Source organism: Heptranchias perlo, chromosome 2, assembly GCF_035084215.1.
Source record: "Heptranchias perlo isolate sHepPer1 chromosome 2, sHepPer1.hap1, whole genome shotgun sequence".
Lineage (NCBI taxonomy): Eukaryota > Metazoa > Chordata > Chondrichthyes > Hexanchiformes > Hexanchidae > Heptranchias > Heptranchias perlo.
In genome coordinates this window covers 133,336,962-133,409,050 of record NC_090326.1, presented here as the reverse complement: position 1 = coordinate 133,409,050, position 72,089 = coordinate 133,336,962, and the positions used below count along the sequence as shown (strand labels likewise).

At 46.4% G+C, this 72,089-nt stretch overlaps 1 protein-coding gene across 1 annotated transcript; it reads right to left on the bottom strand.

Moving 5' to 3' along the window:
• Positions 1-52,503: 52,503 nt before the first annotated feature.
• On the bottom strand, positions 52,504-71,750 carry LOC137332410 (phthioceranic/hydroxyphthioceranic acid synthase-like). The gene is made up of 6 exons (XM_067996224.1): positions 71,690-71,750; positions 67,597-67,750; positions 66,897-67,057; positions 62,442-62,645; positions 59,447-59,628; positions 52,504-59,314 (listed from the first exon to the last, which is right to left on the bottom strand). Exons 1-6 carry the CDS (start codon positions 71,748-71,750, stop codon positions 53,732-53,734), a joined length of 6,345 nt encoding a protein of 2,114 aa, XP_067852325.1. The 3' UTR covers positions 52,504-53,731.
• Positions 71,751-72,089: the final 339 nt, after the last annotated feature.

The window sequence follows — 72,089 nt, the reverse complement described above, 5'->3', positions numbered from 1 at the left end:
AACTGGAGGAGGGGGCTCTGTGAACATCCCCATCCTCAATGATGGCAGAGCCCAGCACATGAGTGCAAAAGACAATGCTGAAGCATTTGCAACCATCTTCGGCCAGGAGTGCCGAGTGATTTGATCCATCTCGGTATCATCCCGAGATCTCCATCACCACAGAAGCCAGTCTTCAGCCAATTCGATTCACTCCACGTGATATCAAGAAATGGCTGAGTGCACTGGATACAGCAAAGGCTACGGGCCCCGACAACATCCCAGCTGTAGTACTGAAGACTTGTGCTCCAGAACTAGCTGCGCCTCTTGCCAAGCTGTTCCAGTACAGCTACAACACTGGCATCCATATGACAACCTGGAAAATTGCCCAAGTATGTTCTATCCTCAAAAAGCAGGACAAATCCAATTCAGCCAATTAACACCCCATCAGTCTACTCTCAATCATCAGCAAAGTGATGAAAGGTGTCACCGACAGTGCTATCAAGGGACTCACCGACGCTATTTGGCTTCCGCCAGGACCACTCGGCTACAGACCGCATTACAGCCTTGGTCCAAACGTGGACAAAAGAGCTGAATTCGAGAGGTGAGGTGAGAGTGACTGCCCTTGACATTAAAGCAGCATTTGACCAAGTGTGGCATCAAGGAGCCCTAGTAAAATTGGAGACCAAGGGAATCAGGGAAAACTCTCCATAGGCTGGAGTCATACCTAGCACAAAGGAAGATGGTAGTGGTTGGTGGAGGCCAATCATCTCAGCCTCAGGAGATCGCTGCAGGTGTTTCTCAGGGCAGTGTCCTAGGCCCAAGCATCTTCAGCTGCTTTATCAATGACCTTCCATCCATCATAAGGTCAGCAGTGGGGATGTTCGCTAATGATTGCACAGTGTTCAGTTCCATTTGCAACCCCTCAGATAATGAAGCAGTCCGTGCCCACATTCAACCAGACGAAATCGAAGTTCTCAGCCAAGGGCTCAATTTCTGCCCCACCACCAAAATGGACTCCATTGGTCTCGCGGCGGACACAGAGGAATTCATCAGGAGAATGAGACTCCGGGAATTCGTCCACAAATCCCAAGATTTCAGCAGCGAACCCAATGAGACAATCAATGATCCGGAACAGCAGACAGAGGGATCCGCGGTACAGCAACCGAAGAAGAAAGAGTCAAACTGGACTCCTCCGGAGGGTCGCTGCCCTAAGCTTGACATGTATGCTCAAGCTATCAGGAGATGCATCAATGCCAGATTCATCAGCCGCACTCACAAGACAGTCCAGAATGTCACCCGAGCACAACGCCATCGACGCTCTCAAGACCAACCGCAACATCGTCATCAAACCAGCGGACAAAGGAGGAGCCATCGTCATACAGAACAGAACGGAATATTGCAATGAAGCATACCGACAACTGGACAACCAGGAACACTACAGACGGTTACCCGCAGATCCGACCAAAGAACACACCGACCAGCTCAACAAACTGATCAAGACCTTCGATCCAGACCTTCAAAACATCCTACGTGCTCACATCCCACGTACTCCCCGCGTGGGAGACTTCTACTGCCTCCCAAAGATACACAAAGCCAACACACCCGGACGTCCTATCGTATCAGGCAACGGAACCCTGTGTGAGAACCTCTCTGGATACGTCGAGGGCATCCTGAAACCCATCGTACAGGGAACCCCCAGCTTCTATCGCGACACTACAGACTTCCTACAAAAACTCAGCTCCCACGGAACACTTCTCACCACGAGCCTCAGTACTCAACACCAACAACAGCCAATCTCCAGATGCTATCCAACAACTCATCCGTTTCATCCTGGATCACAATGTCTTCACCTTCGATAACCAGTTCTTTACCCAAACACACGGAACAGCCATGGGGACCAAATTCGCAACCCAATACGCCAACATTTTCATGCGCAAGTTCGAGCACGACTTCTTCACTGCACAGGACCTCCAACCAACACTATACACCAGATTCATCGACGACATTTTCATCCTATGGACCCACGGCGAAGAATCACTGAAGAGACTACACAATAACATCAACAAGTTCCATCCCACCATCAAACTCACCATGGACCACTCCTCAGAATCGGTTTCTTTCTTGGACACACAAATCTCCATCAAAGACAGGCACCTCAGCACCTCACTCTACCGCAAGCCCACGGACAACCTCACGATGCTCCACTTTTCCAGCTTCCACCCTAACCACGTCAAAGAGGCCATCCCCTATGGACAAGCCCTGCGAATACACAGGATCTGCTCAGACGAGGTGGAACGTGATGGACACCTACAGACGCTGAAAGACGCCCTCGTAAGAACGGGATATGACGCCCGACTTGTCGATCGACAGTTCCGACGGGCCACAGCGAAGAATCGCATAGACCTCCTCAGAAGACAAACACGGGACGCAACCATCAGAGCACTCTTCGTCGTCCAGTACTTCCCCAGAGCGGAGAAACTACGCCATGTTCTCCGCAGCCTTCAACATGTCATCGATGATGACGAACACCTCGCTAAGGCCATCCCCACACCTCCACTACTCGCCTTCAAACAGCCACCCAACCTCAAACAGACCATCGTTCGCAGCAAATTACCCAGCTTTCAGGAGAACAGTGTCCATGACACCACACAAACCTGCCACGTCAACCTCTGCAAGACATGCCAGATCATTGACACAGATACCACCAACACACGAGAGGACACCACCCACCAGGTACATTTTTCATACTCCTGTGACTCGGCTAACGTTGCCTACCTCATACGTTGCAGGAAAGTATGCCCCGGAGCATGGTACGTTAGCGAGACCATGCAGACACTGCGACAACGGATGAACGGACACCGCGCAACAATCGCCAGACAGGAAGGTTCCCTCCCAGTCGGGGAACACTTTAGCAGTCAAGGACATTCAGCCACCGATCTTCGGGTAAGCATTCTCCAAGGCGGCCTTCGAGACACACGACAACGCAAATTCGTCGAGCAGAAATTGCTAGCCAAGTTCCGCACCAATGAGGACGGCCTCAACCGGGATCTTGGGTTCATGTCACGCTACACGTTACCCCACCAGCAGGAAAAAAAAGTTATCTGTTTTTATTACAACTGGACATTCTCTCTCTCTCTCTCTCTGCCTTTCGGGTGTCTGTCTCTATCTGTCTGTGTAATCTGACCCATTGTGTATTCAGTATACTGGGATGCACTGTTTTCCGTGGCTAACCTGTCTGAACACCAACGACACCTTTGATTGGTGTGATCGTGTCCCAGCCTAATATAAGATATGCGATTTCAGAACCTTTCACTCACTCACCTGACGAAGGAGATAATCTCCGAAAGCTTGTGATTTTCAAATAAAACTGTTGGACTATAACCTGGTGTTGTAAGATTCCTTACATTTGTCCACCCCAGTCCATCACCGGCATCTCCACATCAAGACCTAGACAACATCCACGCTTGGGTTGATAAGTGGCAAGTAACATTTGCGCCAGACAAGTGCCAGGTAATGACTATCTCCGGCAAGGGAGAGTCTAACCAACTCCTCTGGACATTCAACGGCATTATCATTGTCAAATCCCCACCATCAACGTCTTGGGGGTCACCATAGACCAGAAACTTAACTGGACTAGGTACATAAATATGTGGCTACAAGAGCAGGACAGAGGCTGGGTATTCTACGGTGAATGACGCACCTCCTGACTCCCCAAAGCCTTGCCACCATCTACGAGGCACAAGTCAGGAGTGTGATGGAATACTCTCCACTTGCCTGGATGACTGCAGCTCCAACAACACTCAAGAAGCTCAACACCATCCAGGACAAAGCAGCTCGCTTGATTGGCACCCCATCCACCACCCTAAACATTCACTCCCTTCACCAACGGCGCACCACTGGCTGCAGTGTATACCATCCACAGGATGCACTGCAGCAAATCGCCAAGACTTCTTTGACAGCACCTCCCAAACCCATGACCTGTCTCACCTAGAAGGACAAGGGCACCCGGCGCATGGGAACAACACCACCTGCACGTTCTCCTCAAGTCACACATCATCCTCACTTGGAAATATATCACCATTCCTTCATTGTCGCTGGGTCAAAATCTTGGAACTCCCCACCTAACAGCACTGTGGGTGAACCTTCACCAAAAGGACTGCAGCAGTTCAAGAAGGTGGCTCACCACCACCTTCTCATGGGCAATTAGGGATGGGCAATAAATGCTGGCCTTGCCAGCGACGCCCACATTGCATGAATTAATTTAAAAAATTGTAGCGATTGAAAGGAGTAAATTTTTATCTTCACTATATGGTAATCTGGTGCAGCAGATCTCCCGCATTTTATACAACCTGTCCAATTTTCTTTACGTTGATTTCAATGGGTTGAAAATTGGCCAGGTTCTATAAGACCATAACCATAAGACCATAAGAGATAGGAGCAGGAGTAGGCCATTCAGCCCCTTAAGCCTGCTCCGCCATTTAATGAGATCATGGCTGAAAAGATTTTTATCTCAACTCCACTTTCCCGCCTTTTCCCAATGTCCTTTGACTCCCTTGCTGATCAAAAAATTGTCTAACTCAGCATTGAATGTATTCAATGGCTCAGCCTCCACAGCTTTTTGGGGTAAAGAATTCCAAAGATTCACGACCCTCTGGGAGAAGAAATTCCTTCTCATTTCTGTCTTAAACAGGCGACCCCTTATTCTGAGACTGTGCCCCCAAGTTTTAGATTTCCCCATGAGGGGTAACAACCTGTCAGCATCTATAATGGGCGATCGCTCTGCCAGATTACCATCCATGTGATGATGATAGAAATTTACCCCATACAGTTTTGGCACTTTCCTATTTGGTTTGGCTCAGTTATTTAATCTGAATTAATCTAAAATGTTTGTTATTTTAAAATAAGATGGGTGATAAATTCTGTCTCCGTTTAAAGAAGCAATAAACTTTACTTGCAACCGGATTAAAATAGTGATTTAATGGACGGCTCATTTTTACATCGACTTTTAGCTGATAAAATACATTTGGGGCCCGATATTAGGAGGGAGGCAGGTTGCCAGCGGGGAGTCGACTGGGCGTGTAGGTAACCCACCCAGTAAAATCGGTGGGTTCCCCACGCGATCGTAAGTAAATTGAAGCCGCTTAACTTGGCTTCCAGGTTTCGCGCTGGAAAGCTGCGCAGTGGGCGGACTGCACACCCGCATCACAGGCTGTCAGCTGGAGGAGCCCTATTTAAAGGGGCAGTCCTCCACTGACTGATGCTGCAGAAAGGAGCCAAAATTACAGCATGGAGCAGCCCAGGGGGAAGGCTGCTCCCGGGTTTAATGATTCCTCACTCCAGGTCCTACTGGATGGGTTGAGGAGGAGGGGGAGGATAGAGATCTTCTCCCCGGCGGACGGATGGATGTGACCTCCTCTGCCACCATGAAGGCCTGGCTCGAGGTGGCAGAGGAGGTCACCAGCACCACCAACATATCACGCACCTGCATACAGTGCAGGAGGCGCTTCAGTGACCTTAGTAGGTCAGCCGAAGTGTGTACACTTACTCATTCCCCTACACTCCATCTGCCACATGACCTCCCCCACCCCACATCTCCATCTGCACTGCCAACACTACTCTGTCACATCACCCCTCACACCCACTCAAACCTCATCCTCATCTTACCTGCACTTACTCACCTCGCCAGTACTCATCCCACCACTACCACTCAACACAATCCTCATACAATCACATGTCTCTGTCTCATACTCACCCTCTCATGCATCTCTTTCACGGTCAGCATCACCCCACCTGCCACTACCTGTGCTGCAGCCACAGAGCATGCATCACGTATGTGTAGTAGGAAACGTAAGGCAAACGTGTCGTGAACATGAAGGGGATGCACAAGGGTGTTTGAGGGTTTGTCATGGTTTTTACTTATATTTGATTTCTGATCAACTCACATTACATATTATATTGTCACCACTGCTGCCACATCTTGGCCATTCTTGACTGGCTTGTGCAATAATGCCCTTTCATGAGGTTCTCCAAGAACACCCTTGATGCCACCCATTGGGTCACCCTACAGTGGGTGTATGTGTAGTTGCACGACTACTTTGTGCAGGTGCCTGTTGCGCAGCACTGTGTTGTGTAGCTCCACGTGGCAGAGGTGGACGGCGTGCCTGGCGAGGCTGGTGATGTTGCTCATCCTCCAATGGAGTGATGAATGCAGCAATGGAAACCCCCACCCCCCACCCATCGTGATGGTGTGAGTGTGAGGGGGTCCACAAAGTAGGTAAATGTGTTTGGACAGCAGAGTTTAGGGTATGGTTTAATAATTTGGAGTATGGAGACAACGGTGTGGCAGGTAAAACTTTGCCTGAGGTGACAGAGTGCCCTGCTGCAATGAATGAGGGTTTACCCCGCACCTGTTAAATGGACCTTTGCAGCTGCCACTGGCTGCTGGCTGCAACACGTCTGTTTAAACAGGGAGTGTTTCCCCAGCATGGGAAATACTCTCTGGGTTTTCGAAAATCCGAATCCTCCTGAAATCTCCAACTAATGAGGTCTGTAAACGACCTCAAGTGCCCAGATAACGATCTTAAGTGGGATCCCGCTGGCTTTGATTGCCGGTGGGAGTCCCGCATGCGGGGGCTGCGCGCGCACCGATTCACGTCATTGGGGAACCCGGAAGTGGGCGGGATGGAGCCGGGCTCCGGATCCGCCCGGGGATTACCCAATTTTAGGACCCCATCCACCACAAATGCACCCGCTCAGCCATCCTGGAATTGACACCTTGATGTTTGACTGCATGACACAATATAAAATGCACTGATTGATTTCTTCACGATATTTTCACTGGAAAAAAGTATGCTTTATTCATTAAACTAAATAAACAATCTAATCACTTCGAATTGCCCCTATTGATTATTTACTAAAAAATATTTACTTCCTCTTGTCAAATTATTTCTGTGGATCTCTATGAGAGAAGTCACTCCAAAGTTCAGAAACTGACCCTGAAAAAGCAGAGATACAGCAGAATTTGCATTAGGAACCATAATTTCTGATAAACGTCTATATAGGCACAGATCTTACTTTATAACTCAAATCATTTCTGCGTCTAGTTTCCATAAATCAATATTATTTATGCCCTTCCGAGAAATTTTCCAAATTATCTTTTTTTATTTGTTCATGAAATGTGGGCGTTGCTGGCGAGGCTAGCATTTATTGCCCATCCTAATTGCCCTTGAGAAGGTGGTGGCGAGCCGCCTTCTTAAACTGCTGCAGTCCATGTGGTGAAGGTTCTCCCACAGTGCTGTTAGGAAGGGAGTTCCAGGATTTTGACCCAATGACGATGAAGGAACGGCGATATATTTCCAAGTCGGGATGGTGTGTGACTTGAGGAGAATGTGCCGGTGGTGTTGTTCCCATGTGCCTGCTGCCCTTGTCCTTCTAGGTGGTAGAGGTCGCGGGTTTGGGAGGTGCTGTCGAAGAAGCCTTGGCGAGTTGCTGCAGTGCATCCTGTGGATGGTACACACTGGAGCCACAGTGCGCCGGTGGTGAAGGGAGTGAATGTTTAGGGTGGTGGATGGGGTGCCAATCAAGCAAGCTGCTTTGTCCTGGATGGTGTCGAGCTGCACTCATCCAGGCAAGTGGAGAGTATTCCTTCACACTCCTGATTTGTGCCTCGTAGATGGTGGAAAGGCTTTGGGGAGTCAGGAGGAGTCAGGATGTGAGTCACTCGCCGCAGAATACCCAGCCTCTGACCTGCTCTTGCAGCCACAGTATTTATTTTTGGAATTGTATGGTAAAATAAAATTCTTTCATTTTTTGTGTCATGCAATTAAAAAGTCACGTTTATTTTAAGTGAGTTAATATGTATAGAAGCGTACAAGTTTACGGCACAGATGGGGGCGTCTGGCCTATTGTGTCACTGCCAGCTTTTTGCTCGTGCAATCCAAAACAAATCCCATTCCCCCTTATCTTCTCATAACCTTGTATCTTCCACTGCTTCAATATTTATCCGAATTCCCCTTAGTCAACAACAAGTTACTATGATACTATAGCAGGGGAGGGGGATTAATTGGATAGATCCAGCACAGCCATGATGCGCTGAATGGTCTCCTTCTGTGCTGTACCATACAATGATACTATGAACAATTTGTATTCATGAGGCACCTTTAATGTATAAAACATTTCACTGCACTTTACAGACAGAAGAGAAACGGTGCCAAGACAAAGAGGGACATTAGGAGTCTTGAAGGGTGTCTTGAATTCTTGAAGGCAGCTCTGCAGTCCTACCACATCCAGTCGTGAATGGTGGTGGACATTTAAATAACTAACTGGAGGAGGGGGCTCTGTGAACATCCCCATCCTCAATGATGGCAGAGCCCAGCACATGAGTGCAAAAGACAAGGCTGAAGAATTTGCAACCATCTTCGGCCAGGAGTGGAGAGTGATGATCCATCTTGGTATCATCCCGAGATCTCCATCACCACAGAAGCCAGTCTTCAGCCAACTCGATTCACTCCACGTGATATCAAGAAACGGCTGTGTGCACTGGATACAGCAAAGGCTACGGGCCCCGACAACATCCCAGCTGTAGTACTGAAGACTTGTGCTCCAGAACTAGCTGCGCCTCTTGCCAAGATGTTCCAGTACAGCTACAACACTGGCATCTATCCGACAACGTGGAAAATTGCCCAGGTATGTCCTATCCTCAAAAAGCAGGACAAATCCAATCCAGCCAATTACCACCCCATCTATCTACTCTCAATCATCAGCAAAGTGATGAAAGGTGTCACCGACAGTGCTATCAAGGGGCACTTACTCACCGATGCTGTTTGGCTTCCACCAGGACCACTCGGCTGCAGACCTCATTACAGCCTTGGTCCAAACGTGGACAAAAGAGCTGAATTCCAGAGGTGAGGTGAGGTGAGAGTGACTGCCCTTGACATCAAGGCAGCATTTGACTGAGTGTGGCATCAAGTAGCCCTTGTAAAATTGAAGTCCAAGGGAATCAGGGGAAAACTCTCCATTGGCTGGAGTCATACCTAGCACAAAGGAAGATGGTAGTGGTTGTTGGAGGCCAATCATCTCTGCACCAGGACATCGCTGCAGGAGTTTCTCAGGGCAGTGTCCCAGGCCAAAGCATCCTCAGCTGCTTCATCAATGACCTTCCCTCCATCATAACGTCAGCAGTGGGGATGTTCACTGATGATTACACAGTGTTCAGTTCCATTCGCAACCCCTCAGATAACTGAAAGTCCGTGCCTGCATGGAAGACCAGGACAACATCCAGGATTGGGTTGGTAAGTGGCAAGTAACATTCGCACCCAGGCAATGACCATCTCCAACAAGAGAGAGTCTAACCACCTCACCTTGACATTCAACAGCATTACCATCACCGAATCCCCCAACATCAATGTCTTGGGGGGTCACCATTGACCAGAAACTTAACTGGACCAGCCACATAAATACTGTGGCTACGAGAGCAGGTCAGAGTGTGGGTATTCTGTGGTGAGTGACTCACCTCCTGACTCCCCAAAGCCTTTCCACCATCTACAAGGCACAAGTCAGGAGTGTGATACAATATGCTCCACTTGCCTGGAAGAGTGCAGCTCCAACAACACTCAGGAAGCTCGACACCATCCAGGACAAAGCAGCCCGCTTGATTGGCAACCCATCCACCACCTTAAACGTTCGCTCCCTCCACTACCGATGCACAGTGGCTGCAGTGTGTACCATCTACAGGATGCACTGCAGAAATTCGCCAAGGCTTCTTCGACAGCACCTCCCAAACCCATAACCTCTACCACCTGGAAGGACAAGGGCAGCAGGCGAATGGGAACGCCACCACCTGCATGATCCCCTCCGAATAACATCCCATCCTGACTTGGAAATATATCGGCGCTCCTTCGTCGTCCTTTGTCAAAATCCTGGAACTCCCTACCTAACAGCACTGTGGGAGAACCTTCACCACATGGACTTCTGCGGTTCAAGAAGGCAGCTCACAACCACTTTCTTAACGGCAATTAGGGACGAGTAATAAATGCTGGCCTTGCCAGCGACGCCCACATCCCATGAATGAATTAAAAAAAGGAGATAGAGGTGGTGAGGTGCAGGGTTTTATGGAGGGAAGCCCAGAGATGATGACTTAGCCATCCGAAGGTACAGCCGCGAATAGTGGGGCAAAGGTAGGGGGATGTACAAGAGTCTAGAGTCAGAAGAACACAAAGTATTGGGTTGGGGGTTGCGGGACTGTAGAAGGTTACAGAGATAATGACGGGTGAGGCCATGGAGAGATTTGAACGCAAGGATGAGAATTTTAAATTTGAGGCATGGGGGCACCAGGACCGAGGACAAGAATGATGGGTGAGTGAGACTTGGTGCACAATAGAAAATTGCCAATGTCAATTCATTATCTAAGAAGGGTGAGAGAGAGAGAGCAGGAAACTATAGACCTCATTAATCTAATGTCTTCACATGACCGGCAGTGGAAATCGGGAACTCTCTTCTATTTTTTCCCATAAGGGATTTGGAACCAATGCAGGTAAATGGAGTTGAGATACAGGTCAACCATGATCTAATTGAACCGGTTCGAGGGGCTGAATGGCCTACTCTTGTTCCTATCTTCCTGTATTCCTAATAGGAAACTGGCAGCAAAGTTTTGGAGGAGCTGAAGTTTACAGAGTTCGAGGCTGGGAAGATGATCAGGAGAGCATTAAAGTCTGGAGGTGATCAATTCATAAATTAGGGTTTCGGAGCTGGATGGGCTGAGGTAGGCAATGTTAAGTTGGTGGAATTAGTAAATATAGGATCAGAAGCTTAGGGTTGATCAGGACATTGACATTGCAAACAGTCTACTTCAATCTGAGACAATGGCCAGGGAGGTTATTGGAGTCAGTGGCAGTGGCTAGACAATGGCTTTGGTCTTCCCAATGTTTAGCTGGAGAAAGTTACAACACATCCAAGACTACGACTGGATTGATAAGTGTAGAACCAATCAAGGACAGTCCTACTGAGCTGGACAACCATCCATTGGAAGACCATGGTATGATTTACTACAATGAAGGTTGCAAAGAGATTGAGGACTACAAGGAGGGATAATGCACCACGGAGAGATGGGTGTTGATTTGGGAGTGACAGCCTTTTCAAGGACCTTGGAAGGTAAGAGAGGTTGGAGTTGGGATGGTACTTCACAAGTGCAGAGGTGTCAAAGATGTTTTTTTTGAGAGAGGTGATGATGGTGGTAATTAAAAATGCTTGAGGGGTGATAGCTATTTACAGTATCTGCAATATGGTGACCAGGAAAGAAAGTTGATTGATCAGGTGCTTAATGGGAATGTGGTCAAGGAAGCAGGACCTAGAACTCATGGACAAAATGAGCTTTGAAAGGTTGGGGGTGGAGTGGTGGAGATAAGGGACAAACTAGAGAAAGATGGAAGATCAGGGCTAGATTGAGGGCAGGATTGGGAGAGGTTTGGCTTAGTATCAAGGAGAAGCTGCAGAGGCAGCTGAACAAATGTTCTCTATTTTAGTGACAAAGAAATTCCTGAGTTCCTTGCACTTGCAGTTAGGGATGAGGATGGAGGGGGAAGGTGAGATGGGTTTAAAGAGGGGGTTGGTGGTAGAGAAAAGGAGCTGAGGGTTAATTTTGCCCTCGAGGATGATCGTAGAGTAGTGGTCAATTTCAACAGAGGAGAACGAGGCCCTGTAAAGCTTAATGTGATCACGCCAGATCTGGTGATGGATGTGCGTCAGGTTTTCTCCCCTTAGACTGAAACATTGCTTCCCAATGCACCTATATTAATAAAATAAAACAAGACTGACAAAGTGAAGATGGGAGCTGTACAAGGGGGAGTGGCCAGCATAGGAAACAGTGAAGGTTTTGCTGGGCATCAAAAGTCGAGGTGAGGGAGTGGTTGTGTTAGAGGATGAGTATTCTTATTATAAGTTTGTAAGTTACTCCTCAAAATAATCGGGTTCACAGCATTTATTGCTGACGTTCACAGAGTATTAAGCATACAGTAATAACTATTATTCGCAATAATTAAACATACACTTAACAACAACACTTGGAGCAAAACCTTGCAAGTTCACTGGAGAATCCAAATCTGTTACCCTTCTATTCCTTTCTCCTTCGTGTGCTCATCTAGCTTCCATTAAAATGCATCTATGCTATTTGCCTCAAATATTCCTTGTGGTAGTACGTTCCACATTCTTACCACTCTCTGGGTAAAGAATTTTTTCCTGAATTCCCTATTGGATTTTTTAGTGAATATCTTATATTGATGACCTCTAGTTTTGGAGTCCACCACAATTTTCTCTACGTCTACCCTATCAAACCCTTTCATTTTCTTAAAGACCTCTATCAGGCGATCTCTTTTCTCGAGAAAAGATCCCCAGATTGTTTAGTCTTTCCTGATAAGTATATCCTCTCAGTCCTGTTATCATCCTCATGAATCTTTTTTGCACCTTCTCCAGTGCCTCTATATCCTTTTTATAATATGGAGACCAGAACTGTGCACAGTACTCCGAGTGTGGTCTAACCAAGGTTCTACACATGTTTAACATAACTTCTTTGCTTTTCAATTCTATCCCTCCATAAATAAATCTCAGTACTTGGATTGCCTTTTTTTGTGGCCTTCTTAACCTGCGTCGCTACTTTTAGTGATTTGTTTATTTGTACCCCTAGATACCTTTGATCCTTTATCCAATTTAGACTCTTATTATCCAAGCAGTATGTGGCCTCCTTATTCTTCCTACCAAAATGGACCACCTCACACTTATCTATATTGAAATTGATTTGCCAATTACATGCCCATTCTGCAAGTTTATTAATGTCATCTTGCATTTTAACACATTCTTCCTTTGCATCAACTACACCCTCCTATTTGGTGTTGGCAAATTTTGAATTTGTACTTCCAATTACCGAGTCCAAATCGTTAATGTAAAATTGTGAACAACAGTGGTCCCAGCACCGATCCTGGTGGAACACCACTTCCCACCTTTTGCCAGTCTGAGCAGCTACCTTTAAACCCTACTCTCTGTTTTCTGTTTTGTGGTCAGCTTGCTTTCCATTCTGCTACCTGTCCCCTGACTGCACATGCTCTGACCATAGTCATGAGTCTACAATGCGGTACCTTATCAAAGGCCTTTTGAAAATCCAAATATATTACATCTACTACATTACCCTTGTCTATTCTTTCTGTTACTAATCATGGCAAAAGCCTCCGTTAAATTCTCTCTTAGCCTTCTCTGCTCCTGTGAAATAGTTCCAGTATTTCAAGTCCTCCATTATAATAAATGCAAGTTCATTCACTTGTTCATTCAGACAAAGGAATTTGATATAAACTTATCAACGTGTTTGTGTATTAATAATATACATCACAATTTCATTCCATAGGTTACTTCTCGTGTTTGAACTGTTTTTCTTTATTCATTCTCAGGATATAGGTATCTCTGGCAAGGCCAGCATTTATTGGCCATCCCTAGTTGCCCTTGAGAAGGTGGTGGAGTGCCTTCTTATTGAACCACTGTAGCCCATGTGGTGAAGGTTCTCCCACAGTGCTGTGAGGTAGGGAGTTCCAGGATTTTGATTCAGCGACGATGAAGAAATGCACTGCCTGAAAAGTGGTGGAAGCAGATTCAATCGTGGCTTTCAAAAGCGAATTGGATAAATACTTGAAGGGAAAAAAATTGCAGGGCTACGGGGAAAGAGTGGGAGAATGGGACAAACTGGATTGCTCTTTCAAACAGCCAGCACAGGATGGCCTCCTTCTAACCATTCTGTAATGTATATGTAACCATTCTATGATTCTATTCTATATATATCCAAGACTCTGGATGGTGTGTGACTTGGAGGGGAACTTGGAGGTGATGGTGTTCCCATGCATCTGCTGCCCTTGTCCTTCTAGGTGGTGTAGGTTTGGAAAGTGCTGTTGAAGAAGCCATGGCGATTTGCTGCATTGTATCCTGTGGATGGTACACACTGCAGCCACGGTGCTGGAGGGAGTGGACATTTAAGATCATGGATGGGCTGCTGATCAAGAGGATTCCTTTGTCCTGGATGGTGTCGAGCTTCTTGAGTGTTGTTGCAGCTTCGCTCATCCAGGCAAGTGGAGAGTATTCCATCGCACTCCTGACTTGTATCTTGTAGGTGGTGGAGAGGCTTTGGGGAGTCAGGAGATAAGTCACTAGCCACAGAATATCCAGCCTCTGACCTGCTCTAGTAACCACAGCATTTATGTGGCTGGTCCAGTTGAATTTCTGGTCAATGGCGACCCCCAGGATGTTAATGGTGGAGGATTCGGCGACAGTCGAAGGGCCGAATGGCCTACTCCTGCTCCTATTTTCTATGTTTCTATGGTAATGCCATTGAATGCCAAGGGGAGGGGGGTGGACTCTCTTGTTGGAGATGGTCATTGTCTGGCACTTGTGTGGCGCAAATGTTACTTGCCAATTATCATCCCAAGCCTGGATGTTGCCTAAGCCTTACTGTATGTGGGTGTAGACTGCTTCATTATCTGAGGAATTGCAAATGCGGCTGAACACCCTGCAATGATAAGCAAACAGCCCCACTTCTGACCTTATGATGAAGGAAAGCTCATTGATGAAGCAGCTGAAGATAGTTCGATTTCGGACGCTGCCCTGAGGAATTCCTGCAGCAATGCCCTGGAGCTGATATTATTCACCTCCAACAACCACAAGCATCTTCCTTTGTGCTAGGTATGACTCCAGCCACTGGAGAGTTTTCCCCTTGATCCCCATTGACTTCAATTTTACTAGGGCTCCTTGGTGCCACACTCAGTCAAATGCTGTTTTGATGTCAAGGGCAGTCACTCTCACCTTCACCTCTAGAATTCAGCTCTTTTAACCATGTTTGGACCAAAGCTGTAATGAGGTCTGGAGCCGAATGGTCCTGGAGGAACCCAAACTGAGCATCGGTTATTGGTGAGTAAGTGCTGCATGATAGCACCGTTGACGACACCTTCCATCACTTTTATGATGATTGGGAGTAGGCTGATAGGATGGTATTTGCCTGGGTTGGATTTGTCCTGCTTCTTGTGGACAGACATACCTGGGCAATTTTCCACATTGTTGAGTAGATGCCAATGCTCTAACTGTACTGGAACAGTTTGGCTAGGGGCATGGCTAGTTCTAGAGCACAAGTCTTCAACACTATAGCCGGGATGTGGTCGGGGCCCATAGCCTTTGCTGTATCCAGTGCACTCAGCCATTTCTTGATATCACGTGGAGTGAATCGAATTGGCTGAAGACTGGCTTCTGTGATGGTGAGGATATCGGGAGGAGGCCGAGATGGATCATCCACTCGGCATTTCTGGCTGAAGATGGTTGCAAACGCTTCAGCCTTGTCTTTTGCATTCACGTGCTGGACTCTGCCATCATTGAGGATGGGGATGTTTACAGAGCCTCCTCCTCCCGTTAGTTGTTTAATTGTCCACCACCATTCACGACTGGATGTGGCAGGACTGCAGAGCTTTGATCTGATCCGTTGGTTGTGGAATCACTTAGCTCTGTCTGTAACATGTTGCTTCCGCTGTTTAGCAGGCATGTAGTCCTGAGTTGTAGCTTCACCAGGTTGGCACCTCATTTTTAGGTACGCCTGGTGCTGCTCCTGGCATGCTCTTCTGTACTCCTCATTGAACCAGGGTTGATCCTCTGGCTTGTTGGTAATGTAGAGTGAGGAATATGCCGGGCCATGAGGTTACAGATTGTGCTGGAATACAATTCTGCTGCTGCTGATGGCGCACAGCGCCTCATGGTTTTGAGCTGCTAAATCTGTTCTGAATTTATCCCATTTAGCACGGTGGTCGTGACACATAACACGTTGGATGGTGTCCTCAGTGCGAAGACGGGACTTCGTCTCCACAAGGACTGTGCGGTGGTTACTCCTACCAATACTGTCATGGACAGATGCATCTGCGACAGGTAGATTGGTGAGGACGAGGTCAAGTAAGTTTTTCCCTCGTGTTGGTTCGCTCACCACCTGCCGCAGGCCCAGTCTGACAGCTATGCCTTCAGGACTCGGCCAGCTCGGTCAGTAGTGGTGCTACCGAGCCACTCTTGGTGATGGACATTGAAGTCCCCCACCCAGCGTACATTCTGTGCCCTTGCTACCCTCAGTGCTTCCTCCAAGTGGTGCTCAACATGGAGGAGGACTGATTCATCAGCTGAGGGAGGGCGGTAGGTGGTAATCAGCAGGAGGTTTCCTTGCCCATGTTTGACCTGATGCCATGAGATTTCATGGGGTCCAGAGTCAATGTTGAGGACTCCCAGGGCCACTCCCTCCTGACTGTATATCACTGTACCACCACCTCTGGTGGGTCTGTCCTGCCGGTGGGACAGGATATACCCAGGGATGGTGATGGAAGAGTCTGGGACGTTGGCTAAACGGTATGATTCTGTGAGTATGGCTATGTCAGGCTGTTGCTTGACTAGTCTGTGGGACAGCTCTCCCAATTTTGGCACAAGTCTCCAGATGTTAGTGAGGAGGACTTTGCAGGGTCGACTGGGCTTGGTTTGCCTTTGTCGTGTCCGGTGCCTAGTGGTCCGATGCCGGGTGGTCCATCCGGTTTTATTCTCATTATGACTTTTCGTAGCGAGATTTTACAACTGAGTGGCTTGCTAGGCCATTTCAGAGGACGATTAAGAATCAACCACATTGCTGTGGGTCTGGAGTCACATATCGGCCAGACCGGGTAAGGACGGCAGGTTTCCTTCCCTAAAGGACATTAGTGAACCAGATGGGTTTTGCCATACTAGTGCGTCGTGAGACACCATGGGGGTAATTTTAACCCCCAAGAACGGGGGCAGCGGGCAATAAAAATAGTTGAATTCTTCAGCAGGACCGCATCCCGGCTCCAACGCGCTCACTTCCGGGTTTAACCCAGGTGCGTTAGGATACGCACACGCAACAGAAACCCAGAAGTCCCGTCCTAACTTAAAGCCGGCGGGCTGATATTTTAGGGAGCAATGTACCTCATTGCAATAGTTGATGCTCTTCATTTTTTGTGTATTAGAAATGTCAAACAAATTTAACCTTACCTGTTCGGGTTTCCCATCGCTTCTTATTCACGTCAGGTGAAAGTAGGCGGGAAGGGCCGGATCCATGAGGTGAGTATCTTTATTGCACTGCTTGTGGGCCCGGATAGCAAGAGTGCTTCACCCAGGCCCAACAAGCTCACCTGGCATGATTGGACCCCCGCGATCGGCCGATACCCCCGACTCTGCTGGACTCCCCCCGATGGTGGTTCCTGATAATATTTGGGGTTAAGATTGCATTGGGGTGGTAATGATATTGTGGTGAACAAGAACTTAAGCTATTGTTAATATTCACTCACTCAAATATAAGGTCCGTAGACAAGATTTGAAGGAAGATGGTGTTGTAAATAAAGAAGATGACGCTGGAGAAAGTATCGCATTCGATTGTTAACGGATACGACTGTGATAAAGTCAAATGTGGCTTTGCTTCGCTGGTAGTACATGTTGGAATTAAGTCTGCGCAGTGTGCAATGCACGACTGCCGTATGGATGAATGTCCAAAAAGCTGAATTAGACTCTTGGCGAGCCCAAGCCATAAGATGTGTGAACCTTGTTCAAAAGTCCCCACAAATAGAACGGATTCACGATAAAATGTTGAAGTACAAAAACCATGTACCAGTAATCATGGGGGACTTTAATCTACATATAGACTGGGCAAACCAAATTAGCACTAATACTATGGAGGGTGAATTCCTGGAATGTATACGAGATGATTTTCTAGATCAGTATGTTGAGGAACCAAGAAAGAACAGGCTATTTTAGATCTAGTATTGTGCAATGAGAAAGGGCTAATTAATAATCTTGTTGTAAAGGAGCCCTTAAGGAAGAGTGACCATAATATGATAGAATTCTGCATTAAGTTTGAAAGTGATGTAGTTCAATGCAAAACTAGGATCTTAAAGCTAAATAAAGGAAACTACGAAGGTATGAGGCGCAAGTTGGCTGTGGTTGATTGGGGAACGACATTAAAAGGTATGACAATAAATCGGCAATGGCTAGCATTTAAAGAATTAATACATAATTTGCAACAAATATATATTCCTTTAAGGCATAAAATGTGAATGATATAGAGGGCACAGAATTCTTAAATTGCATCCAGGAGAATTTTTTTAGCCAGTATCTAGCAAGCCCAACGAGAGGGGGGGGTTAGTTCTGGATTTAGTTTTAGGAAATGAAGAGGGGCAGGTTGAAGAAGTAGCAGTGGGAGAGCATTTTGGTGGTAGTGATCATAATACATTTAGTTTTAGCATAGTTATGGAAAAGGACAAAGATAGAACAGAAGTTAAAGTTCTCAATTGGGGAAAGGCCGATTTTACTAAGCTGAGATGTGCTTTAGCAAAAGTGGACTCGAAGCAGCTACTTGAAGGTAAATCAATGTCAGAGCAGTGAGAGACATTCAAAGGGGTTCCCACAAAGAAAAAGGGAGGGGTTGCCAAATCTAGAGCCCCCTGGATGTCAAGAAGCATTCAGAGTGAAATAAGGCAGAAAAAGAAAGCCTGTGATAGACACCAGGAACTCAATACTACAGAAAGCTTAGAGGAGTATACAAATTGCAGGGTTGAAGTTAAAAAGGAAATTAGGAAAGCAAAGAGAGGGCATGAAAAAATATTAGCAGGTAAAATCAAAGAAAATCCAAAAATGTCTTATGAATACATTAAGAGCAAGAGGATAACTAAGGAAAGAGTAGGGCCTATTAGAGACCGAAAAGGTAAACTATGTGTGGAGACGGAAGATGTGGGTATGGTTCTTAATGAATACTTTGCATCTGTCTTCATAAAGGAGAGGGATGATGCAGGGATTGAAGTTAAGGAGGAGGAGTGTGAAATATTGGATGAGATAAACATAGTGAGAGAGGAAGTATTAAGGGGATTAGTATCTTTGAAAGTGGATAGATCACCAGGGCCGGATGAAATGTATCCCAGGCTGTTAAAAGAAGCCAGGGAGGAAATAACGAGGCTTCAACAATCATTCTCCAAACTTCACTGGATACAGGCGTAGTGCTGGAGGACTTTTTTTATTCGTTCATGGGATGTGGATGTCACTGGCAAGGCCAGCATTTATTGTCCATCCCGAATTGCCCTTGAGAAGGTGGTGGTGAGTCACCTTCTTGAACAACTGAATGGCTTGCTAGGCTGTTTCAGAGGGCAATTAGGAATCAACCATATTGCCTTGGGTCTGGAGTCACATATAGGCCAGACCAGGTAAGGACTGCAGGTTTCCTTCCCTAAAGGACATTAGTGAACCAGATGGGTTTTTATGACAATCTGGTAGTTTCATGGCCACCATTACTGATACTAGTTTTTTTTAATTCCAGATTTTTATTTAATTAATTTAATTTAAATTCTCCAGCTACTGTGGCAAGTTTTGAACTCATGAACTCTAGAATATTAGACCAGGCCTCTGGATTACTAGTCCAGTAACATAACCACTATGCTACCGTACCCATAATAGACTAGGGGCTCGAATTTAGCAGGCCTGCGGGTTCCCAGCGGGTGGTCCTCCGGGAGCGTGGAAAACGCGGACGGCTAATCGTGTGCGTCCCCCACGCGATCGCGGGATAATTGACCTGATTAAGCCCTGCTTCCGGGTTCTCCGCTCCCCAGCTGCGTGCCGGCCGGCTGCGCATGCGCAGTACCGTCGACGCGATGTAGGAGCTCCACTTAAAGGGGCAGTCTCCCAAAGCCCCTCCTGCTACAAGCAAGAGGTTTGAGACGATGGCTCAGCAAAGGGGAAAGGCTGCGCCCCGTTTTTCCGACCTAGCGCTGCAGCTGATGCTGGAGGGCGTGAGGAGGAGGAGGGAAACGCTCTTCCCAGAAGATGGACGCAAGTTCCCTGCCGCCGCCACCAGGAAGGCATGGGCAGAGGTGGCGGCGGAGGTGAGCAGCAGGGGCAACAACCCAAGGACTTGGGAGCAGTGCCGCAAGCGCTTCAATGACCTGACTAGGTCTGGCAAGGTGAGTACACCAACGCACCCTCCCACATCCCGTCCCCACCATCACGCCAAACAGATCACAACCCCTCCTGCACAGCCACCACTGCGCTCCATCAGCAATCCTCACAGCCACTCATTCACCATCCTCGCCGTGCACGCAAGTACCCACCGTCCCTGACCCCACCCGAACACTACCACACACCCCTATCCCCATGCAATGGGATGGGCACGTGGCCCACGCATCCTCCCATCCATCCGCGCCACGCTCAACCCAACCACACCGATGCTCGATGCGTCTCACGATGCAATACGCACCCACTCACACATCTGTGTTTTGCCTTCACAGGAGAAGAGAAGCAAGAACAATAGGGAAAGGGCACGCAAGTGGTGGAGCTCACCGACGCCGAGGTGGAGGCGCTCGACCTCGCCCGCACGCGACATTGCCTGTCGGTGGCCGATGGCGAGTGTGTCGCTGCCGAAACGGCCGGTAAGGGAAAGCTGACACTCAACACCCATGATCGCGAGTTACCGTATCATCACCTGCCATCAGGCGCACTGTCAAGTTGGTCCACATGCCTCAAAGTGCCCTCTGTTCTCTTGCAGGTCCGTCTGTGTGTGAAGCGATCGTGGAGGGCGATTCCTCAGAGGACATGGCGGTCTCTGAGGGTGCATCGTCACATCAGAGCCAACCATCCACCAGCGCAGAGACACGCACCTCGGTGGGTCCCCCTCGCCAACTAGTTGGGGTAGCACTTGGTGAGTCACCGCGCACGAGTGAGCATGAGCAGACCCTGGTGGCAGGGGCAGCCGCGGAGGGTCCGCGACGGAGGGAGCACTCATCTCCAGGCTCTGCTCAGCCGGACCCAGATGCTGAACCCAGGGGGCCACCAGTGAAAAGGAGAGTCGTCGAGGGGCTCCAGCTAATTGCTGAGGTACTGGGAGAGGTGCCACGCGCATTGTCCACAATAGTGCAGGCGATGGAGGAGTCCAACTCCTGCATGCGGGCATTGGTGGCGCAGGCACAGGAGGGTACCGGCGACACAGTGTCGCGGGTAGGTGCGGGACTGTCTGCGGTGGAGGACAGGCTGGCCTCCCTCGAGCGTCATGCACAGCTCCAGATCGAGTCCATGCAGGCCCTGACAACGGCTGTACGGATTCAGGGTGAGCAACATTCCGCCGCCATCAACAGGCTGACGGATACACTAGGGGTGGCCTTGCAAGGCCTCACACATGCCATCCAAACTGCCGTCCAGCAGGGTGGAAGGGGTGATGTGGGCCGAGGCCAAGAGAGGGATGATGGTGACCGGGGACATGGAAGCGGGGACGCTTCTCAAGGCGCCCCCACGTCCCACCCGTCGCCCACCTCTCAACCAGTACCCGCAATGGTGCCTCCTCTCCAGGTGGCCGAGTCTGCCCCTGCCCCGGTGCAGGAGGAGCAGTCTGTGGAGGTGCCGTCACGGGCACCGAAACCCAGGGGCCGTCCGCCAAAAGCATCTACCCGGTCAAGGCAAGAACACGAGCAACCTGCCACTACCTCTGCTGGAGCCACAGGGGTAGCACCACGTAGGGGTTCCCGGAAAAGAATTGCAAAGGCCTTATAATCACAAAGGGAATACACCAGGGTGTTTATTAATTTGTACATTTTTTTTATATAATGTCACATTCGAGATATTAAATACTCTATTCTCACCACTCCTGCCACCTCTCGTCCATTCTTCCGCGGCTTGTGCAGTAGTTGCGTTCCGTGGAGGCCATCATGACGGCGAACACCTGCTGCCACCCATTGGGCACACTGCTGTGGGTGCAGGATTACTGGCAGCACTCTTCAGAGGAGGGGGCTGGTATGGCCGCTCGCATGTGCAGGTGAGGAGATGCGAGCGCCTCGCAGTGTCTGACTCTAGGAGAACCGTTGACGTATGAGTGCCTCCCTGGCCCGGCGACCATCCCGGTGAGTCGCGGCTCGGCGCATGGGTCGTCCAACATCCTCTGGCGCGTCCTCCTCCTCCGCCTCCTCCTCCTCCGCCTCCTCCTCCTCCTCCTCCTCCTCCTCCTCGCCCTCGCCTTCCTCAATGTGGGTGGCTGGTGTGGATGGGGCCTCCTCCAGCGGCACCCCTCTCTGTTGGGCCATGTTGTGCAGGGCACAGCAGACAACTATGATTCGTCCCACTCTGAATGGTGTGTATTGGAGCGCTCCCCCAGAACGATCAAGGCACCTGAAGCGCATCTTGAGAAGCCCTATGGTCTGCTCAATTGTAGACCTGGTAGCAGTGTGGCTGTCATTGTACCGACGCTCCGGCTCGGTGATGGGGTTCCTCAGAGGTGTCATGAGCCACGTGTGTAGGGGATACCCCTTGTCGCCGAGGAGCCAGCCGTTGCCGGCGTTGGGTGCCGGCAGGATGGGCGGGACGGCGGACTCCCTGAGGACGAAGGCATCGTGGCAGCTGCCGGGGTATCTGGCGCACACGTGTAGGAATCTCTGGCGGTGGTCACAGATGAGCTGGGCGTTCATGGAGTGATACCCCTTCCTGTTGATGAACAGCCCTGGCTCATGCGGAGGTGCCCGTATTGCGATGTGGGTGCAGTCGATTATACTCTGCACCCGTGGGAAGCCGGCCATGGCATGGAATCCAACCGCCCTCTCCATCTGGCTGCGCTCGTCCATGGCGAAGTTGATGTAGTGCGAGGCCCTGCGGAACAACCCATCGGTGACCTGCCTTATGCACTTGTGTGCAGAGGACTGACAGACCCCGGTGATGTCCCCGGTGGCACCCTGGAAGGAACCGGATGCGAAGAAGTTGAGGGCAGTGGTGACTTTGACGGCGACAGGTAAGAAGATGCTGCTTGGTCCATGAGGGAGCAGCTCGTCGTTAAGGAGGCTGCAGATGTCGGCGACTACCTGGCGATTGACTCTGAGCCGACTTATGCACTGCTCCTCGGAGAGGTCCATGAAGCTGAGCCTCGCTCTGTACACCCTGTGCGGAGGGTAGTGCCTCCTGCGACGCATCTCTCTCTGCGGTTGCCCTCCCTCCTGCTGTGCAGGTGGGTGTGCCGCAGCACCGTGTTGGGGGGCCCCACGTCTCCGAGGCGGACGGCGTGGACTGCGAGGCTGCTGGGGCTGGTCATCCTGTTCGTCCTCCGACGATGTCAACGCACCACCCATCTGGCAGGTGTTGGTCTGAGGGGTTGTGCAGGGTAGGTGGGTGGGTCCTCGGACTGGGGCTGCGGTTTCGTGTCGGTCTGTCCTCTGGCTTGGCGGGGGGTGGTGGAGGGCAGGGGTTGCCCTATGTGACGCGGTGGCCTCCTGCGTGGGTGAGGGCTCTCCCCTGTGGAGCGCACCTTGGCACCTGCCACAGGCTGCTGGCTGCAACACGCCTGGTTGGAGAGGGACTGTTTCCCCCAGTGTGTGAAACTCACTGCCTTGAACCTAAAATCCCACACTTCCTCTTTTGACAGCTGCTTCAGCTCATTAACTGACCACAACAAGCAAGGTAAGTACTCTCAAGTGGAACCCCGCTGGCTTTAATTGCCTGCGGGATTCCCACCAGCGGGGCTTGCGCGCGCAGCCCCGCACGTCAGCGCGGTACCCGGAAGTGGCCGAGATTTCGTCGCGATCCGGTCACGTGACTGGATATCGGGATTTTCGGGGCCGCCCCCCGCTGGGAACCCGCCGGAAACACGATCCCAAAATCGAGCCCTAGGTCTCTATTCTCTAGAATTTAGAAGAATGAGAGGTGATCTCATTGAAACATACAAAATTCTTACAGGGCTTGACAGGGTAGATGCAGGGAGGATGTTTCCCATGTCTGGGGAGTCCAGAACCAGGGGTCACAGTCTCAGAATAAGGGGTAGGCCATTTAGGACTGAGATGAGGAGAAATTTCTTCACTCAGAGGTGGTGAATCTTTGGAATTCTCTACACCAGAGGGCTGTGGAGGCTCAGTCATTGAGTACATTCAAATCAGAGATTGATAGATTTCTAGATATTAAAGGCATCAAGGGATATGGGGATGGTGCAGGAAAATGGCGCTGAGGTAGAAGATCAGCCATGATCTTGATGAATGGCAGAGCAGGGTCGCGGGGCCGGATGGCCTACTCCTGCTCCTATTTCTTATGTTCTTATATTAAAATGCTGAGTAGCTGAAAACATGGCCATCCGCTAAGAAAGTCCAGTGAAAAAAAAATGTTCGGGGTTGCCCAACTTCATTGCAAGGGCTAGTATTAACACTGATTGGCTTAGCATTGTCATGTGAGCTCCTCGCAGAATCATTGCAATTACGATGTGCATGAAGGTACATTTCATGTATATAAAAAAAATGAGTCACTACAATATCATAGGATCCTGCTTTCCATGTGGTGATGAGACTCCTGCCTCCTTCCGGCAGGCACATCGGACGTCTAAAAGCATTGCCCGGTTAAGATGGCGGCAGGTGGGAATCAAGCAGGAATGGGGCTGAAAGTCTCCCGATTCAATTTTAATTCTGCTGCCACCCCTTTCCTGCCAGACAGGCGAGTTAAAGTCACCCCTTTGGTGCTTGTGCTTCCTTGAGTGATTGACAGCACTGCACATGAGGGTAAAGTCTCCTCTTGGGCATTCGAAGGCAAGGACCCTCAGCCACCAGGGGAGTTTCTTAGGAAATTCCAGAGGTGGGGTGAAATGGGTGTGAAGTTAATAAAGTCACCAGGGTTGCTCGGGACTGAGAGGTCAGGAGGAAGTTCATTTAAAGGTCACAGCATTTAGATTCTCTTAAGCCTTTGTGTGAATTTCTTTTCGTAACCAGCACCATTAGTGACACCAATGGATTTCACAATGACAACCCGATCTGAGGTGTCAAGAAGAAGAGGAGAATGTTTGATTTGATGAGGGCATCTCAGGCTGAGGTCAGTCGTTGCTCTGTCCCCACCACTGAGACCTGCACACCTGTATCTGCAGACAGAGGTAAACATACCTTGCTTTGGCAGAAAATTACTCAACATTAAGTCTCCTATTCCCAAAGGAATCTGGGTCAGGCTAATTAATGCCATCACTAAGATATGTGAATGTCTGACTAACTGTGCTTCCTTGAAAGTCCCCCAATCTCATTATGAAATGCTTTCAGTGACATTGCAAGAAAGATTAAGTGCCAGGGTGATCATCCAGTGTAGCCTGGTTCACCAACGGCCCCTCACCCGCACCCCAGATGACACCAGCCATATTTGAAAATTCTGCCACACCTACCTGACAACAATCATGGCCAACTGTCTTCACAGGATCTGGTGGCTACAGAGACAGATGCAGAGCTGTGTTAGCTGCTGCACGGACACTATAGGGCAGGCACATCCAGTGACAGTGTGGCTTCATGCTTGCCCCCTCCTCCTTGCAATCCTTGACTTATGAGGATGGTGCCATGGTCTGAAACAGAGGACCACCACCCTTGCAACTACCCCAAGCAGCACCATCTCTATTTCATCAGCTATCAAAGGAGGTGTCAAGTATTGGGCAGCTCTGTCACTCGCCTATAAACTCATGACTGCATCTTAAGTTTCCTTTTTCTTCATTTTCACCAGGTACCTCTTAATCCCTTCAACTTTGGTAATGGCTGCGAATGGGGCTTTCCAAAAGCTTTCAGATTTTTTGCCCCCTAGTGTGACAATCCCTTTAATTGTTCTTTTTACTTCAAATTTCTTTTGCAGGCAATTTTCTGCTCCCACTTCCAGTGGGGTCCCTGCATCTATTTAAGTCAGCATTTGGACCTGTGGATAATTATGCCAATGAGTTTACCCCAGAGAATTGATTGATATTACCACATGTCCATTTTAATGGGATTTACATCAGTTCTCAACCATTTAGAACTGAACAACATCAGTAGGTGCAAATTTCCCTTTTTGAATCTACTTTATAGCAAGTCCAGAAGCACCAACAGCTGAAAGTGAAGAAACCTATTGGGTTAAATTTCTGTGTGTCTGATTCCATCGGGTGAGCGGGGGGGTTCCTTGTGAGCCCACCATCCCCTAAGGGAGTCAGTGCAATTCCCAACCAATTTTCATGGCCAGGCTGCTTTAGAATAATTTTGGCCAGCTGCCAGTGCTGAATGAGCACTGTCAGGCAGATTGCTGGTTGGGTGGGTGGGAAATCCGGCAGTTCCTCTGTGAATCTGAGCCTGAAGTGGGACCTTAAAGGGAGGGGCAGGCAATCCTGGTGTGGGGTAATGGAGGGACCATCAGTGGGTGGGAAGATTTTTGTGAGACCAGGAGCAGCATCTATGCTCTATGCCAAGTACCAGTGGGTGGCGCACACTCTGCCCACTGGTACCTGAAAATCGCTTTGGAGTCTATCAACATCATAAGACCTCGATTTGCATGCCTTAATGACGCCTGAAACAGGAGGGTTCTCTGGCTGCCCATTTCCAGGACTAGATGGCAATGGTAGCAGGTGGATCAGAGTGGTAACAGGACAGTATAAATTCAGTGCTGTTTTCCATGGGCTACCACCACGTTCCCGCCCAAAAAAGGGACACAATTCGGTCCTGCATTATAACAGTGACTACTCTTCAAAAGTGCTTCATTGGCTGTAAAGTGCTTTGGGACGTCCTGAGGTCGTGAAAGGTGCCATGTAAATGCAAATCTTTATTTCTTTCATTGTGGTCCCTCTAACTCTGTAATATTAAATAAGGTCGTAGAATATCATCTGTTGGAAAGAGAGAATGTCGGCTGAACTGGAGAATAAACAATTAAGTGCACAAGCAAGTTGTTGCCACAAAGAGCTGTGGATCAACCCCAACTTGGCCATGTAACCTGTTAGAAACATAGAAACATAGAAAATAGGAGCAAGAGTAGGCCATTCGGCCTTTCGGGCCGCTCCGCCATTCAAAATGATCATGGCTGATCGTCTAACTCAGTACCCTGTTCCCGCTTTTTCCCCATATCCCTTGATCCCTTTAGCATTAAGAAATATATCTATCTCCTTCTTGAATACATCTAATGACTTGGCCTCCACTGCCTTCTGTGGTAGAGAATTCCACAGGTTCACCACCCTCTGAGTGAAGAAATTTCTCCTCATCTCGGTTCTAAATGGAATACCCCGTATCCTGAGACTGTGACCCCTGGTTCTGGTCTCCCCAGCCATCAGGAACATCCTCACTGCATCTAGTCTGTCCAGTCCTGTTAGAATTTTATATGTTTTGATGAGATCACCTCTCATTCTTCTAAACTCAAATGAATATAGGCCTAGTCGACCCAATCTCTCCTCATACATCAGTCCTGCCATCCCAGGAATCAGTCTGGTAAACCTTTGTTGCACTCCCTCCATGGCAAGGACATCCTTCCTCAGATAAGGAGACCAAAACTGCACACGATGCTCCAGATGTGGTCTCACCAAGGCCCTGTACAACTGCAGTAAGACATCCCTGTTCATGTACTCAAATCCTCTTGCAATGAACACCAACATACCATCTGCCTTCCTAACTGTTGCTGCACCTGAATGCTCGCTTTCAGCGACTGGTGTACAAGGACACCCAGGTCTCGTTGCACCTCCCCTTTTCCCAATCTATCTCCATTCAGATAATAACCTGACTTTCTGTTTCTACAACCAAAGTGGATAACCTCACATTTATCCACGTTATACTGCATCTGCCATGTTCTTGCCCACTCACCCAATTTGTCTAAATCACATTGGAGCCTCTTTGCATCCTCCTCACAGCTCACATTCCACCCCGGCTTTGTGTCATCTGCAAACTTGGAAATGTTACATTCCGTTCCCTCATCCAAATCATTGATATATATTGTGAATAGCTGGGGCTCAAGCACTGATCCCTGCGGTACCCCACTAGTCACTGCCTGCCACCCGGAAAAAGACCCGTTTATTCCTACTCTCTGTTTTCTGTCTGCCAACCAATTCTCAATCCATGCCAGTATATTCCCCCCAATTTTGCACACTAACCTATTGTGTGGGAGCTTATTAAAAGCCTTCTGAAAATCCAAATACACCACATCCACTGGTTCTCCCCTATCTATTCTACTAGTTACCTCCTCAAAAAACTCCAGTACATTTGTTAAGCATGATTTCCCTTTCATAAACCCATGCTGACTTTGTCCAATCCGTTAATGCCTTCCAAGTGTCCTGTTATCACATCCTTTATAATAGACTCTAGCATTTTCCCCACTACTGATGTTAGGCTAACTGGTCTGTAATTCCCTGTTTTTTCTCTCCCTATTTTTTTAAATAGTGGGGTTACATTTGCCACCCTCCAATCTGTAGGAACTGTTCCAGAGTCGATAGAATTTTGGAAGATGACCACTAATCTATCCATTATTTCCAGGGCCACTTCCTTTAGTACTCTGGGATGTAGATTATCAGGCCCTGGGGATTTGACAGCCTTTAGCCCCATTAATTTCCCTAGCACTATTTTTTTACTAATATTGGTTTCCTTCCTCTCACTAAACCCTTGGTTCCCTAACATTTCCGGGAGGTTATTTGTGTCCTCCTTTGTGAAGACAGTACCAAAGTATGTGTTTAATTGTTCTGCCATTTCTTTGTTCCCCATTATAATTTCTCCCATTTCTGACTGTAAGGGACCTACATTTGTCTTCACTAATCTTTTTCTCTTGACATATTTATAGAAGCTTTTACAGTCAGTTTTTATGTTCCCTGCTGGTTTACTCTCATACTCTATTTTTCCCCTCTTAGTCAATCTCTTTGTCCTCCTTTGCTGAATTCTAAACTGCTCCCAATCCTCAGGCTTGCCGCTTTTTCTGGCAATTTTATATGTCTCCTCTTTGGATCTAATACTATCCCTAATTTCTTTTGTAAGCCACGGTTGAGCCACCTTTCCTGTTTCATTTTTGCGCCAGACAGGAATGAATAATTGTTGTAATTCCTGCACACGTTCTTTAAATATTAGCCATTGCCTATCCACCGTCATCCCTTTTAGTTTGTGTGTCACTAGTCAACTAGAATAATTTGTTCTATTTGGTCCTGATTTAAACTGTGGGATCTACTTTAAAATAATCTAGCAGATGGTTTGAATTTTTTTTTAAACTAGCATCTGCCAGGTATCGAGTCAGACTTCGACAAAATAATAACATTTTTTCCTTCTTTTTCATCGTTTGCCTATTTAACTGGATAAACAGTTCTTTTTGTGTGTTGCAGAGTGCTTGTTAGTTCACACTAGCCCTGATTTTAACTCCCTGGTGGGAATTCTACGGGCAGTGGCCAAGGCGAACGGCAAACTGTCCGGCCCTCCACAGCATGCCAGTTGTCCCTTGGCCAGACCAAGTTTATTGCCAATCCCTACTCACCCTGGGAGGTAATAGTGAACCGCTTTCTATGTTTCTCAAAACACCTCACACAATGCTGTCACTCACATACTCCTTTTTTGCAGTAGAAGGTTGCACATAACATGCAGCAGGAGGCCTCGTCCGGAGGAGGTCAAGCTCACTTGCACACCCTGTCCCCTGTGGAAGAAATATACTGGACATCACGGGCTGGGGGGAGCATCATGGCCATGGCCGTGGTGAGTGGGAATGCTGGAGGAGATGTCGCACAGGATTTCTTCACACCTTATTCCCTTCTTACTTCTATTTCATATAAGAGCATAAGAACATAAGTAATAGGAGCAGGAGTAGGCCATCCGGCCCCTCGAGCCTGCTCTGTCATTCAATCAGATCATGGCTGATCTTCGACCTCAACTCCACTTTCCTGCCGATCCCCATAGCCCTTGATTCCCCTAAAGTCCAAAAATCTATCTATCTCAGCCTTGAACATACTCAACGACCCGACTCAGCATCCACAGCCCTCTGGGGTAGAGAATTCCAAAGAGTCACAACCCTCTGAGTGAATAAATTCCTCCTCATCTCGGTCTTAAATGGCCGACCCCTTATCCTGTGACTACGCCCTCTAGCTCTAGACTCTCCAGCCATGGGAAACAACCTCTCAGCATCTACCCTGTCAAGCCCCCCCTGGATCTTGTATGTTTCAATGAGATAACATACCATCACCCTGCATGTTAATTGTATGATTTATATCAATGAGTGTTAATTTTGTTCAGGTGGTGGGTATCAATTGGAGACTCTCTTGTATCCTTTTTATAGGAGAGCTTATCTAGGGTGTGGTGTGTGTAAGGGGAATCTCTGTGAATAAAGACTTGGAAGTGACTAAAGACCAGGCTTAAGTATTCTATCCTTCACCACATGACTTTCCAATTTTAACACTGCAGACTATACAAGACAAACTGAGCTGCTTTCATCAGCCAGTTATCTCTCTCTCTGCTTTCCCTTCACACTAAAAGATAACCTTTTTCTCTCTCTTTCGTATCTGGTGCTGAAAATTTGGATGCACCTGTGCCAGTTCAGGAAGAGTAGGCTGGCCTTTCTGAATATGCAATTTCAATTGATCTGACCAAGCACCAGCATACTTTACAAGGTAGGAGTGGTCTTCTTGTGTTGAATAACTGGATGCAAGTATGCAGGAGCTAGAGCTGGGGGATAGGGCATCACCAGTGTTAGCTCACTCGAGAGCGAGATCACATACAGCTCTGCTGCTTCTGAAAAAGACTGATGGGCAGCCTGCCAGCAAGTCTGCAGGTGATGGCTCAGAACAAGGAACAGTCCTCCTCCAGCTTGTGTCGGGACTTTGGGAGACTATTCTTTCCAACAGGAACCATGTGGTGAGCTTCATGAACATGATAGCGGTGCCCACCATAGAAATGTAGAAACATCGAAAATAGGAGCAGGAGTAGGCCATTTGAGCCTGCTCCGCCATTCAATATGATCATGGCTGATCCTCTATCTCAATACAATATTCCCGCTCTCTCTCTATACCCCTTGATTGAGCTTCTGCTGACAGCACTGATAGCTTCCATGAAAGCTCAGATGACTGCAATCTTAGCTTTGGGCATCAGTATTAACAGTGTCTTCCAGGATGTCACATCACTGCTGCACTCTGTTCACGTGCAGAGCTGTGGGAATGCTGAGGTGCAGTCCCAGGAAAGTGGTCTTTGCTCCATGGGAGAGGCACCTGATCTCCGCTCTCAAGTCGATAACATGCCTGCTCCCCCTCCACTCACTCCACCAGTGCCTTTGTTAATGTGGCACAGCCAACTTGGCCAGACTGCTCTGACCCATGCTGAGATGCCGAAGTCTGCAGACGGGCCCTCAAGGCCCACAGCTGTTTGGGTTTGCCCTTTGCGGCTGACTGAAGTGTCTTCAATTGAAACATAGGAACAGGAGTAGGCCATTCAGCCCCTCGTGCCTGCTCTGCCATTTGATAAGATCATGGCTGATCTGTGATCTAACTCCATATACCTGCCTTTGGCCCATATCCCTTAATACCTTTGGTTGCCAAAAAGCTATCTATCGCACATTTAAATTTAGCAATTGAGCTAGTATCAATTGCTGTTTGCGGAAGAGAGTTCCAAACTTCTACCACCCTTTGTGTGTAGAAATGTTTTCTAATCTTGCTCCTGAAAGGTCTGGCTCTAATTTTTGGACTGTGCCCCCTACTCCTAGAATCCCCAACCAGCGGAAATAGTTTCTCTCTATCCACCCTATCTGTTCCCCTTAATATCTTATAAACTTCGATCAGATCACCTCTTAACCTTCGAAACTCTAGAGAATACAACCCCAATTTGTGTAATCTCTCCTCGTAACTTAACCCTTGAAGTCCGGATATCATTCTAGTAAACCTACGCTGCACTCCCTCCAAGGCCAATATGTCCTTCCGAAGGTGCGGTGCCCAGAACTGCTCACAGTACTCCAGGTGCGGTCCAACCAGGGTTTTGTATAGCTGCAGCATAACTTCTGCCCCCTTGTACTCTAGTCCTCTAGATATAAAGGCCAACAATCCATTTGCTGCCTTGATTATTTTTTGCACCTGTTCATGACACTTCAATGATCTATGTACCTGAACCCCTAAGTCCCTTTGGACATCCACTGTTTTTAGAAAGTACCCTGTTCTATCCTTTTTTGATCCAAAGTGGATGACCTCACGTTTTTCTACACTGAAGTCCATTCGCCACAATTTTGCCCATTCACCTAATCTATCAATATCGCTTTGTAATTTTATGTTTTCATCTACACTGCTTACAATGCCACCAATCTTTGTGTCATCGGCAAACTTAGATATGAGACTTTCTATGCCTTCATCTAAGTCGTTAATAAATATTGTGAATAATTGAGGCCCCAAGACAGATCCCTGTGGGACTCCACTAGTCACATCCTGCCAATGTGAGTACCTTCCCATTATCCTTACTCTGTCACCTTTCGCTCAGCCAACTTACTAACCAAGTCCGTACTTTTCCCTCGATTCCATGGGCTTCTATCTTAGCTAACAGTCTCTTATGTGGGACCTTATCAAATGCCTTCTGGAAGTCCATATAAATAACATCCATTGACATTCCCCTGTCCACTACTTTAGTCACCTCTTCAAAAAGTTCAATCAGGTTTGTCAGGCACGACCTACCTTTCACAAATCCATGCTGGCTCTCTCTGATTAACTGAAAATTCTCGAGGTGTTCAGTCACCCTATCCTTAATTATAGATTCCAGCATTTTCTCCACAACAGATGTTAGGCTAACTGTATAGTCTTTCGACTGTAAAATATCACTAATAAAAAATATTGTCTCGTCATTATCACATTGCTATTTGTGGGCCCTTGTGCCCAAATTGGCTGCTGTGTTTCTACATTACAACAGTGACTACATTTCAAAGAAGTACTTCATTGGCAGTAAAACACTGTGGGACGTCCTGAGGTTGTGAACGGTGCAATGTAAATGCAAGTCTTTCTTTTTTCTTTTTATGATTATGATTATGTTTGTCATTAAATTAATTAGCGGTTAAATTGGTTAACCCCCGAAAATGGGCGCTGGGATCATGGTGCGCAACTAATCTGCGCGCGGTCATTGAGACGCAGGCAGCACGTAACATTCGTGCTGCCTGCTGTTTTACACGATTACTGTGCGCAGCCAGCACTACCTGCGCTGTTGAGTGGCTGCTCACCAGCAGGGGCCCAGATATCGCCAGTGGCTATCACCACTTAAAGTCAGCCTGCACCTTTTAAAGGGGAGGTGTACTGTGGCTGCAGGAAGTGGTGGAAGTCAATTGTGAAGTAAATCTGTGCTGCAGTACAGTGAAGCATAGTGATGGAATCTCTTCAATTTTTAACAAGCAACAACTTGACTGCTCAAAGTTTACGGGACTCTTTTATATTTTCAAAATATAAGATACGGGTCTGAACGGAGATCAGGAATCGCACAGGTAAAACATAGATGCGGGTCCCGTCATTATGTTTACAAACTGTTGAGGTCATTCAAAACATTGAATAAAGGTTGCTCACAATTACATCCCACCTCCTCCAACCTGAGTTTGTACCGGGCCTTGAGACAGCGTGCACCAAGGTTCTCTGATGATGCACTAGAGGCCTTGGTGCAAGAAGCAGACAGAAGGAGGGGCATCCTAAATCCACAGGGGGGAAGGGGTCCTCCAGACATATGCTCTCGAGGCAGTAGGGGATGAAGTCAATGCCAGGTGCACAGCACCACGAACATTTTGCAAGCCGCACACCCACAATGTCAGGCGCATAGCACCACCGTTGCAAGCCGCACACCCACAATTCACAGGTCACATACACAGGCAACTATTCAAGCATGACAGCCACATCATCAAAACATCTTACAGGACACTCACCAGCACACGTCCTGCTTTCTTGCAGGAGAAGGTGGCGCATAACAGGAGGCAGCAAGTGGCAGTGGCTCCATGGAACATGAACCTGCTGTCCTCTCTCAGGATGACAGCACTCCTGTCCCATCCCTTCCACCCTGCCAGTGACCTTGCTGTTGCCTGTCAACTAGCCAGCCCACTCCTGTAGAGTATTGAAACTTTATTATAGGAACATAGGAAGATAGAAACAAGAGTAGGCCATTTAGTCACTCGAGTCTGTTCCGCCATTCAGGAAAGATAGGGAAGGAAAGAAAACAGGGGAGGTGGCAGTATTGATTAAAGAGAATATTGCAGTGCTGGAGAGAAAGAATGTCCTGGAGGAATCAAGGACAGAATCTATTTGGTTAGAGTTAAGAAACAAAAGAGGTGCCATTACACTACTGGGTGTATTCTAAAGGCCACCAACTAGTGGGAAGGATATAGAGGAGCAAATTTGCAGGGAAATTAGAGAAGTGCAAAAGCCATAGAGTGGTAATAACAGGGGACTTCAACTATCCTAATATAGACTGGGATAGTAATAATATAAGGGGAAAAGAGGGGGAGGAATTTTTGAAGTGTGTTCAGGAGAACTTTCTTGACCAGTACATTTCCGGCCCAACGAGGAAGGAGGCATTGCTGGCTCTGGTTCTGGGGAATGAGGCGGGCCAAGTGGAGCAAGTGTCAGTGGGGGAACATTTAGGGAACAGTGATCATAGTATCATAAGGTTTAGAATAGCTATGGAAAAGGACGTGGACCATCCTAAAGTAAAAATACTCAATTAGAGGAGGGCCAATTTCAGTGAGATGAGAACAGATCTGGCCCAGGTAAATTGGAATCAAAGATTGGCAGGCAAAACTGTAATTGAAAAATGGGCGGTCTTTAAGGAAGAGATGACTCAGGTACAGTCTAGGTACATTCCCATGAGGCAGAAAGGCAGGGCAACTAAAGCCAGAGCTCCCTGGATGACAAAAGAGATAGAGAGTAAGATGAAGCAGAAAAAAGGGGTGCATGACACATGACAGATGTCAGGTTAATAACACAAGTGAAAACCAGGCTGAATATAAAAAGTTCAGAGGGGAAGTGAAAAAGGAAGTAAGAGGGGCAAAAAGAGAGTATGAGAATAGACTGGCAGCCAACATAAAAGGGAATCCAAAAGTCTTCTACAGGCATGTAAACAGTAAACGGGTAGTAAGAGGAGGGTTGGGGCCGATTAGGGACCAAAAAGGAGATCTACTCATGGAGGCAGAGGGCATATCCGAGGTACTAAATGAGTACTTTGTATCTGTCTTTACCAGGAAAGAAGATGCTGCCAGAGTTTCAGTAAAGGAAGATGTGGTTGAGATACTGGATAGGCTAATAAAGTGGAGGTACTAGAAAGGCTGGCTGTATTTAAAGTAGATAAATCACCCGGTCCGGATGGGATGCATCCTAGGTTGCTGAGGGAAGTAAGGGTGGAAATTGCAGAGGTACTGGCCAAAATCTTCCAAACATCCTTAGATACAGGGGTGGTGCCAGAGGACTGGAGAATTGCAAATGTTATACCCTTGTTCAAAAAAGGGTGTAAGGATAAACCCAGCAACTATAGGCCAGTCAGTTTAATCTCAGTGGTGAGGAAGCTTTTAGAAATGATAATCCGGGACAGAATTAGCAGTCACCTGGACAAGTGTGGATTGATTAGGGAAAGCCAGCACAGATTTGTTAAAGGCAAATTGTGTTTAACTAACTTGATAGAGTTTTTTGATGAGGTAACAGAGAGGGTCGATGAGGGCAATGCATGTTGATGTGGTGTTTATGGACTTTTGATAAAGTGCTGCATAATAGGCTTGCAATCAAGATTGAAGCCCATGGAATAAAAGGGGCAGTAGCAGAATGGACTCAGAATTGGCTAAGTGAGAGGAAACAGAGAGAAGTGGTGAATGGTTGTTTTTCGGACTGGAGAGAGGTGTACAGTGGTGTTCCCCAGGGGTCGGTACTAGGACCCTGCTTTTCTTGACATATATTAATGACTTGGACTTGGGTGTATAGGGCATAATTTCCAAATTTGCAAATGACACAAAACTTGGAAGTGTAGTGAACAGTGAGGAGGATAGTGATAGACTTCACATATAGACAGGCTGGTAGCATGGGCGGACACATGGCAGATGAAATTTAACGCAGAGAAATGCAAGCTGATCTATTTTGGTAGGAAGAATGAGAAGAGGCAATATAAACTAAAAGGGGTACAGGAACACAGAGACCTGGGGGTAAATGTACACAATTCGTCGAAGGTGACAGGGCAGGTTGAGAAAGCATACGGGATCCTGGGCTTTATAAATAGAGGCATAGAGTACAAAAGCAAGGAAGTCATGATGAACCTTTATAAAACACTGGTTCGGCCACAACTGGAGTATTGTGTCCAGTTCTGGGCACCACACTTTAGGAATGATGTGAAGGCCTTAGAGAGGGTGCAGAAGAGATTTACTAGAATGATTCCAGAGTTGAGGGACTTTAGTTACCTGGATAGACTGGAGAAACTGGGGTTGTTCTCCTCGGAATAGAGACGGTTGAGAGGAGATTTGATAGAGGTATTCAAAATCATGAAGGGTCTAGACAGAGTAGATATAGAGAAACTGTTCCCATTGGCGGAAGTGTCAAGAACCAGAGGACATAGATATAAGGTGATTGGCAAAAGAATCAAAGGTGACACGAGGAAAAACTTTTTTACACAGCGAGTGGTTAGGATCTGGAATGCACTGCCTGAGGGGGTGGTGGAGGAAGATACAATTGTGGCTTTCAAAAGGGAACTGAATAAGTACTTGAAAGGAAGAAATTTGCAGGGCTACGGGGATAGGGCAGGGGAGTAGGACTAGCTGAATTGCTCTTGCATAGAGCCGGCACGGACTCGATGGGCCGAATGGCCTCCTTCCATGCTGTAACCATTCTATGATTCTATGATTCAATGAGATTATGGTTGATCTGTGACCTAACTCCATATACTCACCTTAGCCCCATGTCCCTCAATACCTTTTGGTTAACAAAAATCTATCAACCACAGATTTAAATTTAACAATTGAGCTAGCATCAGCTGTCATTTGCAGAAGTGAGTTCCAAATTTCTACTACCCTCTGTGTGTAGAAGCCTTTCCTAACTTCCCTCCTGAAAGTCCTGGCTCTAATTTTTAGGCTATGTCCCCTCGTCCTAGTATTCAAGTATTAGAGACCTCCAAAAGCAGGTACAAATGCATCGGCAGCCAGAAGCAATAATCCAGCAACGAGCCTGTAACTCCTGCATGATCCCTTTAAATAGCGCTGGTGGGGGGGTTCTCCATACCGTTTAAAACCTATTCAGCTGTCCCTTTATATCAGCATTGCACAATGATCTACTGCATAATCTCTCTACTTTACATGCTGCCGGTGTTCTTGATGTGCGCAAACACCTTTACCAATATGGTCGACGCCATTTTCAGTGCTTAACGGTCTATGTAGTGCCTACACAATGGGCGCTACGTGGCCCAATTTAGTCCCCATCACCTTTATCAAATTTCGCACCTTCGTCTGCAGTGTGGTTTAACAGCAGCTTCTGAGTCAGCATTGTCAGTATGTCATTGATATAAAAGTTGTCTGTATGGGTTGAATATTCTTTAATTTTATTTACAGTAGAAAAAGAGGATAGCATGCTGGAAATCCCAAGAAAACTAATATTGAATCGGGGACAGGGACTCGATAAAATTAATATAAGTAAAGCAACAGTAATGAAGAAAATAATAGCACTAAAGAGTGACAAATCCCCAGGACCAGATGGTTTCCATCCCAGGGTTTTAAAGGCAATAGGTGAGCAGATTACAGATGCCCTAACTATAATCTTTCAAAGTTCCCTAGATTCAGGAACTGTCCCTCTAGATTGGAAAATTGCACATGTCACTCCACTTTTTAAGAAAAGAGAGAGAGGGAAACCGGGGAATTATAGACCAGTTAGCCTAACATCTGTTGTGGGGAAATTGCTGGAGTCTATAATTAAGGATAGGGTGACTGAACACCTCGAGAATTTTCAGTTAATCAGGAAGAGCCAGCATGGATTTGTGAAAGGTAGGTTGTGCCTGAAAAACCTGATTGAATTTTTTGAAGAGGTGACTAAAGTAGTGGACAGGGGAATGTCAATGGATGTTATTTATATGGACTTCCAGAAGGCATTTGATAAGGTCCCACATAAGAGACTGTTAGCTAAGTTAGAAGCCCATGGAATCGAGGGAAAAGTACGGACTTGGTGAGGAAATTGGCTGAGCGAAAGGCGACAGAGAGTAGGGATAATGGGTAAGTGTTCACATTGGCAGGATGTGACTAGTGGAGTCCCGCAGGGATCTGTCTTGGGGCCTCAATTATTCACAATATTTATTAATGACTTAGAGGAAGGCATAGAAAGTCTTATATCTAAGTTTGCCGATGACACAAAGATTGGTGGCATTGTAAGCAGTGAATTACAAAGCGATATTGATAGATTAGATGAATGGGCAAAATTGTGGCAAATGGAATTCAATGTAGGCAAATGTGAGGTCATCCACTTTTGTATGACCTGGAGAAGCCTAGACTCCTGATGGACTACTCTTCAGATAAATCCAAGAAGGTGGCTCCTGGCCTGTGCATCCTAGGTATAGCCTCCTACGAAAAAGCTTGGGGATTTGCAACAGCTGCTGGCTTCCTTCCCATCCAGGGCATCATTGACTGTACACACATTGTCAACAGGGCACCAGAACACCAGCCAGCAGAATTTGTCAATAGAAAAGGCTACCACTCCATTAATGTCCAGTTAGTGTCCAATCACAGAAACAGGATCATGCAAGTTTGTGCAAAGTATCCAAGCAGCTTTCGTGAAGCAATTATCCTGTATCAGTCTAACATCCCCCCACGATATATGATAAATCCAAGAAGGTGGCTCCTGGCCTGTGCATCCTAGGTATAGCCTCCTACGAAAAAGCTTGGGGATTTGCAACAGCTGCTGGCTTCCTTCCCATCCAGGGCATCATTGACTGTAAAATGGTAAAAAGTTAAAAACTGTGGAAGTCCAAAGGGACTTAGGGGTTCAGGTACATAGATCATTGAAGTGTCATGAACAGGTGCAGAAAATAATCAAGGCGGCAAATGGAATGCTGGCCTTTATATCTAGAGGACTAGAGTACAAGGGGGCAGAAGTTATGCTGCAGCTATGCAAAACCCTGGTTAGACCGCACCTGGAGTACTGTGAGCAGTTCTGGGCACCGCACCTTCGGAAGGACATATTGGCCTTGGAGGGAGTGCAGCGTAGGTTTACTAGAATGATACCCGGACTTCAAGAGTTAAGTTACGAGAAGAGATTACACAAATTGGGATTGTGTTCTCTGGAGTTTAGAAGGTTAAGGGTTGATCTGATCAAAGTTTATAAGATATTAAGGGGAACGGATAGGGTGGATAGAGAGAAACTATTTCCGCTGGTTGGGGATTCTAGGAGTAGGGGGCACAGTCCAAAAATTAGAGCCAGACCTTTCAGGAGCGAGATTAGAAAACATTTCTTCACACAAAGGGTGGTAGAAGTTTGGAACTCTCTTCCGCAAACAGCAACTGATACTAGCTCAATTATATGGAGTTAGATCACAGATCAGCCATGATCTTATCAAATGGCGGAGCAGGCACGAAGGGCTGAATGGCCTACTCCTGTTCCTATGTTCCGATGTAGGAATAAGGGAATGGTGAAGGATGTAACATTGACTGTTAATGCAGAGGGGCTTTGTGTAAGTTGTGAAGGCAATGGAATATGCAGGTCACCGGAATCAATGAGCAATTAACTCATCCCTCACACCTCTTGCTGCAAGGCTTTGAGGTGGCCCACCTACTTCTGCTGCTTCCTTGTCTTTCTTGACCGACGAGGACTGGTCTGTAGTCCCTCCTCCAAATGCAGGCCACTTTGTATGGTGAGGTTGTGTAGTATGCAGCACCACCACTACAATGCAGGAGACACTTCATGGGGCATATTGTAGGGAGCTCCCAGAACTGATGAGACACCTCAACCTCTGCTTTAGTATTCATATGGCGTGCTTAATAATGATCCTGGTGATCTTGTGACTTTAATTATACCTGTGTTGTTCAGGTGTGGTTGGGTTAAGGAGGGGGTGATGAGCCATGTGTGTACGGTGTATCCTTTGTCCCCCAGCTGCCACTTTCCTGGAAGGATCATATATCGTGGGGGGATGTTAGACTGATACAGGATAATTGCTTCACGAAAGCTGCTTGGATACTTTGCACAAACTTGCATGATCCTGTTTCTGTGATTGGACACTAACTGGACATTAATGGAGTGGTAGCCTTTTCTATTGACAAATTCTGCTGGCTGGTGTTCTGGTGCCCTGTTGACAATGTGTGTACAGTCAATGATGCCCTGGATGGGAAGGAAGCCAGCAGCTGTTGCAAATCCCCAAGCTTTTTCGTAGGAGGCTATACCTAGGATGCACAGGCCAGGAGCCACCTTCTTGGATTTATCATATATCGTGGGGGGATGTTAGACTGATACAGGATAATTGCTTCACGAAAGCTGCTTGGATACTTTGCACAAACTTGCATGATCCTGTTTCTGTGATTGGACACTAACTGGACATTAATGGAGTGGTAGCCTTTTCTATTGACAAATTCTGCTGGCTGGTGTTCTGGTGCCCTGTTGACAATGTGTGTACAGTCAATGATGCCCTGGATGGGAAGGAAGCCAGCAGCTGTTGCAAATCCCCAAGCTTTTTCGTGTTGACTGTTAAGGTCAATTGTGAAGGTGATGTACTGCTCAGCCCTGGAGGACTGGGCGCCAGTAAGCTGCTTAATGCAGCTGTGTACTTCAGACTGGGAAGTGTGACTGATGTCCCCTGTAACAGACTGGAAGGAGCCAGCAGCAAAGAAGTTAAGGGCTGTGGTGACTTTCACAGTCACGAGTAAAGCATTACCCCCTGGTTCAGCAAACAGCAGGTCCTGTTGCAAGAGACTGCAGAGGTCTGCCACAGACTGCCTGGAGAAGCCTAGACTCCTGATGGACTACTCTTCAGATAAATCCAAGAAGGTGGCTCCTGGCCTGTGCATCCTAGGTATAGCCTCCTACGAACAGCCCCCTTTAATTGCCATCTTCTGATAATTGTAAACAATTTTACAACACCAAGTTATAGTCCAGCAATTTTATTTTAAATTCACAAGCTTTCGGAGGCTTCCTCCTTCCTCAGGTGAATGTTGTGGAAATGAAATCCTCGAAATTAAATCGCATTTATAAATCACAGAACAATGCTTGGTGATTACAGACAGTTTTTTCAACTGCCCGTTGCCAAGGCAATCACTGTGCAGACAGACAGGTGTTACCTACAAGGTCTCCGAATATACAAATCACCAAAAAAAACCCACAGAGATAGAGAGGTAGAAACATAGAAAAGACAGCAACTGACCCGTTATATTAAAAACAGATAACATTTGTTCGCTGGTGGGGTAACGTGTAGCGTGACATGAACCCAAGATCCCGGTTGAGGCCGTCCTCATGGGTACGGAACTTGGCTATCAATTTCTGCTCGACGATTTTGCGTTGTCGTGTGTCTCGAAGGCCGCCTTGGAGTACGCTTACCCGAAGGTCGGTGGCTGAATGTCCTTGACTGCTGAAGTGTTCCCCGACTGGGAGAGCACCCTCCTGTTTGGCGATTATTGCACGGTGTCCGTTCATCCGTTGTCGCAGCGTCTGCATGGTCTTGCCAATGTACCATGCTCTGGGGCATCCTTTCCTGCAATGTATGAGGTAGACAACGTTGGCCGAGTCACAGGAGTATGAACCATGCACCTGGTGGGTGGTGTCCTCTCGTGTGATGGTGGTATCTGTGTCGATGATCTGGCATGTCTTGCAGAGGTTACCGTGGCAGGGTTGTGTGGTGTCGTGGACGATGTTCTCCTGAAAGCTAGGTAATTTGCTGCGAACGATGGTCTGTTTGAGGTTGGGTGGCTGTTTAAAGGCGAGTAGTGGAGGTGTGGGGATGGCCATAGCGAGGTGTTCGTCGTCATTGATGACATGTTGAAAGCTGCGGAGAACATGGCGTAGTTTCTCCGCTCTGGGGAAGTACTGGACGACAAAGGGTACTCTGTTGGTTGCGTCCCGTGTTAGTCTCCTGAGGAGGTCTATGCGATTTTTCGCTGTGGCCCGTCGGAACTGTCGATCGATGAGTCGAGCGACATATCCCGTTCTTACGAGGGCGTCTTTCAGCGTCTGTAGGTGTCCATCGCGTTCCTCCTCATCTGAGCAGATCCTGTGTATTCGCAGGGCCTGTCCATAGGGGATGGCCTCTTTGACGTGGTTAGGGTGGAAGCTGGAAAAGTGGAGCATCGTGAGGTTGTCCGTGGGCTTGCGGGAGAGTGAGGTGCTGAGGTGCCCGTCTTTGATGGAGATTTGTGTGTCCAAGAAAGAAACTGATGCGTCAATGCCAGATTCATCAGCCGCCATCCCCTATGGACAGGCCCTGCGAATACACAGGGTCTGCTCAGACGAGGAGGAACACGATGGACACCTACAGACGCTGAAAGACACCCTAGTAAGAACGGGATATGACGATCGACTCATCGATCGACAGTTCCGACGGGCCACAGCGAAAAATCGCATAGACCTCCTCAGGAGACTAACACGGGACGCAACCAACAGAAACTACGTCATGTTCTCCGCAGCCTTCAACATGTCATCAATGACGACGGACGAACACCTCGCTATGGCCATCCCCACACCTCCACTACTCGCCTTTAAACAGCCACCCAACCTCAAACAGACCATCGTTCGCAGCAAATTACCCAGCTTTCAAGAGAACAGCGTCCACGACACCACACAACCCTGCCACGGTAACCTCTGCAAGACATGCCAGATCATCGACACAGATACCACCATCACACGAGAGGACACCACCCACCAGGTGCATGGTTCATACTCCTGTGACTCGGCCAACGTTGTCTACCTCATACGTTGCAGGAAAGGATGCCCCAGAGCATGGTACATTGGCGAGACCATGCAGACGCTGCGACAACGGATGAACGGACACCACGCAACAATCGCCAGACAGGAGGGTTCCCTCCCAGTCGGGGAACACTTCAGCAGTCAAGGACATTCAGCCACCGACCTTCGGGTAAGCGTACTCCAAGGCGGCCTTCGAGACACACGACAACGCAAAATCGTCGAGCAGAAATTGATAGCCAAGTTCCGCACCCATGAGGACGGCCTCAACCGGGATCTTGGGTTCATGTCACGCTACACGTTACCCCACCAGCGAACAAATGTTATCTGTTTTTAATATAACGGGTCAGTTGCTGTCTTTTCTATGTTTCTACCTCTCTATCTCTGTGGTTTTTTTTGGTGATTTGTATATTCGGAGACCTTGTAGGTAACACCTGTCTGTCTGCACACTGATTGCCTTGGAAACGGGCAGTTGAAAAAACTGTCTGTAATCACCAAGCATTGTTCTGTGATTTACAAATGCGATTTAATTTCGAGGATTTCATTTCCACAACATTCACCTGAGGAAGGAGGAAGCCTCCGAAAGCTTGTGAATTTAAAATAAAATTGCTGGACTATAACTTGGTGTTGTAAAATTGTTTACAATTGTCAACCCCAGTCCATCACCGGCATCTCCACATCACATCTTCTGATAGGCACAGCTGCTGGTGCTGGTTGCTGCTCCTTCTCCTCTTCCTCCAACTGTTCCTTCATCCAAATTAAATTAGCAATAATACCACACATTATAAACAGAAAGCTTAATGAGGCAGAAAAAGTGAGAAAGAGACGATCTGGAAGCTGGAAACTCTCTCTCAAAATAGCAAAAAGATGCTGTGATCTAATTAGCTGCAGGTGAGTGCACTTTTAAAACAGCAAAGAATGACTAATAGAATAATAAGGAGGGAGAAATTAGAGTACGAGAGAAAGCTAGCTAGAAATATAAAAACAGATAGTCAGAGTTTCTACAGGTATTTAAAAAGGAAAAGAGTAAGTAAAGTGAGTGTTGGTCCTCTAGAGAGTGAGTCTGGGGAATTAATAATGGAGAATAAGGAAATGGCGGATGAATTGAACAGATATTTTGCGTCCGTCTTCACTGTTGAGGATACAAATAACATGCCAGAAGTAATTGTGAATGAAGAGGTGAAAGGGAGGGAGGAATTTAAAACATTTACAATCACCAGGGAAAGGGCTCTGAAAAAATTATTAGAACTAAAAGCTGACAAGTCCCTGGGTCCTGATGGACTTAATCCTAGGGTCTTAAAAGAAGTGGCTGCAGAGATAGTAGATGCATTGGTATTAATTTTCCAAAATTTCCTAGATTCTGGAAGGGTCCCATCAGATTGGAAAATAGCAAATGTAACTCCTTTTATTCAAGAAAGGAGGAAGATAGAAAGCAGGAAACTACAGGCCAGTTAGCTTAACATCTGTCATAGGGAAAATGCTGGAATCTATTATTAAGGGCAGGGCACTTAGAAAATCTCTATGCAATCAGGCAGAGTCAACATGGCTTTGTGAAAGGGAAATCGTGTTTGACTAATTTATTACAGTTCTTTGAGGAAGTAACAAGCAAAGTGGATAAAGGGGATCCTGTGGATGTGGTGTACCCTAAACATTCACTCCCTTCACCACTGGTGCACAGTAGCTGCAATGTGTACCATCCACAGGATGCAGTGCAGCAACTCGCCAAGGCTTCTTCGACAGCACCTCCCAAACCCGCGACCTCTACCACCTAGAAGGACAAGGGCAGCAGGCGCATGGGAACAACACCACCTGCACGTTCCCCTCCAAGTCACACACCATCCCGACTTGGAAATATATCGCCGTTCCTTCATTGTCGCTGGGTCAAAATCCTGGAACTCCCTTCCTAACAGCACTGTGGGAGAACCGTCACCACACGGACTGCAGCGGTTCAAGAAGGCGGCTCACCACCACCTTCTCAAGGGCAATTAGGGATGGGCAATAAATGCCGGCCTTGCCAGCGACGCCCACATCCCGTGAACGAATAAAAAAAAAACTTGGATTTTCAGAAGGCATTTGACAAGGAGCCACATCAAAGGCTACTATACAAAATAAGAGCTCATGGTGTAGGGGGTAACATATTAGCATGGATAAAGGATTGGTTAGCTAACAGGAATCAGAGAGTAGGCATAAATGGGTCATTTTCAGGTTGGCAAGATGTAACGAGTGGAGTGCCACAGGGATCAGTGCTTGGGCCTCAACTATTTACAATCTATATCAATGACTTGGATGAAGGGGCTGAATGTATGGTTGCTAAATTTGCTGATGACACAAAGGTAGGTAGGAAAGTAAGTTGTGAAGAGGACATAAGGGGCCCGATATTAGCACCCGCTATCGGGTGCGTTCCTGGTGGGGGGGCTCCAAAAATCGGGGAATCCCGGAGCGGGTCGGGAGCCCCGCTCCAACCCGCCCACTTCCAGGTTCCCCACAGACGCGCCGACGTGCGCACGCAGCCCCCGCATGTGGGACTCCCGCAGGCAATTAAAGCCGGCGAGGTGCCACTTAACAGTATTTATCTTGCTATTTCAGGTCATTTACAGACCTGATTGACCTGTTATATTAGGAGGGGTGGGATTTTACAAACAACTGGGACTGTTTCCCGTACTGGGGGAAACACTCCCAGTTGAAATGGGTGTGTTGCAGCTATCAGCCTGTGGCAGCTGCAAAGGTCCATTTGACAGGTGGGGGGGAGACCCTCACTCATTGCAGGAGGCCACTCTGTCACTTGGGACAAAGTTTGGCCTCCACCACCCTCCTCCTAACAATAAAATTCACAAACTTGCTCACTTACCCGGGGTCCAGAGACATGTACCTACCTTGCGGACCCCCTCAGATGTACATCTTCCAGATGGGGGCCGCCGTAGCTGCAGTCATGACCTCCTCGGAGGGCGAACAGCATCACCAGCCTCGCCGGCCACGCCATCCACCTCTGACACGTGGAGCTCCACAACACAGTGCTGTGACACATCCACCTGCACAGCAGGAGGGAGGGCAAAGGCAGAGAGAGATGTGTCGCAGAGGGCACTACCCTCGCCACAGGTTCCACAGACCGGGGCTCAGCTTCCTGGACCTCTCTGAGCAGCAGTGCACATGGAGGCTCAGAGTCACTCGACATGTAGTCGTGGACATCTGCAGCCTCCTTCATGCTGAGCTGCTCCCGGCTGGCCCGAGCACCATCTTCTTTCCTGTCGCTGTCAAAGTCACCACTGCCCTCAACAACTTCTCCTCCGCATCCTTCCAGGGTGCCACCGGGGACATCGCCGACGTCTCTCAGTCGTCTGCACAAAAGAGCCCTGCAAATACACCTACACCCACTGTGCAGTGACACAATGGGTGGCATCAGGTGTGGGTCTTCATAGTGATCCTCAGAAAAGGGCATTATTGCACGAACCGGACAAGATTTGCACAGACGTGACAGTCGTGGTGCCAATATAATATGTGATGTGAGTTGGTCAGAAATTAAATATAAGTAAAAACCATGACAAACCCTCGAACACCCTTGTGCATCCCCTTCATGCTCACGACACGTTTGCCTTACGCTGCCTACTGCACATATGTGACACATGCCCTGTGGCTGCAGCACAGGTAGTGGCAGGTTGAGTGAGGCTGACCGTGAAAGAGATGCACGAGAGGGTGAGTATGAGATAGAGCCATGAGATTGTATGAGGATTGGGTTGAGTGGTAGTGGCGGGGTGAGTACTGGCGAGGTGAGTAAGTGCAGGTAAGATGAGGATGAGGTTTGAGTGGGTGTGAGGGGTGATGTGACAGAGTAGTATTGGCAGTGCAGAAGGAGGTGTGGGGTGGGGGCAGTGATGTGGCAGATGGAGTGTAGGGGAATGAGTAAGTGTACTCACTTTGGCTGACCTACTTAGGTCATTGCAGCGCCTCCTGCACTGTATGCAGGTGCGCGATATGTTGGTGGTGCAGGTGACCTCCTCTGCCACCTTGAGCCAGGCCTTGGTGGCAGAGGCAGGCTGCTTCCTCCCACCCGCCGGGGGGAAGATCTCTGTCCTCCCCCTCCTCCTCACCCCATCCAGTAGGACCTGGAGTGAGGCATCATTAAACCTGGGAGTAGCCTTCCCCCTGGGCTGCTCCATGCTGTAATTTGTCCTATTTCTTGCAGCATCTGTCAGTGGAGGACTGCCCCTTTAAATAGAGCTCCTCCAGCTGACAGACCTCACTGCACATGTGCAGTCCGCCCGACGCGCAGCTCAGCAGCGGGGAACCCGGAAGACCAGGTAAGTGGATCCAATTAGGCTGCAATTGCGTGCAGGGCAGACTGATTTCCCACGCGCCCAATCGCCGCCCCCCCCCCCCCGCCGCGAACCCGCAGCCCAATATCGAGCCCAAGGAGTCTGCAAAGGGATATGGATAGGTTAAGTGAGTGGGCAAAAATTTGGCAGGTGGAGTATAATGTGGGAAAATATGAACTTGTCCACATTGGCAGGAGGAATGGAAAAGCAGTATATTATTTAAATGGAGAGAGATTGTAGAACTCTGAGGTACAGAGGGATCTGGGTGTCCTAGTACATGAATCACAAAAAGTTAGTATGCAGGTACAGCAAGTGATTAGGAAGGCAAATGGAATGTTGTCATTTATTGCAAGTGGAATGGAATATAAAAGTAGAGATGTTTTGCTACAGTTGTACAGGGCATTGGTGAGACCACATCTAGAATACTGTGTGCAGTTTTGGTCTCCTTATTTAAGAACATAATTGCTTTAGAGACGGTTCAGAGAAGGTTCACTCGACTGATTCCTGGGATGAGGGGGTTATCTTATGAGGAAAGGTTGGACAAGTTTAGTGTCCAAAATTATGAGGGGCCTAGATAGAGTAGACAGGAAGTACCTGTTTCCCCTAGCGGAGAGTTCAAGAACTAGAGGACATAGATTTAAGCTGATTGGCGGAAAGATTAGAGGGGACATGAGGAAAACCTTTTTACCCAGAGGGTGGTGGGTGTATGGAATTCGCTGCCCAAATTGGTGGTAGAGGCAAGGACCCTCAATTCTTTTTAAAAGTACCTGGACCTGCACCTAAAGTGCTGTAAGCTGCAGGGCTACGGACCGAGTGCTGGAAGGTGGGATTAGAATGGGCACCTGGTTGTTCTTTGAGCCGGCGCGGACACGATGGGCCGAATGGCCCCCTTCTGTGCTGTATCTTTTCTATGGTTCAAAGTTGGGCCTGTATACACTGGAGTTTAGAAGAATGAGAGGTGATCTTATTGAAACATATAAGATCCTGAGGGGACTTGAAGGGGTAGATGCTGAGAGGATGTTTCCCCTTGTGGGAGAGACTAGAACTAGAGGACACAGTTTAAAAATAAGGGGTCTGTAGGGGGTGGTCGTGTGTGTCAGCTTCACCTCTGACTTCTGAGCGGTCCGAATCACTCCCACTCCCTGGGTTCTAGACCTTGGACTTATTTGGGGGTTGTGACAAAGTGCAGCAGACAACTGGTTTTGGTGCAAGAAACTTTGACCTTTATTCAAGAGAGGAAATACAACACAACAATCTTAACACTCTAATAAAATGGGGAACACTTCAGTACACGCGAGGGAAATTACAGTAGAAAGATACCTCACCCCTCCCAAATCCCACTGTACTAGTTAGGTTGGACTCTAAAGGACCAGGGATAATGCTCACCAAACGAAACCTTGACAGTAATTCACCCAGAGGTAAGTCAGAAATAGATTGTAGAGTGGAAACTTTGCGGATCTTCGGTTTTCTCCCGAGTTGGTTTTCTTTGGTCGCGGTGGCTCAATATTACCCGGTTGGTTGGTGGTAATATTCGGTTGGTTGTTTCGTAAGGCCCTTGTTGCCGCGAGGTGTCTGATGGTCACTGGGACTGTTGCTCTGGTTTCTTCTTGTGTGTCGGCCTGCTTCTAGAGCTGCTGTCCTTCCCTGTCGAACTGCTTTCCTTGTTGTCTGCTGGAAACTGCTCTTCTTTCCAGACACAGGCAGAACCAAGACAAGCAGCCCACCAGAGCCAGCAAGCCAGAGAGCGAGAGAGAGCTTTCGCCTTGAGGCTGTCTCTCTTACAATGATGTGGAGATGCCGGTGATGGACTGGGGTTAACAATTGTAAACAATTTTACAACACCAAGTTATAGTCCAACGATTTTATTTTTAATCCCACAAGCTTTCGGGGGCTTTCCCCTTCCTCAGGCGGTGTGGAAGTGACAATTTCGAATCCTTCGCATTTTAAGATCACAAAACAATGCCTGGTGATTACTGCCCGTTGCCAAGGCAATCACAGTGAGCAGACAGAAAGGTGTCATCTAAAAGGCCACTGAATATACAACCCCCCAAAAAAAAAGAGAGAGAGACAGAACGAAGACAGTCAATGACCCGTTATATTAAAAACAGATAACATTTGTTCGCTAGTGGGGTTACGTGTAGTGTGACATGAACCCAAGATCCCGGTTGAGGCCGTCCTCATGGGTGCGGAACTTGGCTATCAATTTCTGCTCGATGATTTTGCGTTGTCGTGTGTCTCGAAGGCCACCTTGGAGTATGTTTACCCGAAGGTCGGTGGCTGAATGTCCATGACTGCTGAAGTGTTCCCCGACAGGGAGAGAACCCTCCTGTTTGGCGATTGTTGCGCGGTGTCCGTTCATCCGTTGTCGCAGCGTCTGCATGGTCTCGCCAATGTACCATGCTCTGGGGCATCCTTTCCTGCAACGTATGAGGTAGACAACGTTGGCCGAGTCACAGGAGTATGAACCGTGCACCTGGTGGGTGGTGTCCTCTCGTGTGATGGTGGTATCTGTGTCGATGATCTGGCATGTCTTGCAGAGGTTACCGTGGCAGGGTTGTGTGGTGTCGTGGACGCTGTTCTCCTGAAGGCTGGGTAATTTGCTGCGAACGATGGTTTGTTTGAGGTTGGGTGGCATTTTAAAGGCGAGTAGTGGAGGTGTGGGGATGGCCATAGCAAGGTGTTCGTCATCATTGATGACATGTTGAAGGCTGCGGAGAACATGGCGTAGTTTTTCCGCTCCGGGGAAGTACTGGACGACGAAGGGTACTCTGTTAATAATCTCTTACAATGGTCTGTTTAAAACAGTTCTTACAAAGTTCTTTGATGGCCTTTTGATGGTCCCAATCATATTGAAAATTGCTTCTCCCAATGTGTCATTGTTTTAATTCTGATTTAGAGCTTGTCACATAAGGCTTCCTTTTGTATCCAACGTCCTAGGTGTTGATGGTTTTGCTTTAAACAAAGGCATGGACCCACCATGTCTGGAAAAAGTTGCCTCTTTCAATGGGAGTGATTGTCGACCCCCTGCGGTCGGTTTTGCATTAAAACAGAGACGTGTATGACGCTCCACGGTGTGTGTGTTGTTGATTTCGTCTGGTGACCTCTCACCTATCCTTCCATCTTAGGATTTTAGTCAAGGTCCAAAGTTTTTCCATACTCAGGGAAAAGGTGAATTTCTTTAGGGTTTTTCTCTGAGTTTATTGGGGGATCTGTGAATTTTGAGAATCTTACAGGGTCTCCCTTTTAAGATGGAGATGAGGAGAAATTTGTTCTCTCAAAGGGCCGTGAGTCTGTGGAACTCCCTTCCCCAGAGACCGGTGGAGGCAGGGTCATTGAATATTTTTAAGGCTGAGTTAGATAAATTCCTGATTAACAAGGGAGTCAAAGGTTATAGTAGGTAGACGGGAAAGTAGGGTTGAGGTCACAATCAGATCAGCCATGATCTTATCAAATGGCAGAGCAGGCTCGAGGGGCCGAATGGCCTACTCCTGCTCTTAATTCGTATGTTTGTATGTACTGCTTCAATGGCTGAGAAACTGATCCCAGTAGATTTTATTGGCGGGTTGGACACTGGGCGAGACTGCCATAATTTGTAGTTAAAATGGCATTGGGGTCATAATTGTGTCATAGGACCCCGGGTTGCATTTATTCATTAAGCCCCTGCCTGCCTCTGGCGAGCGCCTCAACTGACTCCAAACGGTACGCGGTTAAAATGGCGGCACGTGAGAGCGTACTAGTAAGTTCTCTAACTTATTTTAACCATCCATCCACCGCATTCTCGTCGGGCGGGCAGGGTTAAAATCAGGGCTACTGTGTGGATTTTCCCCTCCCACCCCCCTCAACCCATTAGCAGTTTTGCCAAGACTCAAAGGATGGGGTATTAAGAAGTGGTAGAAAGAAACAGAGAAAGTAATCCCCATGTTCAGGCTGCAGCTGACCAGTTTTGTCACTGGCCCACTGCTGCATGTTAGCTGTAGGTGTCCTTACAACAGGTGGAACTGTTCTATATCTGTCTGATTGCTGACCCAGAATCTGTGAAGACAGTTCCCCATGGCCACTGTCAGGCTTGCATATACGGTAGGTGACATTTTGGAAGGTGTGGTCATTTTGGCTTTGCTAGCTTATGGTCATCTTCATAGTATTATAGTATGGTACAGCATAGGAGGAGGCCATTCGGCCCATTGTGCCAGTGCCAACTCTTTGAAAGATTATCCAATTAATCCCATTCCCCTGCTCTTTCCCCATAGCCCTGTAAATTTTTTCCCTTCAAGTATTTATCCAATTCCCTTTTGAAAGTTACTATTGAATCTGCTTCCACCACCCTTTCAGGCAGTGCATTCCAGATCATTACAACTTGCTGTGTAAAAAAAATGTTTCCTCATGTCGCCTCTGGCTTTTTTGCCGATCACCTTAAATCTGTGTCCTCTGGTTACTGACCCTTCTGTCATTGGAAACTGTATCTCCTCAGTTACTCTATCAAAACCATTTATGATTTTGAACACCTCTATCAAATCCCCCCTTAACCTTCTCTGTTCTAAGGAGAACAACCCCAGCTGCTCCAGTCTCTCCACATAACTGAAGTCCCTCATCCCTGGTACCATTCTAGTAAATTTCTTCTGCACCCTCTCTAAGGCCTTGACATCCTTCCTAAAGTGTGGTGCACAGAATTGAACACAATACTCCAGCTGAGGCCTAACCGGTGTTTTATAAAGGTTTAGCATAACTTCCTTGCTTTTGTACTCAATAAAACCCAGGATCCCATATGCTTTATTAACAGTCTTCGCAACTTGTCCTGCCAACTTCAAAGATTTATGTACATACACCCTCAGGTCTCTCTGCTCCTTAACTCCCTTTAAAATTGTACCATTTGTTTATATTGCCTCTCCTCATTCTTCCTGCCAAAATGCATCACTTCACACTTCTGCATTAAATTTCATCTGCCATGTGTCTGCCCATTTCACCAATCTGTCTATGTCCTCCTGAAGTCTGTTACAATCCTCCATAATGTTTACTGTATTTCCAAGTTTTGTGTCATGCACAAACTTTGAAATTATACCCTCTACATCCAAGTCCAGGTCATTAATATATATCAAAAAGAGCAGTGGTCCTAATACTGACCCCTGGGGAACACCACTGCAAACTTCCCTCCAATCTGAAAAACAACAATCTTGGCCTCTCTCATGTGTGACCATGTTAAGTATAGCATGTTGTGTTTTGGGTGCTTCTGAAGAACCATCTTGGTGCTTTAAATTTACTTAGCTGTGCTGCTCAATGCCTAGGATTCCTGGATGCCCACTTATACTGGACATTGCTTTGTTGTCATGGACTTGGTGTTGACCTCTGGAAGGGGTCAGAGTAGCACTCATGTCATTAACATATTATAATTAAGCAGCCGTCTGTTTTGAGTGGGAGCTTCCTCCACCATGCACGGCTGGACGGTGTTACAAGTGTCCATCCATTTTTCCTCATCATATTGATCTGGAAACAGATGGTGGTGGAGAATTTCAATGATGAATATTGGGGCCATGGATTCTTAGTAAAACAAAAATCATAAGAACTAATTAGAATTCAGCTGTTTTTCCAATAGCTAGATATTTTTATTATATTGCGGTTTGGTAAGAACATTCACAGTTATATCCATATGCATCATAACATTAAAACAATTCAACTTGGCTCTGCAATTAAGATAATTACAACTTTTGTAAAATGTTCAGCTAGAATTTCAGAGCAATGTTTTAACGAGTTTGATATGTAGTGAAAATATGATTAAGTGATGAATGATATTAAAAGCATATTGCAATTATGTGTTATTTATAGGCTAGAAGGTCCTAATAGAAAGTTTGAAAGATACCATCACATCATGTAATCATACTTATGCATAGGCACTGCAGGTGAATTATTTACCTGGACTCTCCTCATTAGGTGTAAGCATTCTTTTGTAAAATAAACATACAACAAATTTATACAGAATTGAAAGCGTTAATACATTCTTTCAAAATTCCTCTGATACAGATAGATGACAATAGAAGAAGCATATTCACTGCATTTATTGCCCATCCCTAATTGCCCTTGAGAAGGTGGTGGTGAGCCGCCTTCTTGAACCGCTGCAGTCCGTGTGGTGAAGGTTCTCCCACAGTGCAGTTAGGAAGGGAGTTCCAGGATTTTGACCCAGCGACGATGAAGGAACGGCGACATATTTCCAAGTCGGGATGGTGTGTGACTTGGAGGGGAACGTGCAGGTGATGTTGTTCCCATGTGCCTGCTGCTCTTGTCCTTCTAGGTGGTAAAGGTTGCGGGTTTGGGAGGTGCTGTCGAAGAAGCCTTGGCGAGTTGCTGCAGTGCATCCTGTGGATGGTACGCACTGCAGCTACTGTGCACCGGTGGTGAAGGGAGTGAATGTTTAGGGTGGTGGATGGGGTGCCAATCAAGCGGGCTGCTTTGTCCTGGATGGTGTCGAGCTTCTTGAGTGTTGTTGGAGCTGCACTCATCCATATACCATTTCAACAATTAATCATCTCCCATTGGGCAATATTCCCGAATGGCTTTTTGGATTCTCAGAATAAGGTTTGCATGAATTAAGTTCCATGGCAAACCTTCTGAGAATGTCGGATTAACATTAATCAAAAGCAAAATACTTATATTTCACAATGAAGTTAAGTTCAAATCATTACTTGAATGATACAGCATTTAGAATCTATTAGCTACAGAGCTTCTAGAAGCACCTACAGTTTGTTTGGGAAACTGTGGCATAACCATTCTGAATGGAAATGCTGAAAAAGTATTACTTTTTTCCACAGGTGGAAATTTAATTTCTCCTTCATCAGTGCAATTAATAGTAATTATATCAGAACTGGGTGTATTCATCAAGTGCATCACCCAAAGATTCTTTCAGTGGCAGAGTTGATTCTCCAATGTGTGGTTGGAAAACATTTTGCTGTTCAAACAGCAACACCAGAGACTGTATTGTCGCCTTTGGGTCAAGAAATGTTACTAGTGGCAAGTTGATATTTCTTTCCTGATAAATACGATTCTGTACCGTCATACTTAGCATGGAATCAAGGCCAAAGCTGGAAAGATATGTTTCTTTTGTAAACTCTGCAGGATCAGCATTGCTGACTTCAGACAACAATGCAATGATATACTGCTCAGGTGGCATTGTCGAATTACTGGATAAAGCTTGCTTTTGATTGAGCTGTGCTTTACTGAGTTCATCCTGCACAAGTGAACGGAATCGTGCATAGAATAATGGATTTTGAGAGACAGCATTACTAAATAAATTTGAGAAATTAAATTTACAGATAGTTTGTTGTGGATTGTTCATTACTAAACAGTGTTCAAGGCATTCAATAACTTCTGCAGTTTCCAAAGTCATTACCCCTTTTGATTCCAGAAATCTTTGGGTGCTGTGCTTATTGAGTAATAAGCCAAGGTTTAGCGCACCCCAGTTTAACGTTTGCCCTACAAGCCCTTGGTTTCTCCTATAGTGGGCAAAGAAGTCAAGAAATGAGTTTGCCGCAGAATAGTTTGACTGGCCATAATTTCCAGCAAATGATGCAATTGATGAGTAGCACACAAAGTAATCCAGCTTGAAGGATTGCGTTGTACAGTGAAGATTTAGAACTCCTGCAATTTTGGGATTCAGAACTTTGTCGAACAATGATTTAGTTAGAGTTTGAAGAGGGGTATCATGTAATACAACAGCACTGTGAAACACTCCTTTAATTGCAATCTTTGGGAAGGATTGAAGAAAGACTTTAATTGCATTCTCAACGTTTGGCAGAACTGTGATGTCACAGGATATGCTAACTACACTAGTCCCAAACTGATGCCATAGATTTCTAAATTCTTGCTGCTTCTCGTCAGATGGCGTACTCCTTGACAGAATAACAACATATCCACCGCCATGTTTGGCAATGAAATTTACTGTCTCAAAGCCAAGCCCTGAAAGTCCCCCTGTCACTATATATGCAGCATCACTTCTAAAAAGTTGTTCTTGACTGCAGTACACTGGTATCTCTGACATCGTACTATTTGATGCATTTGCTCTCTTCAGGTCTGCAATTGAGACAGCTTTGCAGGTGAAGTATGACTCAACCATGCATTCATTCACATCAGAGATCATTTGCTGAAAATTTATTTTTGGTAGATCAAGCTGTTTCCTCTTTAAATGCATTGATCTCATCCACTTATAAACATCATGTGCAGATTCCATAAGATATCCCTTTTGAAATAAGTTAGCTATCTGCAGAACATGAACATGGACATTGTCCTTTTCATATCCAAGAATGTTTTGAGATGTGTCAAGCACCTGGTTATTGTCAAAGAGAACAACAACATGTCTAGCAGAAGAGCTGTTGACATACTTTGCAACTAAGGATGTCTTAAAAGGTGGCAGGAAAAGCAATGCATCACAATGAATAGAAGCATGTGAAAAGTCATTTGGTTCAGCTTGAACTTGTACTTTCCAGCCCAACTCGCTAGCTGCCACAGACAACACTTTACCTAAACATGATTCTGATGCCATGGAAACAATTGCCAAGCCTTTGTGATATTTAGTTCTAGGTAAAATGTTATGGAATATTTCCCATGCAAGAATAAAGTAAGAAAAGCATGGGGTCTGCTTCAGCAATGGAATTTTACTACTTTTGCAACAAACAGATGCGGGAAGACTGACTGTTGAAAATGCAGCAACTGGATAACATGCAACAACATGATCTCCTACTCTGCAGGTCTTTACATCATTGCTGACTGCTGTGACTGTACCACTGAAGTCTAGAGCGAGTAGTTTGTGTCCTTCAGTCATAGTTTTGTTCCAGTACAGCGTCTGACCAAAGTTCATATCTGAGACACTGACTGGAAAGTAATCTGACGAATGGATGCAAATTGTATCAATTTTAACGTGAACAGTTTGTTTTATGAGCTGATTCATTTTGCCGCCTTGTGGCTTTGCATGGAAATTCACAACTTTGTAGGGATCCATTGTCTGGAAAATAACATTTTCAAAATCAGAGTAAGGAACCATGCTGTAAATATTGTCTGAGCTTTTAGTGCCTATTCGTGAAATGTAGGAAGTATGCATCTTTCCGAGCTCAATCATTACTTCAGGGTAATTACGAGGCAGTCTAAATGCGTTAGCTAATGCTGTAATATCTGCATGACTGACAGAGCTGATGTCAATCAGCTGAAAAGAAACCTCTGGAAGTTCTATAGCGCACGATCTGGTCATACCCCATAAGGCAAAACCTGGATTGATTTGATCTACTGTTTTTTCTGATGTCCTGTAGGTGATTGCTCTGACAGACCTTGTGGACTTTTTCCCTCGAACCAGTTGAATAATTTGACGATAAATCTCACAGCAGCTGCTGACATGTTCCATCACTGCTTTGCTGTTCTGGTCAGTTAAGTTATGAATCCCCCACAGGAATAACACTTCATCGAAGCTGTTCAAATCATTTACATTGTGCTGTCTTAGAATCTGTGTAATTTCTGTGTCCATCAATGTCTCAGGTCCCGGGTAAAGAATATACGAGGACAGATTGTGCAAGTGCTTTTGAAGGCTTTTAGCAACTCCATAGTTATCTGCAAATACCAATGATTTTGGTGCAGAAGCATGACTTATACCTTCGGGAAGGTGAACAATTTCCTCCCAGCTATTTTGGTACAAAAGGTCACTGGATCCTGTGGAATTTTTTTGGCTAAGAAATACAATTTTGACATTTTTTAGTTCTGCAATGAGTGTGCCCTTTGTATCCATAAACCCCCCAGAGATCTCAAAAAATTCTGCAGTACTTTTACATGTCCTCATATACATCATCATTTCCTGTTGCATTGGTCGACATACTATCAAACTCCCTATGGATGCTGGGAATCCTGCTCTAGGGTTTGACATTTTCATTGCTACAACAGCAGTCATTTGCATATAATAATCTAAAATGACTGGATGAATGTAGTACTCATGCATCTGCAACATAATCTCGTCTGGTACCTTTACACATGTTATAGCTTCCTTAAATTCCTCCCCATAGAACACATCTCCAAGCTGTCTGAAAACTGAACCATACTGGAAACCTAAATAGGAAAGCTTTTCATAGATGTCTTCTGCCCTTATCCTTTCTTTGGCCCTTTGTAAAATATGTCCAACAGCAATGTTACTTTCTTCAACAGTGCATTCCTTTTCTTGAATAACCTCTCCCTTCGCATAAGTGGCTGCAGATGCCATAATAGTAAACTTGGTCACTTTGTCTTCGCTGTTGAGCTGTACCTTGAGCTCAGTTGAGTTTCCTTGCACAATACAGGGATTCAAAAAAGTTATGCTCATTTGGCACAAACTGAGAGGTATCTTTGGCTTAATACTTGCCAGGGCAGATGCTAAGCCAAGTTCCACATAAAGGGAACCAGGTATTATAGGTATTTCATGGTTTTTGTGCTCAGATACATACGGTGCTGTTTCTGCTGTTAGGTTGTAGTTGTATTCCTTGCCATCTTTGTTTGAACTGCTGAGGAGGGGATGAGTGGAAGATGCCACCTTTTCATCACTTTGCCTAAAGTCTTCAAAATTGAACTTAAACTTAGTACGGTCAAACATATAGCATGGATACAATGTTGGGACAGTCTCACGTTCTGCATAGATATTTTGCCAGTTAGGATTGTACCCTAGTTCAAAGAGTTTTGATAAAACTGACAGCAGTGTTCCATAATCTCTATCTGGCTGTATTGCAGGAAAAACCTGAGTTCCATTCCCTACAATTTCTGTGATGTATCTTTGTAAGGCCCTTCTTGGTCCTATTTCTACGAACACTGCACTTTTCACCCCTACAACAGCAGCTCTCACGCCTTGTTCGAAAGCAACAGGATTTCGAATATTTCTAGCCCAATATTTGCCGGTGACAAAGTCATCTCCTGAAACCAACTGTCCAGTAACAGTGGAAATTACTTTTGTCTCTGTTTCATGTTTTTCTAAGTTGCCTATGTTCTCTTCCACCTTCCTTAAAATTGGTTCCATCAAGTGACTGTGATATGCTGCTGGAACATCTAAAATATGAAGGAATACATTTTTGTTGCTAGATGAACTGGATAACTCTGTGTACAGTTTGTCTATTGCATTGCATTCACCTGACACTGTGCATGATAAGGGACTATTGAATGCAGCAATGCAGAGTCTCCCTGAATATGAATCAAGCTTATCTGACACTGTTGATACAGGTAAATTGTTAACCACCAACATCTTCCCTCCTGTTACCGTTGACTGTAATACACTTCTATGGTAAAGCACCTTTACAGCATCTTGTAATGAAAGTATCCCAGCACAATGTACTGCAGCAACCTCCCCAACCGAATGCCCAATGATAACATCAGGCTGAATTCCCCAAAACTTCAAAAGAGACACAATTGCCACCTGTATGGCAAATAGCAGCGACTGGGCTATGTCTGGTTTTGTGAAGTCATCACAGTCGTTTTGAATTAAATCTATTAATTTGATGTCTGTGTATGGTTTGAGTATTCTTTCTATCTCTTCCATCTGTGCCCTGAACACTGGTTCTGTTTGTAGAAGTTGTTTGCACATACCTCGATATAAAACACCATTGCCACAAAACACAAATATTAGCTTGACACCTGTCTTGATCTGAGCTACTTCAGTACCTGTGGCTGATTTAAGCTGCTGCTGTAGTTGACTGAGAGAAGATGCCACAAATGCCTTTCTGAACTTGTGATTTTTGTGGCTTCTTCTGCATGCAGATGTATACGCCAGGTTCTGGAGCACTATGTCATCACTTTCCCTTATTTGTTGACTTGCATCTTTTATCATCATTCTAACTGAATTCTGGGAGGCAGCAGAAAGCACAAATATTTCTACCGTTTTTTGTACACGGTTACGAACAGAATCCTGCTTATACTGCCTTACTACTACATGAGCATTCGTTCCCCCAAAGCCAAATGAATTGATCCCTGCCATCCTCTCTTTCACCCCACCTTCTTCCCACTTCTTCACACTGGTTGGAATATATAAATTCAAAGCTTTTGCATTGATGCTTGAATTCTCCTCAGAGTAGTGGAGTGATGGTACGATTTTTCCATGATACATCATGAGGAGAACTTTAATTAAACCAGCTGCTCCTGCAGCTGACTCTGTGTGACCAATGTTTCCTTTGACAGAACCCATGGTAAGTGGAGGTGAGTTTGAATGCCTGGATTGTCCAATGATATTTGATATGCTGGCTGCTTCTGTAGGATCACCAGCTGGTGTTCCAGTCCCATGAGCCTCCATGTACTGAATCTGTGATGGGTCAACATTTCTGGGGTAAATATTTCTCAACAGTTCTTCTTGCTGCATTTGGGAAGGTCTGGTGATGGGTGTGACTGACCTACCATCCTGATTGACTGCAGTACAGACAATTACTCCCCAAATCTGATCATGGTCCTTCTGTGCCTGTTAACAGGATTAATGAATATGATATTTTTATTATAGGATTAATAGTGGAAGAAATATTAATATTTAAGTGGCTATTCTGGATACATTCTTATAAGTTGCAGAGAAAGATGTGTGATAAATATGCTTTACCTTTGCTAGTGGCTTCAACAGAAGAATTCCACAACCTTCTCCTCTTCCATACCCATTAGCATTGTTGGAAAATGGCTTGCTTGTTCCATCTGGCGATATCATTTTTGCTTTGCTAAGCGCTACATTGACTCGTGGTTCAATGATACAGCTCACTCCCCCACAAACAGCCATCTCACAATCCCCTGAAAGATAAAAAGCAAAATTGGGCTTGATAATAGTAGTTTGTAATACAAATATTGACAAGAGACTTTAGTACAGCTAAAAGTATCTGCGATACACCAGGCCATGGCTTAATTTTTGTTGCTTACTTATGTAGTGTTAATGGTTAATATACATCCAAAGATTCAAATATTTCTTAATCTAATGAGACTAAAGACCATACGAACAATATGAACATATGAATTAAGAGCAGGAGTAGGCCATTCGGCCCCTCGAGCCTGCTCTGCCATTTAATAAGATCATGGCTGATCTGATTGTGACCTCAACCCCACTTTCCCGTCTACCTACTATAACCTTTGACTCCCTTGTTAATCAGGACTATCTAACTTAGCCTTAAATATATTCAGTGACCCTGCCTCCACCGCTCTCTGGGGAAGAGAGTTCCACAGACTCACGGCCCTCTGCGAGAAAAAATTTCTCCTCATCTCTGTCTTAAATGGGAGACCCCTTATTTTTAAACTGTATCCCCTAGTTCTAGTCTCTCCCACAAGGGGAAATATCCTCTCAGCATCCGCCCCTTCAAGTCCCCTCAGGATCTTATATGTTTCAATAAAATCACCTCTCATTCTTCTAAACTGCAATGTATACAGTCCCAACTTGTCCAACCTTTCCTCATAAGATAACCCCCTCATCCCAGGAATCAGTCGAGTGAACCTTCTCTGAACCGCCTCTAAAGCAATTATGTCCTTTCTTAAATAAGGAGACCAAAACTACACACAGTATTCTAGATGTGGTCTCACCAATGCCCTGTACAACTGTAGCAAAACATCTCTACTTTTATATTCCATTCCACTTGCAATAAATGACAACATTCCATTTGCCTTCCTAATCACTTGCTGTACCTGCATACTAACTTTTTGTGATTCATGTACTAGGACACCCAGATCCCTCTGTACCTCAGAGTTCTACAATCTCTCTCCATTTAAATAATATACTGCTTTTCCATTCCTCCTGCCAAGGTGGACAAGTTCATATTTTCCCACATTATACTCCACCTGCCAAATTTTTGCCCACTCACTTAACCTCTCTATATCCCTTTGCAGACTCCTTTTATGTCCTCTTCACAACTTACTTTCCTACCTGCCTTTGTGTCATCAGCAAATTTAGCAACCATACATTCGGTCCCTTCATCCAAGTCATTGACATAGATTGTAAATGGTTGAGGCCCCCAGCACTGTTCCCTGTGGCACTCCACTTGTCACATCTTACCAACCTGAAAATGACCCATTTATGCTTACTTGCTGTTTCCTGTTAGCTAACCAATCGTTTATCCATGCTAATATGTTACCCCCTAGCCCTTGTCGCTCAGTAGCCAGCCTTTGCCTCGCCGAGCCCGGTGAAAGATAGCTGGCACATTGGACTGTTGCATGATGAAGGCGTTGTGACTGCTCCCAGGATAGCAGGCATCGACCTCCATGATTCGATGCGTGTGGTCGCACACCAGCAGCACATTCAGGGAGTGGAAGCTCTTTCAGTTGACAAAGACAGCCAAGTTGATATGCAGGGCAAAATGCGTGCAGTCAATGGCACCCTGCACCATGGGGAAGCCAGCAATGCGGGCGAACCCCCGTGCTCGCTGGTTCTGATTGTCTCTGTCGAGAGGAAAGGTGATGAACCTGTTCCTCATCTGGTACAGTGCCTCTGCGACCTCCCTTATGCAGCAGTGCACTGCATACTGCAAGATGTTGCACATGTCGCCAGCAGAGGCCTGAAATGCTCCTGAGCCGTAGAAATTCAGCGCCACGGTGACCTTCACAGCCACAGGCAATGCTGTCCTCGCCCTGCTCTGAGGCTGCAGTTGTGGCCGCACTAGTTGACAGATCTCGGTCATGGCTTCCTTGGTGAAGCTCAGGCTCGGATGCAATCCTCCTCAGTAATGTTGAGGTAAGAGAATTGGTCCTGGAAGCCCTCATTGGATAGGGCCTCCTGCTCAGTGCCCTGCGCCTCCTCGTCCTCCGTCTCCTCACAGCTTGACCTGGTGTGTGTGGCCTCTCTGCACGCTCCAGCAGGAGCCCTAGCAGACCGCCCATGGTTGCCAGGAATGTTGTTCAAACACAATTTTAACTTTCTGAACCATACAGCAATACTTGCCAAACCACTCTCAAATGTACTCTCAGTAAGTATAAGGAGCTTCACCTATTCTATCAGCAGCCAGAAGCAATAATGCAGCTACTAACCTGTAAATCCTGCATGGTCCCTTTAAATAGCGCTGGTGGGGGGGTCCTCCTAGCATTCTAAGACACATTCAGGTGTGTGTGGTTAAGACAGTGCATTGAGTTGAGCATTAAGGTCCAAAATGGTGTCTATCCCTTTAAATCAGCGTTGCACAATGCACGCATTTTCTCCTTACTTTATATGCTTCCAGTGTTCAGTATTTGCGCATGCGCTAACTCCTACAACAAGATGGCGTCTGGCGCACGTCACGCTGAAAACATGCTTGTGCAACCATGATGCCATCTTGGATGTTCGAGAGGCCGCGTAGTGCCAAAACAACGGGCGCTACACGGCTCAATTTAGCGCCCTATGTATGAAATTAGGATTACTGAAAAAATACTACCAACCTTTCTTGGCAAAGTAATATTTTTTGGGCAACTAAATGAAATGCTCTTTTTAAATGCTAATATAATTATCTATAACTTTATCAGATTTATGTTTAAGCTTATTATATTGTGCTATACGTTCACATGAAGCTTAATATCCAAAAGTTTTTAATTTAATTTTTTAATAACAAATAACAGTGTATATTCTTATTAAAAAGTGAAATAATTCCCTGTACCGTGCTTGATGGCCTGAGAAGCATAGTGTAGAGCAACAAGAGATGAAGAACATGCTGTGTCGATAGCCAATGATGGTCCAGTAAGGTTGAAAGTGAAAGAAATCCTATTTGCAGCTATACTCATTGCTGTCCCTGTCCCGTTGTAATGGTTGATTTTGCTGGCGACGTTATTTAAAATCCCTTCATAGTCACGATTCATGATTCCTGAAAAAGACGCCAAGGATAAAGTGTCATATATTGGTGAGAGGTACACCTGTTTTTGCACAGGTTGAGCAAAGCATCGAAGCTGTGTGGAAATTAGAACATTCCTTCAGGAGATTAAATGAGTTCAGGTACGTTCGTTCTTGATCACTGACAAGGCCTTCTGCAACCACTTTCTCGTATCCCTTTCCTCCCACATCCCCCTATCCCCTTCCAACCCCACTTTATTCTGTGACTGGCCCTGGAAAAAAAACTCTCTCCCAAGTCACTTACAATTGCACTTTCAAATTCCCATCTGCCTCCATTCACCATGAAATCTTTGCAGCTATTGACTTGCTCAACCGTTCCCTCACTTCCACCTATGATGCCCTTGTGCACAGCAAAACTGTCTCCCATCGTGGTCATTCTCCCTAATATGGCCTCCACCTTCGTTCCCTCAAGTTCACTGGGCACAAACTTGACCAACTGCCTTAGTCATTCATCGCCACATCTGGCTGGATTACATCAAGCTCCAGCCTCATCTCTAATAGGTATAAGTATCTCATAGACATCTTTGTCACCAAGATAGAGACCATCCATTCAGCTACTTCTGCTGTGTCCAACCCCCCCCCCACCCACCTTCCCCTTGCCCACCAAACCAAATCTCCCAAGGTCTCTCACCCTTGCCCTGAATCCTCATCTATCTCTACTTTCTGTCCTACCCCCTCCCCTTGCTTTGTCTGAGCTCATCTCATCTATGAGAACCACCTCCAGCTCCCTTGACTCTATTCCCACACAACAGCCGACCAGCCAACATCCCTTCCTGGCCCTCTCCTATCTGATATTGTGAACAGTTCCCTCTCCTCCGACACCGTCCCTCTTCCTTTCAAAATTATTGTCGACACCTCACTTCTCAAAAAAAACACCCCCACCTCCTTTGTTCCTGCAAATTACCGCCCTATCTTCAACCTCCCTTCCTCTCCAAGGACTTTGAATATGTTGTTGCCTCCCAAATCCATACCCATCACTCCTGTGACTCCCTGTTTGAATGTCTCCAATCAAATTTCAGCTCCTCCCACAGCACTTAAACAGCCCAACCAAAGTCATGTACGTCATGCTCTGTGTCTGTGACCATGGTGAATTTTCCCTCCTTCTCCTCAGCCTCTCTGCAAACTTTAACGTGGTCAACCACACAATTCTGCTCCAATGCCACTCCTTGGTAGAACTGCCCTTGCTTAATTCCACTCTTCCTAGCCAATTATAGCCAGATCATCTCTAGTATTGGCTTCTCTTCCCATCCCTGCACTGTCACTTTGAGAGTCCCCCCATAGATCCATCATTTGCCGTCTCCTCTTCCTTATCCACCCACTGCTCCATGACAACATCATCCACAGACGCAGGATCAGCTTCCACATGTATGCTGCGATACCCAGCTCTATCTCTGCTCCACCTCTTTCGACGCTCCATTGCCACTGTGTTGTCATACTGCTTGTCTGACATCTAGTTGTGGATAAGTTGTAACTTCCTCCAGCTAAACATTGGGAAGGCCAAAGCAATTGTCTTCGGTTCCCATCACAAACTCTATACCCTTGCTACTGACCCCATCCCCCTCTCTGGCCATTGTTTCAGGCTGAACCAGACAGTTCATAACTTCAGCATCCCATTTCACCCCCGGCTGAGCTGCCAACCCATATCATCTCCATCATAAAGACTGCCTACTTCCACCTCCGTAACATTGTCTGCCTCCACCTTAACCTCAGCCCATCTGTAAAAAACAGGTAAATTTTATCTATCAGATAGCCCCTAGGTTATCCCCTAGATCAGTTAATATAAAGAAACCATTTAAGCTGATGCTTTAAAATCTTCCTTCCTCTATCCTTTTGCTATATTTCCATTCCCCCTTTTGACCTGAACACCATCCCTTTGCACCTCATTATCAACCACAGTCCTTCATTCAGCCTTATCTATTATTTACACAAATTGAGTAACCACCATAAAGTGATTTCATCTCTATGAAATATGAAAAACATTTAATGAAACGAACATCATCACATATTGTACAAAAATTCATCATATATATCTTGGATGAAGGAATATATCTAAGTTTGCAGATGACACTAAATTAGCAGGCATAGTAAGTTGTGTAGCTGGGAGCAGGAAGTTACGAAGGAACTGTGGCAGACTGAGTTCAATGTGGGGAAGTGTGAGGTCAACAACGTTGTATCCACCTCGCTCCTGCGCCGCGACAGTCACCCGAGCCATCTTCCACTTTGTCTGGAGATCAAAAATGGACCGTGTCCGCAGGGTCACGATGTACAAATCTCCAGAGAAAGGGGGGAAAGGCGTGCCCAACGTGGCTCTCATCCTGATGGCCACCTTTGTGTGCGGCTGCATCAAGCTGTGCATAGACCCTCAGTACGCAAACACAAAGTGTCACTACGTGCTGAGGTTCTACCTGTCCCCGGTGTTGAGAAGGATGGGCCTGGCCACGCTGCCACGGAACGCTCCGTCCAGTTGGACCGTTCCGCCCCACCTGTCCTGCGTGGAAAGGTTTGTGCAGGAAAACACGTTTGACCACAAGGCGATCAGCAAGTGGTCCGCACGTAACGTCCTCGAGACCCTGCGGGAAAAGGAGATGGTGGATCCTGTCGGTTGGTTCCCCGAGCAGACTGTCAATGTCATTTGGCAGAACGCCTCATCGCCAGAGCTCTCAAACAAGCACCAAGACCTAGCTTGGCTGGTGGTGAGAAGGACCCTTCCCGTCAGATCCTTCATGCACTCCCGGACTCTCAGCGCCACCGCGCGCTGTCCCAGAGGAGGCTGCGGTGGAGACGAGACCGTCACCCATCTCCTTATGGAATGTGCCTTTGCAAAGAAGGTCTGGAGAGAGATGCAGTGGTATCTGTCCAGGTTCGTCCCGAGCAGTTCCGTAACACAGGTTTCTGTGCTCTACGGGCTGTTCCCGGGGACGCACACTGAGACGGACATCGGCTGCTGCTGGAAGACCATCAACTCGGTGAAAGACGCCCTCTGGTCTGCCCGAAACTTGCTGGTCTTCCAGCACAAGGAGCTGTCCTCGACCGAGTGTTGCAGACTGGCACATTCCAAGGTCCAGGACTACGTGCTGAGGGACGCACTGAGGATGGGTGCGGCCGCTGCAAAGGCTCTGTGGGGAAAGGCAACCGTTTAGAGACTTCCCGCCATTGTAAACCGAGGGGCTGCAATCAGGGAAAAACCCCCTCGGGCAGAAAGTAAAATTCAAATTGCTGTAATGTACCTGTACTGAATCTGAAATGAATCTGTAAGCAATAATCTGTGTTGAGTCTGATGCAACGAGACACCCTAGAGTGTCATGAACTGTACTTATGTCCAATGTGTTCATTGTACTGCACTTGACGTAACCTGCAAATTGTATAATCTGTATTGTGTACGTTTGGAAAGTGATATGACAACTGTATTGTATGTACTGCTGCAAATTTTATGAATAAAGTATATTTTTTGAAAAAAAAACAACGTTGTATCCAAGAAAGAGAAATTGGAAAATTCCCTTCATGCTGAGAGACTAAGAACTGTGGAGAATCAAAGAGATTTGGCTGTCCCTATACACATTTCACTAAAAGCTAGTCCACAGGTACAAAAGTAATCAAAAAGGCTAAGGGAGTGTTGGCATTTATCTCAAGGGGGCTGGAATACAAAAGGCGGGGAAGTTATGTTTCAGCTGTACAGAGCCTTGGTCAGACCCCAACTGGAGAACTGCGTTCAGTTTTGGGCACCGCACCTCAGGAAGGATATTGGTTTTGGAAGGAGTACAGCACAGATTCACCAGAATGATACAGGGCATCAAGGGTTAAATTATGAGGACAGGTTGCATAAACTTGGCTTCTATTCCCTTTAGAAGATTTAGGTCTGATATGATTGAGGTGTTTAAAATGATAAAAGGATTTGATAAGGTACATAGAGAGAAGCCATTTCTTCTGATGGGCAAATCCACATCCGAGGACACAATCCTGAAATTAGAGCTAGGCCATTCAGCAATGAAATCAGGAAGCACCTTTTCACACAAAGAGTAGTAGAAATTTGTAATTCCCTACCCCAAAACATTGTGGATACTGGGCCAATGGATTTTTATTAGGTAAGGGTATCAAGGGATATCAATCAAAAGTGGGTAAATGCAGCAGAGGTACAGATCAGCCATGATCTAATTGAATGGCGGAACAGACTCGAGGGGCTGAATGGCCTACTCCTGTTCACGTGTAATAACAGATGGCTACTCACCAATGAAAACACCTGTTTTACTCCCACTAATGTCTTCCATTGGCATCCCTGCATTTTCGAATGCTTTGTATGTGCACTCTAACAGAAGTTTTTGCTGTGGATCCATACTGTTGGCTTCTATTTGACTAATTCTAAACAGCTTGTGATCAAATTCATTAAACCTGTTAATTGTAAAAAAAAAATGAAAAGTTTGTGTTAACTGTATAGGGGTGAATTTCGAGGTGGGGAGGGGAGTGTTCTCCCGTTCATGTGCTGTAGCTTCGGCTGAAGAACTGGGGAAAACTGCATAAACACCATTTACTGTGTTTTTCCAGAGTTTGTGTGGGCACTTCTGCTGAAGTTAAATAGACTGGTGGGAGAACCGCCACAGAAATTCACCGCCTATGTAGACTAATTAATTATTTTATTGCAGAGAAATGAGAAGTGATGCATTTTGGAAGGAAGAACAAAGAGAGCCAATATAAACTAAATGGTACAATTTTAAAGGGGTTGCAGGAACAGAGAGATTTGAGATAATGGTCATTTATGGTTATATTCTTTGACCTCTTAATTATGTCAAACTGTTTTTTTACACATTTATATTTGAGTTCAAACAGATTTGAAGATCAGGAATAAAGCATTCCAATTAGCTGATTACTCTTTATTGATTTATAATCAATCATTTAATTCATTAGTTGTAAAATATTCGATACAACATTACCCTTCGATAAAACATGCTCGTTTTGTGACCATTTTTCCAGCTTTGTTGTCATCTATGTCATGCCAGACTTTAATATCGAACCGATTTGCTGGAATATCTGTTACACAGCTTTTTCCCTCAAGAAGAACTTTCCAGAAGTTCTCGATGCCTTCTCCTGATAAATAAAACACAAGAATTCAGACAGGAACCTCCTGTGCTCTTACAATTCATCCTGAATACATCATCAGTAAAGCACCATGAAGAAAGTAACAACATTGTGGATTATGACAGCTCTTCCATAACATGTCCATATGGCCATTCCTCATGTTTGTCCCTGGACAGGGAATGTTGATAGCTATTTGATCATGGGGTCATCACAGCTGAACCCAACCTTGGCCTTGAAATTCCACAACATTTTCAACGTTTCTTAGGTGTAAAATTGGGGCAGCTCACTTAACTAACCAGCAAATTTGGACAGAAATTGTTTCCACGCCATGATCGAACTCCTGAATTTCCTAATGTAGTTTGTCCCTTCTTGCAATCTGCCTGCTAAGTCCCCAGCTACCTAATTATAATATATGTAAATGAGGGCCAGGGGCACAGGCGGCATGAATTTCTTGGTTTTACACTCACAATGCACTAGAGATAAGAGAATGACAAATATGAGGCGCATCTGTGGCCAAGATTAGCAGAAGTGAGGAGTTTTTGAGCCCGAAATTGCTGAAAGTTTAAGGTGTGATGACTGCAGCTGAGAACGATGTTTTGTAGTTATTTTTGTCATTCTGCCTACACAGCCTTGGACTTGCTTCTGACTAATTCTGGGAGTCTGATGTCACGGAGATTTTGACCTCTGACCCCTCACATCCTACCCACAGTAAGGCTTCTCGGGTACAAATAAAAACAGAAAATGCTAGAAATGCTCAACAAGTCGGGCAGCATCTGCAGAGAAAGAAACAGAGTTAACGTTTCAGGTCGAAGACCTTTCGTCAGAACTGGAAGAAGTTGAAGATTTAACAGTTTTTAAGCAAGTACAGAGCCTGGGAAAGGGGATGGGGGGTGGGAAGGGGAGGGGAGGAAAGAACAAAAGGAAAGGTCTCTGATAAGGTGGAAGGCAGGAGTGATTAAATGACAAAAGGGATGATAGTGCAAGGCAAGGAGGGTGGTAATGGGACAGGTTAAGAAACAAAAGATGGGTCTAGAGGAGCTGTAAATGGCAACAGCAGGACCATTACCAGCACCTGTGGTCCAAAAAAATGGGAGCAATGGTTATGATCTGGAGTTATTAAAATCAAAGTTGATGGAACAAATATGGCTTTCTCTATGGGCATAATTTTGTGTACCGTTATCATGGAGGAGAAGGAGTAGCAAGGGAGGACTGAGAAAAGGAGACCGAGGCAGCGTTGAAGTAGAATGAACGTCACTAAATATTACCACACCCAAGGAATATACAGGCAACACAAGTCCTATGGAGACCTTTCTGCGATTCACCAAGAGGAAACAGTGGGGCTATTGCATGAGGGCATCTGCTCTGTCTGTGGCTATGAAGGCGATGACCATACTCAATTTTTAAAGCACTGGGCCATTTCAGTCAGTCACGGGGGATCTCTGTAATATCAGCAAGAATGCAGTATGGGCACGCAGTCATCAGGTGATTGATGTGTTTGACAGGAGAGCTGGGGAATTCATTAAGTTTGATATTGCAGCAAGCCAGCAGTGAGAAAGGATTATCCAGTTTTATGGGGCTGCCGGCTTCTCAAGGTCCAGGTTATAATAAATGGCACCTGTGTTGCTTGCGAACTGCTACAATCAACCCAGTCAACTTCCTCAACAGGAAACGCTTCACTCCCTAAATGTACAGATTATGTGTGACAAAATGCAAAGGATCCTGCACGTTAATGTGAAATTTGCTGGAAGTTATCACAGTGCATTCATACTTTGAAATTCAGCCCTCCCTGACCTCATCAAAGAAGAAAATCACGTCAATGGATGGCTTGTGGGTAAAATGGCGTACTCTTACTCCTATGAACAATAACCCCACTAAGAGTGTCCCAAACAGAAGCAGAGGAGGACGAAGTCATCGAGAGGACCATCAGGGCCTCAAAGGGGCTCTTTCGCTAGGCAGGTCAGGAGGGCCTGTGCAGTATGCTCCAGCTTGTGTGTCCCACATAAATGAAGCCCGTTGTACCCTGCATATCTTCACCATACAAAAAGGCCTGGACTTGAACATTTCTGGGAAGATGGACACAGCTGCTTTGGAGGCAGATTTATATGGAGAAAAGCATCAGGATGACCATCACTCAGAGGGCTTCTCAGTAATTGCTGCAAGGGGCATCAGAACACAACTGATAGCCAAAGTCTTCTTTTCTATTTTGCACAGTTTACCTACATCACCACTGCCTTAATTTCTTCTACCCCGCTTTCAAATAAAGGACCAATCACTCAATCCAGAACATGACAATAATCATCACCTGATTGAATAAGTCAGCATCAAATTAGTGCAAACACTTTAATCTCCATGAAAAACACTCCAAAGTGAACACAAACCAACCTACTCTTTCATGACACTGTGCTTCCCCACATGACTAAACATGCCTTTCTTTCTGATATTCTGTGCTTCTCCAATGTGCCATTATCAGAGAGTCATTTTCATGAAAGGGGGTTGGCTGCTCTTGTCCCACAAAAGATGATTCTCCTCTCATGGCGGCTGGCTCCTAGGGTGAAGCCGCTGCTGGATGTATCTCTGGAGCTTGTGCGCGGGCAGCCTGGTGCTGTCTCCGATGTGCCATGATTCTCCAAAGGGGAAGGTCTAAGGCCTAGCATGTATTGCTGTCCTGAGAGACGGCAATCCAGGCAGGTCAATCCCAGCTGTTGCCATTGCACTGGACTTTGGATCTATGCCCCCCAACGATCGGGGACTGGCTAATCTAATGGCAGCTATCAGATCCTGAAAACTGTGAGAGACAGCAGCCTGGATCCCAGCCGCCAGTGTCTGGAAGTCAGTATGCAAGGTATTATTCTATCCCCTACAGTCATCAGGGCAGCAGTGTGTGCTTCCTTGGAGGAGGAGGCACCAACTGGTCCCAGGTCATATGATTCACTGATTCGATAAACCTAACTGTGGCCAACTGTAACATCTTCACTGTTCTCCCCAGCTGAAAGTAAATATTCAATATACAAATTGTATATCAATTGAAAACTTCTGACTGATTCTCTGAGTTATATTGGAGCAGATTTTATTTGTACTATGTTTGGACATAAAGGATCACCATGGCTCACACATAGATGCAATTTTGTACAGGGAGAACTGCATGCTTAATAAATTACATGGATGGAAAATTGGCTGGCTCCATTATGGGCATATGATCAATCTCTTTTTTTTATTCGTTCATGGGATGTGGGTGTCCTGTTAGGGATAGGTAATAGCATTTATTGTGTCTGTGTGGTGAAGGTTCTCCCACAGTGCTGTTAGGTAGGGAGTTCCAGGATTTTGACCCAGCAACAATGAAGGAACGGCGATATATTTCCAAGTCGGGATAGTGTGTAACTTGGAGGGGAACGTGCAGGTGGTGTTGTTCCCTTGTGCCTGCTGCCCTTGTCCTTCTAGGTGGTAGAGGTCATGGGATTGGGAGGTGCTGTCGAAAAAGCCTTGGCGAGTTGCTGCAGTGCATCCTGTGGATGGTACACACTTCAGCCATGGTGCGCCAGTGGTGAAGGGAGTGAATGTTTAGGGTGGTGGATGGGGTGCCAATCAAGCGGGATGCTTTGTCCTGGATGGTGTCGAGCTTCTTGAGTGTTGTTGGAACTGCACTCATCCAGGCAAGTGGAGAGTATTCCATCACACTCCTGACTTGTGCCTTGTAGATGGCGGAAAGGCTTTGGGGAGTCAGGAGGTGAATCACTCGTCGCAGAATACCCAGCCTCTGACCTGTTCTTGTAGCCACAGTATTTATGTGGCTGGTCCAGTTAAGTTTCTGGTCAATGGTGACCCCCAGGATGTTGATGGTGGGGGATTCGGCGATGGTAATGCACATTAAGAGCCAAATCTGCCCTATTTTATCTTAAATGTATAATGATGTTAATGACTGTTTGTTATTTCTAATCCTTATTTGCCTACCTCCAGGAAAATTGCATCCTATTCCAACAATAGCTATTTCTTCAACCATTTTTTCATCCATTTTTCACTGTTTATGTCTATTGCAAATAGAGAATACAACAAAATTATATATATGAAATAATATTTGGTTTTCAGGCTTTAGAGAGCACTCTTGCTCCTCCTGGATCCAAATTAACATAAGTAAGACAGCCTTTACTTACCATTTCTTAGGCGGCCTCTTGGGACTGCTGGTTAGACTGCAGTAGAATCACAAAAACTAGTTGGAGTTTGCACGGCACAAGCTCCGTCTGGTTTTGTCAAAAATCTCAAATGGATCCTGAAATGGGCGCAGGACCCTCCTTTCAATCTTGCGATGAAGTCTGCGCTCGTTTCAGGCGGCCTCCAGGGACAACTAAACAAA

Coding starts and splice junctions, on each gene's coding strand:
- LOC137332410 (XM_067996224.1), bottom strand. CDS start 71,750: ATGGATGAAAAAATGGTTGAAGAAATAGCTATTGTTGGAATAGGATGC. Junction 62,646..66,896: donor TAAAACAGGTGTTTTCATTG/GTGAGTAGCCAT, acceptor CGTCTTTTTCAG/GAATCATGAATCGTGACTAT. Junction 59,315..59,446: donor TGTTGAAGCCACTAGCAAAG/GTAAAGCATATT, acceptor TCCTGTTAACAG/GCACAGAAGGACCATGATCA.